This window comes from Daucus carota, chromosome 4, assembly GCF_001625215.2.
Source record: "Daucus carota subsp. sativus chromosome 4, DH1 v3.0, whole genome shotgun sequence".
Lineage (NCBI taxonomy): Eukaryota > Viridiplantae > Streptophyta > Magnoliopsida > Apiales > Apiaceae > Daucus > Daucus carota.
The window spans coordinates 20,122,761-20,194,849 of NC_030384.2; the positions used below are offsets into that span (position 1 = coordinate 20,122,761).

At 36.6% G+C, this 72,089-nt stretch overlaps 3 protein-coding genes and 1 non-coding gene across 4 annotated transcripts; 1 reads left to right on the forward strand and 3 right to left on the reverse strand.

Annotated features, from left to right (window-relative positions):
* Window positions 1–1,206: 1,206 nt before the first annotated feature.
* LOC135152534 (small nucleolar RNA R71) lies at window positions 1,207–1,313 on the forward strand. Its single transcript, XR_010291709.1, has one exon. It is a non-coding gene; the product is annotated as a small nucleolar RNA R71 (small nucleolar RNA).
* A 19,657-nt stretch (window positions 1,314–20,970) lies between these two features.
* LOC135152236 (uncharacterized) lies at window positions 20,971–25,203 on the reverse strand. The gene has a single exon (XM_064092083.1). It carries the CDS (start codon window positions 25,201–25,203, stop codon window positions 20,971–20,973), a length of 4,233 nt encoding a protein of 1,410 aa, XP_063948153.1.
* Window positions 25,204–34,409: 9,206 nt separating this feature from the next.
* Window positions 34,410–40,124, reverse strand: LOC108216326 (bifunctional protein FolD 4, chloroplastic). Its single transcript, XM_017389063.2, has 5 exons — window positions 39,787–40,124; window positions 36,978–37,303; window positions 35,402–35,638; window positions 35,147–35,314; window positions 34,410–34,902 (listed from the first exon to the last, which is right to left on the reverse strand). The coding sequence occupies exons 1-5, from the start codon at window positions 39,911–39,913 to the stop codon at window positions 34,732–34,734; spliced, it is 1,029 nt and encodes a 342-aa protein (XP_017244552.1). The 5' UTR covers window positions 39,914–40,124; the 3' UTR covers window positions 34,410–34,731.
* A 2,479-nt stretch (window positions 40,125–42,603) lies between these two features.
* On the reverse strand, window positions 42,604–56,380 carry LOC108218830 (K(+) efflux antiporter 2, chloroplastic). The gene is made up of 21 exons (XM_017391951.2): window positions 56,200–56,380; window positions 53,501–55,179; window positions 53,120–53,291; window positions 52,912–53,002; window positions 52,418–52,554; window positions 52,243–52,302; window positions 52,041–52,160; window positions 50,412–50,480; window positions 49,996–50,061; window positions 49,608–49,697; window positions 49,386–49,490; window positions 49,172–49,300; window positions 48,155–48,364; window positions 46,465–46,614; window positions 45,611–45,664; window positions 45,441–45,499; window positions 44,350–44,416; window positions 44,089–44,265; window positions 43,870–43,926; window positions 43,182–43,256; window positions 42,604–43,067 (listed from the first exon to the last, which is right to left on the reverse strand). Exons 2-21 carry the CDS (start codon window positions 55,108–55,110, stop codon window positions 42,945–42,947), a joined length of 3,621 nt encoding a protein of 1,206 aa, XP_017247440.1. The 5' UTR covers window positions 55,111–55,179; window positions 56,200–56,380; the 3' UTR covers window positions 42,604–42,944.
* Window positions 56,381–72,089: the final 15,709 nt, after the last annotated feature.

Here is a 72,089-nt window from a genome sequence, read left to right on the forward strand (position 1 = left end):
GTAAAGCTTCCCGGGTCTTTAAGCTTCGGTGGTAATTTTTGTTGAAGCACAGCACTACATTCCTCCGTTAAAGCTACTGTCTCTAGCTCCTCGAGCTTTAGCTTTTTTGAAAGAATACCCTTCATGAATTTAGCATAGCTAGGCATTTGCTCAAGTGCTTCTGCGAATGGAATGTTGATGTGAAGCTTTTTGAAAACTTCAAGAAATTTACCAAATTGCTTATCCAGCTGCTGTTTCTTTAACCTCCTAGGAAACGGAGGTGGTGGATATGATGGCTTTGTCACCGGAGCAGCTGTAGGGATAGCCTTATCCATTTCAACAGTAGGTGTTATGCCAATTGTATTCGAAGGAAGTTCTGCTGGAATTTCTCGCTGTTCATCATCCTGATTCTGCACTAATATTGAGGTTGGCCCTGTTGTAGTTTTTCCAGATCTTAGCGTAATAGATTGGACTTGCTCTTTAGGGTCCCTCTTACCTGGTACCTCTGTATCACTCGGGAGATTCCCCTGTGGTCTGCTTAATAAAGCATTAGCTAACTGACCGACTTGTGTCTCCAAAGCCTTCAACGTTACTGCCTGACTCTTGTACATGAGTCTTAGTTCTTCCATGTCAGACCTTTCGTTAGCTGCTTGCCCATGATTCTGAAATCCCGGTGGGTGATAAGGCTGTTTAGGTGCATACTGTTGTGAAGTTCCAGCCTGACTATACTGTTTAGGTCCCTGTTGAAATCCTTGTTAAGGCTGATTATAACCCTGATTATTACTCCAGCTGAAATTCGGATGATTTCGGTTGTTAGGATGGTAAGTAGCTGGCGCAGGCTGTTGACCTCTCTGAAAGTTGCTCACAAATTGTGCTGATTCACTAGAAATGGCACACTGATCAGTAGAGTGAGTACCAGCACATAATTCGCAAATTGAGATTGGCTGTTGAATTCCTTGGTGAGCCAGAGAATCGACTTTCATCGTGAGAGCCTTAAGTTGAGCAGCAATAGCTGTAGACGTGTCAAGATCAAGAATTCCGGCTACCTTCCCTTGAGTAAGTCTTTGAGTAGGGTTCTGATATTCGTTAGCCGCCATCATTTCAATAAGATCATAAGCTTCTTCATAACTTTTAGCCCATAACGCACCTCCAGAAGCAGCATCAAGCATAGGTCTGGATTGAGGTCCAAGACCATTATAGAAACTGTTTATTTGCATCCAATCCGGCATGCCATGGTGGGGACACTTTCTTAGCATCTCCTTATATCGCTCCCATGCTTCACAGAATGTTTCCCCTGATTGTTGAGAGAATTGAGATAGAGCATTTCGTAGTGCAGCAGTCTTTGCCATGGGGAAGAATTTAGTGAGAAATTTCTGAGCTAGATCTTCCCATGTGGTAATAGAACCAGAAGGTAAAGAATGTAACCATCCCTTCGCCTTATCTCTCAGTGAAAATGGGAAAAGCCTTAACTTCACAGCTTCATCAGAGACGTCATTAAATTTGAAAGTGTCACAGATCTCTATAAAATTACGTATATGCATATTAGGGTCTTCAGTAGGAGAACCACCATACTGTACCGAGTTCTGGACCATTTGAATAGTTCCTGGTTTGATTTCAAAGGCTTTGGCTGCGATTGCAGGCCTGACAATGCTTGACTGGATATCATCGATCTTTGGCATAGAGAAATCCTTCAATGCCTTACTGTCTGGTTGTGCTTCAGGTTCTGTCATTGTTTCAGAATCAGAAGAAGAAGATGAAGATGAATCAATTGCTTTTTTACGAGCTTGAGAACGTGTTAGCATAAACGCGATCCAAGTACCTGAAATAAAGAGAAGAAGAAAAGTGAGAAGAGAATAGAATCCTAGTCAGTGAATTTTAATGCACACTGATGACAAGTACATAAACTAATTAATTAACACCGAGTCCCCGGCAGCGGCGCCAAAAACTTGTTCGCAAAAATCTACACGCAAGCGCACGTGATCATAAGTAATATATTTGTTCGTTCCCACAGAGACTGGTGAATTAAGAATACGCACCTATGCAACAATGTATGATCAATTTTCACTGCCAAGACAAATAACAAGGATGGGTTCTTTTATACTAATAACTAAATTTACTAATCAAATTCAGAATATGAAAACACATGGGATTCTAACTTCATTATCGAATTCATCTAGAATTGAAATTACTGATAAGCATGCGACTGTTGATCCTAATCAGCAACACGAAAGTAATACATGCCAACTCTCGTTGCACACATATCATACCAATCAAAATCCGCAATTAAAACAGAAATCTCATGGACACCAACAAAGCTCAGACCCTATATCTCTATAGCGGTAGTGTAAGCAGAGAGGTTTAATAACAGGTCGTCTATCGTGATTACACAGGGTGATAAAAATAGTTCAAGTCTACCACAAATTATGCTTCATTCACATAATCCTATGTTTACATGGCATAGTTCTAAATTCAATCATCCACTCTCGCTTCAGAAAGAATTAACAAACAACTTAGAAGTTAGCTACGCTCCTAAGAAGAATAAGCACGGCTCATGCAAAGATATCAACGTACTCCACAAAATCAATCAAACAATCTCGTTACTAAACTACATCGATAAATCCATTAGAATCCCATGAAGGCGGTTAGTTCACAATCGAACTAATCGACATCATGGGTTCTAGTGAAAACATGATAAATAAACTACGAGAATTAAACGGAATAAAAATGCTTGAATTAATAATAAAGATCACACGTTACAGATTTGATGTTCACGATCTCGCTCAAAACTGTCACTTCCTCGCGAAGAATGATCTAATACAAACTGATAATGTGCTTGAATGATTAAACTGAAACTACGATATTGTTCTCTACTAAAACTACTTCCCCGAGGCTAGGGTTTTACACACGAGAAATTAAATTACATTGACCAAGTCAACCGGGCCTCGACCGCTGCGAAAATCCGTCAGAAAAGCTGTAAAAATCGGCCCGGGGCACTTCTGCTGGGCGCGGCCGCACTAAACTAGCGCAGGCGCGCTAGTGGCAGCAGAAGGTAGTGCGGGCGCGCTAACAAGTAGCGCGGGCGCGCTACTGTCTGTCATGGCAGCCCTGATTCTTCGTGTTCAGCTCGTTCTCGCGTGCATGTCCTTCCTCGCTCTAGTACCACTTCCGTAGGTGATCACGGTTGCATTTAGCACATGCAACAAGCCCTTTAAACCCCTAGATAGCTCTAGTGGACGAGTGTGCTCTCGTGAGGGTTTGTAGAAGATATACCCACAAAATCCCAAGTCGTGATGAATCCACAATTCTCTATTCTTGCAAATAATGCACCAAAACCAACCTAAAATGATAGAAAATCACTTCATCACCTCAACTCGTGACCTGCACAGAAAAACAATAAAAACACATCAAAAGACACTAAACACTTAAGTACAACCAACCAATTTAAGTGGAAATGAAGGCCTATAAGTGTGTATAAATACCACTTATCAGCACCTCTTCTTCTTCGTCTAGCGACAAGGATGATTTGAACTACGAGCTTTCAGACAAGGGGAAAGAAGGCGCGTCATCCCACCAAGCCAGTGAGGACACAGCTGATGAAGATTCCTCCCAGGGCGCGTCCCAAAGCAGAGCACCCAGGATCCCCCCATCTCCTCCACCTTCCCCTGAACCCTATTCTCATCCAAAAATAGAGGAATGGGAAGAGGACGTAAATTGGTCTGATTATGAGGATATGGAACTCTCTTCTAAGATGGTTGAAGAGATAAAAAAAAAAGCAAAGGAAAACTGAGCTGTGTAGATCAACCCTCAACTCTTTCTTGGGAAGAGTTAGAATGGACGATGGCATACTACGAGCAGAAAGGAACAGCCGTGGTGCCTCTCGAGGAGATGAGGGCCCATCGTTTTGACATAGGGAATTACAGGATTCCCCGCCTTGTTCTGACTCCCCGGCACGTCAGTTTAGGGGTGGGCGCGCCTCTTCATGAGTACTTTGAAGCCATCTGCGAATGGTACGATGTTGCGCCTATCCAGCTGTCCCCAAACTCTTATAAGCTGGCAGCCGGACTATTTATCCTTTATAAGGACGAGGGGTACGACGCGCCTTCCATGGAGGAACTCAGCTATTTTTTCCGCCTAACAAGAAGTTCACTAGGTTACTTCTTTCTTGTAGTCAGGAAACAGCATAACAATAAGGGATTTAGCGAAGGGCGCGCCTCCCACATCAAAAAGTGGAAAGAACCCTTCTTCTATGTTTATGACGTCAAGAGGGTTAGGACGCAATTCAACATTTCCCCAGGTTAGCTCGTCCCCTTATAGGACGCGTCCTTCCAATTGTCACCACCTCTTTTACTGACTCAACTTTTATTTTATTCAGTTGAGCGAGGGATGCCCTCCTTAGAGAATGAGGCCTTGGAGAGGGTACAGCATATCTTGAATCTTCCTCACGAGAGGAAGAACATGACCCTTCTTGTTACCACCCCAAACCTGGTCAGGGCTGGTTTTCTTTCTCCTAATATAGGGACCAAAGTTGGGTTCAAAGTGTTTAGAGATGGTAGGCCTCTTACAGATAGAAAACATAGGTTTTCTAAAGAAAAATCCAGGGAGCCAAGCCCTGATCATTTATCTGACCAAGGTATTATACGGCGCGCCTCATCCTTATTTTATTCTGAGGACGCGTCCTCTCCTCCTTGTGCTTACATGCTCTAACATGTTTACTTTTGGACTGCACCTTATTCTTCCTATATGTATAATTTTAACCTGTTTCGCCGTTCTGCCAATTCTGTACATCTAACGTGTTTTCATTGTTTCCACGCAGATATGGCAAACGTTCCCACTTTTCTTAACCGAACAAAGCTAAACATAGGGGAGGGCGCGTCCTCTCAACCCTTAGGATCAAAGCGGGGCGCGTCCTTCCTTGACTCCCAAAAGCAGGGTGACAAGACAAACCCTACCCTGGAGGAATCCAGAGGCCCAAAGAAGCACAGGGCAGTGAAGAAGCAACAGTCCTCCACCAGCCTCTCCACTAAGGCTCTAGGTGAGATAGGCGCGTCTATTGCTTCTGATGACGAATTAAGAGCATGGCGCGCCAAGTCTGATGCAGACAAAGATGCCTGGATCCTGAAGGCTAGCTGTGAGATGTTGGTCCACAACATGGACCGGGAGAATGCCAAGGTGGCTCAGGAGACGCGTCTCTCAAACTTGGAGAAGGAGATCTCCCAGCTGAAGAAAGAGGCTAAGAAGCAGGAGAAGGCGCTGCAGGCAGCCGAAAGCTCCAAGAAAACAGCTGAGGAGAGCCTAGCTTCCGAGAAGGCGCGCCTTAAGAAGGAAATCACTGATCTCAAGAAGGCGAACTCCACCCTTGAATCCACCAACCAAAGTCTGGTGGAGGAAAAGGACAAAGTGGAGGGCGCGTCCTTCTTCGAGGGTGTATGTAGCTACGTTGCTACGTTTCTCTCTGGGGAGCCTCATTATGATTGGCTTCCCAAGTTTGGAAAAACTGCAGCAGATTTCATGGCTAAGTTCCCATAGGAGCATCCTGAGCTGATGGCGGCCAAGAAGGCAGAACTGGAGGCCACCCTGGCCAAGGAGGCAACCGAAGGAACAGCGCGCCAGGAGGGCGGCCATCAGGGAGAAGACGCGTCTGATCCTTAACTTATGTTACTATTCAATCCAGCCTTGTATCAAACAATGAATGTTCTAGATATTTCGAGGAGCAGGCCCTCTGTAAAACCTTGCAGATTGTAATTAATAATTACTTTGTTTTATGGGGCGCGCCCTAAACTTCTAATTGCGTTTTGCACAGTCTCTTGTTTATCACTTTCTTTCATGCCTTCGTGTTTATAATCACATAATAATCTAAACGACAAGGCAGGGGAAGGACGAGATTTTCCCGAGTGGGCGCGTCCTGCCGTATGTTAACCTTTTACTCAAAGATGAAAGTCATGCTCCTGCATTTTCTGAGCGGAAGATAAATTACTCTTTTTTAACACGGAGTGGGTCGCGCCCTTCCTCTCAGGATATTATTGGCATGGGGGGGGGGGGCGTCCTCCGCTCGGGGACGCCTATCGATTGCTACTTAGGGAAACATAACCTTCTTAAACCTTCTTTAAAGACAATTATATTCTATGCCAAATAGATTAATGCGCCGTCTTCCGGAGGAGGCGTCCTCACGGGTAATAATTTCACTTGGCTTTACTTTGCATGAAAGTTATGTTCGCACTACTCCCCAAGTGATTTGTCTTATGAATGGTGGGGGAGGGCGCGCCTCTCTAACTCCTGTATCTCTTTGGATAGTTCATCTACTTTTAAGCCATTATTTCACACAGAAAGTTCAAGTGAAGAGGGGGCGCGGCCTCCACACATCCATGGGAACGCGTCTAATGTAATGTTTTTCTTGTTTTCATAACTCATGATTATTAAGCCATCATTCTCCGAGCAACCCCTATTAAATGGACAGGGGGGAGGGCGCGTCTTCCACAGAATCTGGTGGGCGCGCCTGATATTAAAAATACATCACACATATCTTTGTATGGAGAAAAGAGTGGCTCTAGGCCTTTTATTAAGGATAACTGAATCATAATATGGCCTTTGGCCCATAGTAAATCTGATAACTAATGCGCTCGAGTACGAAACCTGTTAGGTCCAGATATGATTGTAGAAGGGGGGGGGTTGAATACAATCAGTACCAAATCGTCGCGGAAGTGAATCTGATTGAATATGATTTGTTAATCAGATTTTAATTAATTAATATAACAATGTTTGAAGTCGTTATATAATTAAAATGGTTCAGTTTTAATGTCCACTAAAGTTCGTAGAATAAATTCGACAAGGTATATTCTAGATTTAGTGATTAAAACAACCGGGTTATCAAAGCACAGAAAACTGTGGATATAACGATCAAGCAAGTTACGAACAACTTGAAAGCTTTACAAATGCTTTGATTACAAAGTGAATGAACACTTATAATGAAGGATGCAATGCCATATTTATAGGCAAAGCATTTGTACTTGTAAGACAATTGAAAGACAAGACAATTGCAAGTAGAAAAGACAATCTAGCAAGGGCAAGACAATTACAATTGCCTAGCAAGCCAAAAGCATGGCAGAAAGACAATTTTAAGGCTAGCAAGACAATACAGAGCTCGGTCAGACAATTTCCATTCGGTCAGACAATCTCAGATTGTCTTGCTGATCTTCATTCGGTCAGACAATCTTTGATTGTCTGGGAAGTCACAGAATGTCTTGCAGACAATTTATCTCGGTCAGACAATGCCTAATTGTCTTGGCAGATTGCATTCGGTCAGACAATATAAGATTGTCTTGGCAGAGCATTCTCGGGCAGACAATCTTGATTGTCTTGCTGAGAACCATTCGGTCAGACAATCTTAGATTGTCTTGGAAGCCACAGCCATTGTCTTCCAGACAATCATTCGGTCAGACAATCTTTGATTGTCTTGACAGCTGAAATATTCGGTAAGACAATTTTGATTGTCTTGCTGAGCTTGAGTGGATGATTGATTGTAATTTGTAGATTATATTTAAATAGAAAATTATCCACTTAATTAATTTAATCATATAAATTCATAAATTAAATTAATTCGAGATTGAATTAATTTAACAAATAAATTACATAATTAATTTAATTATTTGAGAAGTGAAATAATAATCTATTAAATATTAAATCACCCATTCTTCAGTAGAATTGCTTCCCGTCTTCTTTAAACATTAATAACTCCGTCTTGATCAGTCGAACGAACGAACCACCAACTCTGCTTGACTTCAAATATTCAATTTGAATAACTGATACACAGATGCACTGTCTGGTTCATCTGTATCTAGTTAACTCAAATATTCTTTGTCAAATAAACATTGAGAATTTGATTTGTTCGTCGAGTCTTCGTCTTGTAAGTACTTCTTCATTAACTGGAATCTTCTGATAAAATAAAGTATAGGAACTTTATGTCTTCTGAAATCCTGGACGTGCCACAAAAGATTATTTGTGCACTGAGGCTTGAACATATTAATGAACTTCTTTCAGTGGTGTGCAGCAGCATCCTGGAATTTATCTGACATATAATTCCCATAAATCATTTGACGTTATTCGTACGGATTCCGTTGACTTGCTATTTACTGAGCTTTCTTATCTGAATTGAGTTGTACCTCTTTAAATACAAATAGGCTGAACATATGCCTTTCAATCTCCCCCTATTTGTTTGTTAACATAACATGCAAATTTCCTAGAGGATAACTCAACTAACAGATAAGACAAAGATTTAAACAATGGAATGTAAATAGCAAAAGTTTATGGCTTGCATTGAACATTAAACCATATTCATAATAGATTACAAAAGGATGTTCCTTGAACATATCTAACAAAATATCCTAATCAATCTATTCACTCAGAACGAGTGACTTCTCCTTCCTCTGCATCTGAACAGTGAATGATTGGAGTAGAAAGCTCATTCTGAGTAGGCTCTTCAGCTGCAGTGGATTCTCCACGCTTCTTTCTTTCACGAGCCAATGAGAGATAATATTGAACCTCAATATCCACAGGGTCTTCGATGAAATCTGCTGGCTGAGATTGGTTGATATACTTCATCTTCCTGAAGTATTGCTGAATATTTCTCCTTGTGCAGTAGTTCACAATCTCAGTATCAGCATCAGCTTTGGCCTTAGTAGCGAAGCCCTTGGTACGTAGAATTGTAGATACAAGAACCAACTGACTCACATCATACTTAAGAAGATGTTGGTGGTCCAGGTAGAAGGTTCCAAATTTTCTCTCGTGAATGAACTTGACACAGTAAGGCTTTCTGACAACTTGTGGACTGTTATGAATAGCACAATCCATAAGTTTGTCACGAAGGAGTTCATTCAGATTTGAACTGCGTCTGATCTTGTTACGAATCACCCAGATTTCAGTTAGAGATAGAAACTTGAATAAATCAATTGAAACCCTGAATATTCCGTTTCTCTGAGTAGAAATAATGATCTCCCATTCATTGAGAAGATTCTTGACACCAATAGTTATATATTCTAACTCGAGAGCAAGAGCACGCATAAACATATCTTCATTAGGGTTAGCCTCTCTCAGGTCATAAATGAAGGATTTGAATTTACCATCATTGAAAGGTTCCCTTTGAGGTCTAGAGAGGATTTGCCTTGCAATATCCCAGCTTTCACCAACTTTTCTGGAGATATCCTCTCTCTTTTCCTTGCACTTAGCATCCCACAATTTCTGTTTCTCCAGCTTGACCAACACATCAGTTGTCCTCTTTTCATCTACCAGTTTCTGTAGTTCCTGAAGCTTTGCTTTGCTAGCTTCATGTTGAGCTTTGAACATCTTGACCTTTTCCATGTGCTCAGGATCTACAGACTGATCTTCATTGAAAAGAAAGCCTTCCTCGAAACGACCTTCTTCCTCAGCTTCAAAATAAGCAGAGTCAAATGCATCATCATCATCAACATCCTCAGGAATGTTGTCATAATCCTGATTAGTGAAGATGTTCTCAGTTTCAGGCATTTTGCCTTTAGACTTGCTAGCTGCAGAAGAGTCCTTTTCACTTGCTCCTACTCCACCCTTATCACCCCTATCAGTATCACCCCCCTTGTCACCACCATTGCCACCACCACCAGCATTGCTGTCATCCTTATCTTTGTCATCCTTATCCTTCTCCCCCTTAGTTGAGGGATCCTCTGGAGTAGACTGAGATGTTGACGGATTGATCTTTAAGTGTTGAACAACTTGAGCCAAAGTTTGCTCCAAGTTGTCAAGCTTCGTCAAACAGAGCTCCGGAGTTGTATCAAATTTGTCCATCCTAGAGTGAATACCCTTGACATGAGCATCTAATTCCTGTTTGAGGGAAGAGAAAGAAGGATCACCAGCCTTTTCTTTTAGAGTCACCAACTCTCCACTTTTGAATCTGGCATTCTCAGCATTTAACCTTGCAATCTCAGCTCTCAGAGCAGCCATTTGTTCCTGTAGCAGATCTGTGTTGGTGTGTGCACTCACCTCACGAACACTCAAAGATTTTTCACTATCCTCTCGTGCATGTGTTTCGCTCGGTGTTTGCCTGATTTCACTCGTGTTTGTCACACCGTCACCAGTACCTGTATATACAACCATAGTTCCCTGAGATGGAACTGTAGGAGGTGAAGAAACAAATTGTCCTCCGAATGCCTGTGAAGGCGGATGTACTTGCAGGTTGCCAAGTAGATCCTGATCCAAAAAGAAAGAGTGATCAGAAAGATTTTCATATAACATATTTTGAAATTCTGTGCTCTCTCTAAGTGAAGAATCAAAAGACACAGGTTCAGTGTTTACTAGCGTGAGTGCTAGTTGTGTGCTTGACTCTTTACAGGATACCGCGGTCGGACGGCCAATTTCAATAAATGCATTCTGTGGAGAGAATGAATCTAGAGACTGTATATTTACCATGTCAGTGTCCAAATCCTTTTGGGAGGAAATGGATGTGGCTGCAGTTGTCTCCGGTTCTGCCACCCTTTGCTTCTTATGAGACAGAGCTGCGGGTTCTCTCAGAATTGCACTCCCACTCCGTTTCCGGGCTACCTTTCGAACAACTGGTGTAGAAGTAGTGTTGTTTGAAGTGTTTGAAGAAGAATCAGTAGTTGAAGTGGAAACATCAGCTTGGATATGAACCTGGGTGTTGACAGGTTCAATGCTGGGAGTCTGGAAATCAAATCCAATATCACAATCAAAATCTGCAATATCAATATTAAAGGTATCAGTGAGATTAGAAAGTACCTGAGCTACCTGTAAATCTGTCCTGAAGTCCTGTAGCTCTGGATTGACAGCAGAATCAGCAGGCAGTGGCTGAGAAGTTGATTGTGGTTGAGGAATGGTATGTGTATGTGTAGGTGAAGGTATTGGTTCAGATTGAGAGGGAAGAATGGAGGCTTGTTGGTCTGGAAAGAAGTTGTATTGTGGAGGGGATTGATGTTGAGATTGGTGAGGAGAATTGTAATCAGATTGGTGAGGTGATTGTTGTGGTGAATTGTAAGGAGGGTTGTAGGGAGAGTAATGTGAGGATTGGCTGGATGATTGGTAGTCTTGGAGTAATTGAAGTGGTTGATAGTTTTGAGGAGGTGATTGTTGTTGCGGTTGTTCTTGTTGTTGAGCTTGTTGTTGTTGTGATTGATATTGTTGCTGTTGTAGTGGTTCTGGAACTTGTACAGGCTGAAAAGGAACACTGAATTGCTCGAGCATGAATGGAGTCACCACAAGTGGTACATTGTCATGCTTTTTCTTGTTAACCAGCCTAGTTTGGATCTTGGCACATGTCCTCTGAATAGGAACAACAGGAGAATCGATGTACATGTGCCTATCATCAGCATTCATCTTATCATTCATAAACAACATCAGGAATCTGGGATAGAAGCATTCAACTTTGTCATTCTTCTGAATTGATCTCTGTGAAACAGACCCCATCTTCCTGATAATCTCCCTCAGCAATATCTTCCCAAAATTGATTCGACGGTTGTAAGCTATGCTGAATCCAAAGATCTGCAGCATTGAAGATATATTTCCAAAATTCTTTCTATTTGTGGGAGCAAACACCTTGGCAAGGGTGTCAAAGAACACATCCCATTCAGCTTTCAGATTTCCCTTTGACATCTTCGGGAGAAAAATCTGACCCTGATAGTGAATATCCTGAAAGAACTGTCTCAATTCATCCTCTGAGGGATCTGGCTCAAAATTGTCCCTTTGAAGTCCTAAGATCCGGTTCACATCATCGACAGTGATTACAATCCTCTTCCGGTTAGGTAAATCCCCTATTATCTTGTAGTTTTCCAGGGTTGTAGAATTGACAGCATTTGAGTAGAAGTCAAAAAGAGGTTGCAGCTTAATCGGAATATCTGCTGTCATTGCTGTACTGACTAAACTCTGTCTCGAAAGAAATCTGACCCAAGTCCGGAATCTATCAGAACAGTCATCGGGATTAAGGCTGGCACAGTAGTTAGTCTCAGCAACCACGAATTCTCCGGCCATTTTTTTTTAATAATTAAAAATTGAATTAAGCGAGAATTTTTTTTTCAAATTAAATGTGAATTCTCAAATGTCTCGCAAATTTCAACTTATAATTAAACTTGATTAATTAATTAATAATTCGAAATATTAAAATATTATCGAATTAAAAGTTAATTAACTTAAATGGCACTAAACAATTAAACTCCACAAGCTAGAATTCCAAACACGGCCTTACGTCCCAGATAATTTAGATTAGCCAAACGCAGCCTTAAGATTAAACACCTCAAATTCAAATTAACACAAGCCAAACAAGCCCTTAAATTAGAAAAGCCCCAAATCACTCCAAGAACCCTAAATCAACCACGGATACTTTCGATTTACGGATTCAACAGCCGAATACAGATATATGGTCCAGTAAGTCGATCAAACCCAGAATCAAATCAACCAAAACGATCGAGTTACTCAAGAACACACAAACCCAGTTTGATTTTGGCAGAGCTTCGACACGATTCAACGAAAGTCGAGTAACACAGCAAGCAACAAAGGCTTGAAACACGAAACCGAGCAAGTTTTTATCTCTAAAACTTGAAAAACGAGGTCGAAAGAGTGTGTGTATTGTGTGTATATGCGTGATGGAGAAGATGAAGGCAACGGGCAAGACAAACGAGATTGTCTTGCTCGAATTGTCTTGAGACAAATATATTCAACCAGCAAGACAAACGTGAATTGAGTCTCGGTAAGACAATGTAAGATTGTCTTGCCGAGATTTATCTAGGCAGACAAGTCACGTGTCTGTAAGACAATTATAATTGTCTTACAGATACAAAAAGACGAATAAAGGGATAGGCTCGGTAAGACAAAATAATTGTCTTGCCGAGTTTTTGTTTGATTTAATAGAAATAAACTGAGAAACCGGTTCAGCAAGACAATGTGAGATTGTCTTGCCGAGCCAATCAGTAGACAATATAATTGTCTAAAAGAAAAACAAATAATAATAATAATAATATGATTTTTGATTAATTTAAAAGATAAAACTTTTTGCAATTAAAATCAAAAATCTACAATAAGAACAATACTATTAATTACACAAATTTTTTTTTTGTAAATTTCAACTTTAATTAAATATAAATACTTATGACTTTAACTCTAATTCAAAAAGATGAATTAACTTAAAATCAAATATTTATGCTTAATTAATTTTGAAAAATACAAAATAATTACAAATAATTATCTAAATGCTTAGGGAATAATACAGGGGAGTGTATGAGCACTTAGAAAATTACAGACTAAAATACAAACATGCATAATTACTCAGAATTTTATCAGATAATATACAGAAAATCACATAAAATCTAATAATATAGATATAATTATACAGAGAATTCACAAAAATATATAAAAACATATAATGCATATGAAAAATATATACAAGAGAACTATGTCATATTTAACATCCCTAACTCACAAACCAGCTTAGAGAAAGTGGATTCATCCAGTGGTTTAGTGAAGATGTCAGCAATTTGCTCAGTCGTGGGTACAAAATGTAACACCACTGTACCATTCATGACATGTTCTCGAATGAAATGATACCTGATATCAATGTGCTTGGTTCTTGAATGTTGAACCGGATTGTTGGAAATGGCTATGGCACTTGTATTATCACAAAATATAGGAATTTTGTTTACTACAACACCATAATCATTCAGTTGGTTCTTGATCCACAAGATCTGAGCACAGCAGCTACCAGCAGCTATATACTCAGCTTCAGCAGTAGAGGTAGACACTGAGTGCTGCTTCTTGCTATACCAGGAAACCAACCGACGTCCTAGAAATTGACAGCTTCCCGACGTACTCTTCCTATCAATCCTGCATCCTGCATAATCAGAATCTGTATAGCCGGTTAAGTCAAAACCAGTATTCTTAGGGTACCAAATACCTAAACCAGGTGTACCCTTAAGATATCTAAAGATTCTTTTGACGGCTATAAGATGTGATTCCTTAGGATCAGCTTGGAACCTAGCACACAAACATGTTGCAAACATGATATCTGGTCTACTTGCAGTAAGATAAAGTAGAGAGCCAATCATACCTCGATAGCTTGTGATATCAACTTTCTTACCAGATTTATCCTGGTCAAGCTTTGTGGCAGTGGCCATGGGTGTCTTTGCCGGTGAAGAGTCTTCTAGATTGAACTTTCGAAGAAGATCTCTGACATACTTGGATTGGCAAATGAATATTCCATCTTCCTTTTGGCTTACTTGAAGACCAAGGAAGTAAGACAGTTCACCCATCATACTCATCTCATAATTACTCTGCATTAACTTAGCAAATCTCTTGCACAAGTTATCGTTAGTAGAACCAAATATAATATCATCAACATATATTTGTACAAATATCATATCCTTATCATGCAATTTGTAAAAGAGAGTTTTGTCTATGACACCTCTAGTAAAATTGTTTTCAATTAAAAACTCAGAGAGAGTGTCATACCATGTCCTTGGTGACTGCTTGAGTCCATAGACAGCTTTGAATAGGATGTATACAAAATCAGCAAACTCTGGATTTTCAAAGCCAGGGGCTGTTCCAGATATACTTCTTCTTCTAGCTTTCCATTCAGAAATGCACTTTTCACATCCATTTGGTATACCTTGAAGTTGGAGTGTGCAGCAAATGCAAGAAATATTCTGATGGCTTCAAGACGAGCAACTGGAGCATAGGTTTCATCGTAATCAATTCCTTCTTCCTGAGAATAACCTTTTGCAACCAGTCTGGCTTTGTTTCTCACAACAATGCCATCACCATCTAACTTGTTACGGAAGACCCATCTAGCTCCAATTGTAGATTTTCCTTTTGGTCTTGGAACCAGGGCCCAGACTTCTTGTCTCTCAAATTGATTGAGTTCTTCTTGCATGGCAAGAACCCAATCAGGATCAGCAAGTGCTTCTTCTATTTTCTTTGGTTCTAGTTGAGATAGAAACCCAGAGAATAGACATTCATTTGTCGTAGCACTTCTAGTCCTTACACCAACATCAGGATCACCAATAATCAGATCAAAGGGATGATCTCTGCTCCAAATCCTTTCCCTTGGAAGTTGTGTCCTTGATGATTCAGCAGTATTATCATTAAGCTGAAATGTGTGACTAGTTGATCCATCAGCTCCCCCTGAGTTGTTGCCAGGTTGACTTGATGATCCACCACTGGCATCAGTGGAATCTCCAGCATTATTGCCATTTCCTCCACCATTGCCTGGATCATTAACATTGTTGTCATCTCCTGTTGCAACCTCAGGTGGAATATCATCATCTGAATCAGAGTCTGGATAGTTGTCAAACTTCAGAGACTCAGATGAATCAGCAGATTGTATACTTGGAAGTTTAGTGTCATCAAATGTAACATTGACACTAACTTTCACTGACAGAGTATCAATTATAAAAACTCTATAAGCATTATTTGTATAACCAACAAAAATTGCCTCAGAAGCCTTTGGCTCAAACTTGTTCAAGTTCTCTTCACCATCCTTGAGAACATAACACTTGGCTCCAAAGACATGAAGATGTTTGACATAAGGTTTCTTGTTGTTATACAGATGAAATGGAGTTTTCATATGATCCTTGTTGATCAAAGTTCTATTCTGGGTATAGCAGGCAGTAGACACAGCTTCAGCCCAAAAATACAGAGGAAGCTTTGCTTCAGCAATCATTGTCCTTGCAGCTTCAATCAGTGTACGATTCTTTCTTTCGACGACTCCATTCTGCTGAGGAGTCCTTGGTGCTGAATACTGCCTTCTAATTCCCTTTTCAGAGTAAAAGTTGATTAGAGTTTGATTTTTGAACTCAGTTCCATTGTCTGATCTTACAGCTTTTACAGGAACACCTTTTTCCAACTCAACCAACTTGATATGATCAATTACTGTCAGGGGAGTTTCATCCTTAGAAGCCAGGAAGTAAACCCAAGTAAATTTAGAGAAGTCATCCACAATGACTAAGGCATATCTTCCTCCATCAATAGATGCAACATTCACGGGGCCAAACAAATCCATATGCAACAAATGAAGTGGATCTGTAATGGTATTGATGGTTTTGCCTTTGTGAGATGCTCTCTTCGCTTTTCCTTTCTGACAAGCTTCACAAAGATCATCAGTTGAGAATTCCAGGGAAGGCAACCCTCTCACTAGATCTCTCTTGACTAGAGAGTTCATGGTTTTGAAGTTGAGATGTGAGAGCTTCTTATGCCGTAACCAACTATCTTCAGCAGACGCTTTGGCGTAGAAACAGTGAACTTCGTTTCCTGGTCCTGAAGATAAATCAGCTACGAATATATTGCCTTTCCTTATGCCACATAGTGAAGGACGCTTATCCTTGATATGTTTAATGATACATATCTCCTTTTCAAAATGAACATAATATCCTTTGTCACAGAATTGACTGACACTCAGGAGATTATGTTGAAGTCCTTCAACTATTGCAATATCTTCTATGATGATCCTTCCAATTTTGTACTTGCCATATCCCACAGTACGACCTTTGCTATTATCAGCAAAACTGACTGTAGGGCCAGCTCCTTCTCTTATGTCCTCCAGCAGGGATTTATTGCCAGTCATGTGCATTGATGCTCCACTGTCAAGCACCCAGGTAACACGAACAAATCCACTGGCACCCTGCAAAAGACAACTTGATTAGACAGTCTTTGGGACCCATACTTGATTGGGTCCGGCAGTCTTAAAGAACTGATTTCTATTAGGTAATACAACAAAGCCTCTTGGACTGATACTTGGTTCAGACTTGACTGAACTTACTTCCTTAACAACAGCCTTATAAACCTTAGTTTTAGGCTTTGGAACATAAGTCTCCTTCCTAACATGAGTAGGACTAGCAGTCTTTGATCTAGCATGCTTGTGGTTTGTGTGTTGTCTAGGTGATGTGTTTTCATTTTTAGCATGCAAATTTTTAAAATAAGCAGACATCAAATTGAAAGCACAAGTCATACAATTATCAACACTACAAGATTTATGACATGCATCAAAAGCAGGAACAACAGAAGTATCAGTCATAGTAGTAGGAACATCAATAGATTCTACTCTAACCTTGTTATCAGATTTAAAGTTTTCAGTAGCATGACACCTATTGTTCTTGTTCTTACTATTAACAAAATTATTGGGCTTGTTGAATTTAGTTCTCTCAGAGTTGACACCTAAACCAGCTTTAGGCAACCTAACATTGCCTTTCACTTTAATTGGTTTCAGGTTTGTCAGAATCTCATCTCTCATCTCATTACTCTCTTTCATTTTAAGGTCTTCCTGTTTTAGTTCATATCTAATGACAACAGGAGTCTCTAAAAGAGGTTCAGCTTCTGAGGTTTTAAACAAAGGTTTAAGGGAATCTTTCAAAACAAAAGGAATCCCTCTCTCTTCAGCACTCTTCTTAAAAGGAGTAATGTTACTAGCCTTACCTACAGATTTGTTATAGTCAAAGCCTATTCCAACAGTTCTCTTGATCTCTTGTTTATCATTAAGTTCTTTGACTATCAAGGAGGCATCCTTAAAGGCTTTGCATTTCACTTTCTCTTCGTCTAGCTGAAGTCTTAAAGCAATCTCACCTTTCTCTAGAACTTTGACTTTAGCACATTGTAATCCTAAGTCCATAGTCAATTGTTCTATTTTAGGTTTTAATACTTTCATCTCATTCATTTTATAAGCATGAATTTCTAAGACTAAAGTATCAATTTTAAGATTAGCAGCTTTCATCCTTTTAATAGCATCATCTCTTTCAAGTCCTAATTGCATAAACAGTTTAGGGCATGTAGGATCTACCTGAAAGCTTCCAGCAGGAGGAGGTGAAGATGATCCAGTAGTAGCCATGAAAGCAACATTCCCTAGCTGCTCCTCTTCATCACTATCTGTATCATCCCAGCTTTTGCCTTCTGCCAGATAAGACTTGCTTTTGAAACTTTGACTTCCAGAAGTACCATGATGCTTTCTAACCAGTGCATCATACTTCTGCTTCAGCTCATCATACGAATCTTTTCTTTTTCCTTGAACCTTGGGCTGTTTGCATTCAGTTGCAAAGTGTCCAGGTTCACCACAATTGAAGCATTTGAACTTGCTTCTGTCCACCATCCCAGTCTTGTATCCTCCTTTGCTTGTAGAAGATGAATAGCCTCCCTTCTGAAACTTACTAACAGTAGGTTTGTATTTATAGGAAGGGTTCTTCCGGAATCTCATGTTTCCAAACTTCTTGGCAAACAGAGATAGAGATTGATCTTCTAACTGTTCAAGCTCTTCCATTGTATAGAACTCTTCGTCACCACTGGTAGAAGCAGTCTGACCCATCTCAGGTACAACAAATTCCTGAGTAGTCTTAGAAGGAACAACAACATCCTTCTTCTTTTCTTCCAGTACAGGTGACTCAACAACTAGAGCTCTCGAATGGTTCTGTGTTTTACCCCAACCATATCTCTGTTTACTCTGAACTTGCTCCAGTTCATAAGTTTTCAAAACTCCGTAGAGTCTTTCCAGAGAAATCTCATTCAGATCTCTGCTTTCCCTGATGGCAGTGATTCTGTGTTCCAGATGTTCAGGAAGGGTTAAGAGAAACTTCATGTTGACCTCTTTCTTGTCGTAGAATTTCCCATTCAGATTTAAATTATTTATCAAATTATTAAGTCTGATAAATACTTCTGAAATCCCTTCACCGGGATGGGAACCAAACTGTTCATACTGAGCCATCAGTATCTCTTTCTTGTTTTCCCTAACTTCCTCTGAGCCTTCATTGATAATCTCTAATGTATCCCAGATTTGCTTGGCGTTCGTACAATTTACAACAGCATTGTACATCACTGGATTTAGAGATTCAACCAAGATTAGTTGAAGAGCATCATCTAAGTTCATCTGTTCACTCTCTTCATCTGTGTACTCAGAAAGTTCTTTCGGAATGACCTGATGAGGTATCAACACACCATCCTCTTCGTGTGCTAATATGACCTTCATCGGAGTAGTAACACCTTTGTCTAAAATCCCAATGTATTTTCTGTTCGCTGTTCGAAGGAATAGGAACATGTGCCTTTTCCATAGGCCAAAGTGTTCCTGGCTGAACGGTGGGATTTTAATGCTACTGATCTTTTGTGTACTCATGTTTAAGGATTTGAAGTGAATAGTGTTTGGATGAGATTTGGATTTTTGAAAGAAAAATATTTTAAATCAAAATTAATTTTTGGAATAAAATTAATTCGAATAAAAAATATTTGGACGTTACAGAGTGTGTATAGGATCTGATACGGAAAAATGGTATCAACCGCTCTGATGCCAATTGTTAGGTCCAGATATGATTGTAGAAGGGGGGGGTGAATACAATCAGTACCAAATCGTCGCGGAAGTGAATCTGATTGAATATGATTTGTTAATCAGATTTTAATTAATTAATATAACAATGTTTGAAGTCGTTATATAATTAAAATGGTTCAGTTTTAATGTCCACTAAAGTTCGTAGAATAAATTCGACAAGGTATATTCTAGATTTAGTGATTAAAACAACCGGGTTATCAAAGCACAGAAAACTGTGGATATAACGATCAAGCAAGTTACGAACAACTTGAAAGCTTTACAAATGCTTTGATTACAAAGTGAATGAACACTTATAATGAAGGATGCAATGCCATATTTATAGGCAAAGCATTTGTACTTGTAAGACAATTGAAAGACAAGACAATTGCAAGTAGAAAAGACAATCTAGCAAGGGCAAGACAATTACAATTGCCTAGCAAGCCAAAAGCATGGCAGAAAGACAATTTTAAGGCTAGCAAGACAATACAGAGCTCGGTCAGACAATTTCCATTCGGTCAGACAATCTCAGATTGTCTTGCTGATCTTCATTCGGTCAGACAATCTTTGATTGTCTGGGAAGTCACAGAATGTCTTGCAGACAATTTATCTCGGTCAGACAATGCCTAATTGTCTTGGCAGATTGCATTCGGTCAGACAATATAAGATTGTCTTGGCAGAGCATTCTCGGGCAGACAATCTTGATTGTCTTGCTGAGAACCATTCGGTCAGACAATCTTAGATTGTCTTGGAAGCCACAGCCATTGTCTTCCAGACAATCATTCGGTCAGACAATCTTTGATTGTCTTGACAGCTGAAATATTCGGTAAGACAATTTTGATTGTCTTGCTGAGCTTGAGTGGATGATTGATTGTAATTTGTAGATTATATTTAAATAGAAAATTATCCACTTAATTAATTTAATCATATAAATTCATAAATTAAATTAATTCGAGATTGAATTAATTTAACAAATAAATTACATAATTAATTTAATTATTTGAGAAGTGAAATAATAATCTATTAAATATTAAATCACCCATTCTTCAGTAGAATTGCTTCCCGTCTTCTTTAAACATTAATAACTCCGTCTTGATCAGTCGAACGAACGAACCACCAACTCTGCTTGACTTCAAATATTCAATTTGAATAACTGATACACAGATGCACTGTCTGGTTCATCTGTATCTAGTTAACTCAAATATTCTTTGTCAAATAAACATTGAGAATTTGATTTGTTCGTCGAGTCTTCGTCTTGTAAGTACTTCTTCATTAACTGGAATCTTCTGATAAAATAAAGTATAGGAACTTTATGTCTTCTGAAATCCTGGACGTGCCACAAAAGATTATTTGTGCACTGAGGCTTGAACATATTAATGAACTTCTTTCAGTGGTGTGCAGCAGCATCCTGGAATTTATCTGACATATAATTCCCATAAATCATTTGACGTTATTCGTACGGATTCCGTTGACTTGCTATTTACTGAGCTTTCTTATCTGAATTGAGTTGTACCTCTTTAAATACAAATAGGCTGAACATATGCCTTTCAAAACCGCACCCGTCCCAAGGAGCTGTTAACTCCAAGGGGACATAAAAGGACTAGCAAGGACCTTAGCCTAAAGAGGGGCATATGTATACCACTCCCCTAGACTAGGGATGATGTTTAGTCATCGCTAGTCTACGTAGCCTGTGGCTACTGATAATATTTCTTTAGATGCTCCGCGTTCCAAGGTCTTGGAACGGGCTTTCCATCTAGGTCTTCTAATCTGTAAGTGCCCTTCCATAATATGACCTTCACTCTATAGGGGCCTTCCCAGTTGGCTCCGAAGACTCCATGTTGGGGATTTTTGTTGTTGAGTACAACCTTTCTAAGGACAAGGTCCCCAACTTGGAAGGGGTGGGCCTTTACCTTGTTGTTGTAATACCTGGCCGTCCTGCGTTGATACGCGGCCAGGCGTAGTTGCGATGTAGCTCTGATTTCTTCAATCATATCTAGGTATAACCTTTGACTTGCGTCGTTATCCAGTTGGTCGAAGTAATCTCTCCTGAATGATCCTGCCCCAATCTCGATTGGAACCATGGCCTCACATCCGTAGGATAGGACGAAGGGCGACTCCCCGGTAGTTGTCCTGGGAGTTGTGTTGTAGGACCATAGGACCATCGGGAGTTCTTCCGGCCAATTACCTTTGCTATCCTCCAACTTCGTCTTCAGAGTATGCTTGATGATTTTGTTGACCGCCTCCGTCTGCCCGTTGCTTTGGGGGTGGTACACTGCCGCAAAATCCTTCTTGATGCCAAGGTTGTCACATAGGCCTCTTAGCTCCTTGCTATCGAACTGCTTCCCGTTATCCGAGATCAGCTTATAAGGGACTCCGAGCCTGCAAACAATAGAGTTAAAAACAAAATCTGTTATCTTCTTGGCTGTGATGGTAGCTAGGGGTGCGGCCTCTGCCCACTTGGTGAAGTAGTCTACGGCCACCACTGCATACTTCACTCCTCCCTTGGCTTTAGGGAGTTCTCCGATCAGGTCTATCCCCCACATAGCGAAAGGCCAAGGGCTTGTCATAGTGGTGAGGGACGTGGCTGGGCTGTTGGTAAAGTTGGCGAATCGTTGGCACTTGTCACATGCTCTGGCGAAATTGAAAGCATCACTCCTCAAAGTTGGCCAGTAGTATCCTTGTCTCAAAATCTTCATGGCCAGTGAGTTGCCTCCCGAGTGGTTTCCACATATACCTTCGTGGACCTCCCTCATCACATAGGTGCACTCCTCCCCGTCCACGCATTTGAGAAGGGGCTGGTTGAAGCCTCTTTTATACAACTTCACATCATACTCCACATATCTCGCAGCCTTGTATTTTAACCTTCGGGCTTCAGCTTTATCTTCGGGCAGCGTACCCTCCTTGATGTATTTCCAGATTGGGGTCATCCATGTTAACTTTCCATTCTTGTCCTGTATTTCTGTTACCTCAAGCTCGGGGATGCTAGGTACCTCCTGTATCTCTAGGCGGATAACTCCCAATAGGGCCGGATCTTTCTGAGATGCTAACTTCGCGAGAGCGTCGGCATCCCCGTTGAATTCTCTGGGTACCCTGTTTACCTGCACCTCTTCGAACTGATCTAGTAACCCCTGAACACACCTGAGATATATCGCCGTCTTAGGTCCCTTTGCTTGGTATCCTCCTTTGATGTGCTCGACCACCAGCATGGAGTCGACCTTTATAACAAGCTTTCTCACCTTCATTTCCAGGGCAAGCCTTAGCCCTCCGATTAAGGCTTCATACTCTGCATCATTGTTAGAGAGCTGGAAGGTAAAGTGAGTTGCGTTCAAGAGTCTATGTCCTTCCGGGCTTACGAGTACTATCCCCGCTCCTGCCCCTTCATTATTTACCGCTCCATCTGTATGCAATATCCACCAGAGTTCGGGTATACTTTCTTTGGGGTATGCCTGCTGCGGCGGTAGGTCGGGATCATATTTGATCAGGAGACCGGACTCCTCTCCATCTTCCGGGAATTCCAAGATGAAATCTGCTAGGGCCTGTCCTTTGATGGCGGTCCTTGGTTTGTAGTCTAGGTCAAATTGCCCCAACTCGACTGCCCACTTCATCATTCTGCCAGTTACCTCTGGTTTATGCATAATTTGTCGGAGAGGGTACGCCGTCCTAACCTCCACCTTATGAGCCTGGAAGTATGGTCGCAGTTTCCTAGTTGCATGTACCAAGGCATATACCATCTTTTCCATACTCGTGTAGCGAGTCTCGGCATCTAGCAACCTCTTGCTTACGTAGTAGATTGGGGACTGCCCCTCCTCATCTTCCTTCACCAATACAGCACTTATGGAGTAGTCTGAAACGGCTAAATAAAGGACAAGCGTCTCTCCTTCCTGAGGTTTGGCCAAGAGGGGTGGTTCGCCCAAGTGCTTCTTGATTTTTACAAAGGCATCCTCACATTCCTCCGTCCACTCGAAATCTTTAGACGCGCCCTTTATGGCCTTGAAAAATTCCTTGCACTTTTCCGACGACTTTGATACGAACCTGTTCAAGGCGGCTATCCTTCCTGTCAGACTTTGAACTTGCTTAATATTGGCTGGAGACTTCATGTCTAGTAATGCCTTGATCTTTGCTAGGTTGGCCTCTATGCCTCTGTGGTTAACCATAAAGCCAAGGAATTTCCCTGACTCCACCCCAAACACACATTTCTGCGGGTTGAGTTTCATCCTGTATTTCCTTAAGATCTCGAACATCTCTGACAAGTGGGCAACATGGTCAGTATCCTTCTTGGATTTAACCAGCATGTCGTCCACGTATACTTCCATTGTCTTCCCAATCTGATCCTTAAACATCATGTTCACCAATCGCTGATAAGTCGCCCCTGCGTTAATAAGTCCAAATGGCATACCAATGTAGCAATATAGACCCCTGTCCGTGATGAAGGAAGTGTGCTCCTGGTCGGGCTCATACATGGGAATCTGATTGTATCCCGAGTAGGCATCCATAAAGCTGAGGAGGGTGTGTCCTGCCGTTGAATCTACTAGTTGGTCAATGCGAGGGAGCGGGAAACTGTCTTTAGGACACGCCTTGTTGAGATCCGTGAAATCTATGCACGTGCGCCATTTCCCGTTGGGTTTCTTAACAAGTACGGGGTTTGCTAGCCATTTCGGGTAGAACGATTCCTTTACCAATCCTGCTTTCAAGAGGCGATCGACTTCCTCCTGCAGGGCCTCGGCTCTTTCTCCACTGATGGGTCTTCTCTTTTGTCTAGCACCTTTTTTAGAGGGGTCGACATTCAGGTGATGGCACATAACTGCCGGGTCTATCCCCACCATATCTTCGTGGCTCCAAGCAAATACGTCGAGGCTATTTGTAAGGAATTCTATCAGCTTGCTCCTTATCTCTGGACCTAGTTTGGATCCTATCTTCAGGATTTTGCCATCACTCCCCGGTGTAACTTGCACGTCGATCGTATCCTCAGCTGGCCCTGTGTTCTGCACTTGCATGGGTAATCTCGGGTCTAAGTCGAAGTCGAACTGGTGCGGGGTTTCCCTTGGTTCTGAAGGAGCGTCCTTAGAAACTTTTTTGGGAGGAGAGGGCTCCTCTAATTCCATGACGACCTCCTGTGGATCCATCCTTCTGACTTTTTTTAGAGGTGCCTCTTCCACTTCGATAACCAGTTCTTCACATTCTTCAGACGTCGAGTCATCGACAAGAGTGGGCTCGCCCATGCGAGGGACGCGTCCTCCGAGTAGTGGCATGCTGGGCGTGTCTTCACTGTCGCTCTCTGGATATTGAACGAGGTAGAGAACGTGGACTGAGTGGAGTTCTTCGTGGGGCGGCACTCCCCTTTTGTCTCGGAAATTCTTAAGTGACCGGCCATAGCAGTCGCGAGATTCATATTGGGATCCCTTCACACAACCAACTCCTCCAGGAGTGGGGAACTTCAAAGTAAGATGATAAATGGAGGTGATTATCTTCATGTCTTTCAAGAGGGGACGTCCCATAAGTGCATTATGTGCCGAGGGATGGTCGATGATCACAAACTCGGCAACCTGAGTGGCTGCTCGTGGAGCCTCTCCTAGGGTGACTGGCAAGCGTATGGTTCCTTTGGCTTTAATGGCCTCCCCTCCGAAACCATATATGTAGAGATTCTCCACAGTCATGTCCTTGTCTGGTAATCCCATTTTCTTGTAAGTGTCGTAGTAAAGGATGTTGACCGAACTCCCATTGTCGACAAATACTCGGTGAATGTTTAAGGCGGCGATACGCATGGCGACCACTAAAGCATCGTTATGGGGATGGTGTACCCACTTCGCATCCTCCTCGGTGAAGGTGATGTCCATTGTTTCTCCTTTGAACACTCTCGGGGCCCTAGCTGATAGGTGGTTCACGTTGGTCAGGGGGTAGTCTCTCGCTTCTTTGGCGTATCTCTCCATTGCCTTTCGACTGCCTCCCCCTATGTATGGTCCCCCAAATATGCTCCTGATGCTGCCTTCTCTTACAAACTGAGTATCGTTCTGCTTTTCATCAGCCCTGTCATTCTATGAAGCACCGAGGGCGCGTCTTTCCGGAGGATGGTCTGTCCTGTACTTTTTTACCCACTCCGTTAGGTATCCTTCTTTGAGTAGATATTCAATTTCCTCTTTCAGATGCCGACACTCGGAAGTGCTATGTCCTGCTGATTCGTGGAAGTCACAATACATCTTTTTGTCTTTGGCTATATGTTGGGGAATAGGTTGAGGTTTTTGGAACGGCACCTTATCCTTGGTCATCGCGTAGACGTGTTCAGCTGAGGCTGTTAGCGGGGTATATACTCCTGGCTGTCTCGGAGGAGGACTCCAAGTCCTTTTGCTCGAAGTCATATTGACCCTACCCGGAGAGCGGGCGCGTCCTCTTGGTTCTGGACTGGGAGTGCGATCTTTTCTTTTGTACTTAGATTTGGCGATTTCCTTTTGATTTTCAGCCAACGACTGCTCTACCTTTTTGAAGGATTCGGCTGCGGAATATAGCTCGGACAGAGAGGCCGGGTCCTTCCCTTGGAGGTGCTTCCAGAAGTCGGTACCAACCTTGAGTCCAGCGATAAGGAAGTTCTTCAGGGTTTCGTCTGAGGCTCCTTTCACTCCCATGGATTCCTGGTTAAACCTCTTGAAATATGCGGTCAAAGTTTCATTGTCGCGCTGCTTGACATTGGCAAGCGTAGTAACGGGTGGAGCGTATTTGGTTGCGGCTTGGAATTGCGTCATGAACATCTGCTGCATACCTTCCCAAGAGGAGATGACTCCTCCTCCCAACTTTTGAAACCATTGTTGAGCACTGTCCCTCAGGGTTGCTGCTAGGAACCTACACCTGACCAGGTCGGGGATCTGATATAAGTCCATTTCAATGTTGAATCTGATCAGGAATTCGCGAGGGTCAGCGTTCCAGTGATAGCGGAGATCTGCATTCAAGTTTCTGAAACCGGTTGGTAGCTGGGCTTCGCGGACTGCTGCGGTAAATGGTGACGAGATCTGTGGCGCCGTTGTGGTCGCGCTGGCTTGCAGAAGGGCTAGTAACTTCTTCAGGTCTTCGGGGTTGATCGTTCCGAAACCTGGAATAGTCTGAGTGTTTACCGGAGGGGTAGCAGTGGTAGTTGCTAGGTTTGTGTTGGCCGCCGTGGTCTGAAGCACGTTGTTGGCTTGAGTCTGGGTAGCGGTTGGTTGGACGATTTGTGTTGGAGGAGTAGGTGTGGTGGACACAGGAATATTTTGCTGCGGAGTGGGAATGGGTGGAGTTGATGTGGCTTGCTGATTGACAGTGGTTATGATTGGAGGTGTCGTGGTTTGTTGATTAGCAGTAGGTGGGCCTTGGGGAGGTGTGTCTCCTTGATTGCCAAGGGGGCGCGTCCTTCCCGTGGTTCTTGGGTGTGAGGTGTGCTGGCTCGAGTCGCTTTGCGAAGGGAGGTACTCTATCACGGGTCCCCCTTGGCGCCTTCCCCTTGAGTTTGGTATGAGGCCTCTTCCTCTTCCCCGTACTCCTCGGTATGTCCTGCCCGTTCCTGTCTCACGTCTTGCCTCAGGGGGCGCGTCGTTCCCTTGAGGACGTAGGGGCGCGCCGCTTCCCTGGGGGGGTCTCCTCTGCTCCTGCTCCGCCATTCGCACAATCATAGCCAAACTGTTTGGGGTGATACCTAGCCTTTCAGCCAGGGGTCGGGCGTCTGCGTTTTGGTTGACCGTCTCTTGTCCCGTCTCTTCTGTTTGTGCGGGAGGCGTGGTCATGTCCAGGGGTGCGCCATTTGCGTCGTAGACTCCTTGGCTTATTATGGCTCCTGGTGGGAGGTTAGCGTCGGGGGGCGCATCTCCGTATTCCAACATTCGGGGGGTTGGTCGTCTGAAACGTCTACGTCCTCTCCTGCCATGGCTTTTGGAATGGCGCGAGTGTCTGGGGATGAGTTCTTCGAGTACAGACTCCATGGTATCCAACCTTGAATCATACCTCGCTTGACTTTGTTCCATCCGGTGGAGGGCACTAAGGAGCTCCGTGTTACTGACTACAACCGGGGGTGGGTTGTTCGGCAAAGTGCGGGGGTCCTGTATGTGCTCCGGCGAGTATGGTTCTACTTGTTCATCTTCAACATAGTAATCTCCTTCATACGGATCATCATCGTGATTGGCCATCTCTTCCTCTTCGAGATTTCACCTAGTCCCCTCCCTCTAGCGCCAATTTGTTGATAGAGGAATTTGGTGAATCAACAAACGTGAGGTTCGTTGCCGGAATAAGGCGTTTCACGGTGATTATATGACGGAAATCCGCCGTGGGCGGTGGTTTTAAGTGTTTGAGGGTGGCTGAGATCAAGGGAATATATTTCTGCTCTCGTTCTCACAACTCTCGATATATCCCCCTGATGTGCCTACGTACCCCTTTATATAGGGGATCAAGCCATACGTAGTTCTATGGAACCAGGAGTCCTAGTTTGATCAGGACTAGGCCTCTTGGCGATAAGGTCGGAGATAGGCCGAAGGCCCATCCTGGAGAGTCCTACTCCTGTTAGAATTAGTCTTGAGTATGACTACCTCAGACTCCTAATCCAAATAGGTCACGGATTTAACGATATCTCCAATACGAGAGATAGCATCTACCACGACTCTTATGGAGAAGTTATCTGGGCAAGCCATGACCAACCCCTCAAGGTGCAGGGACATGTCCTCACCTCCCGGTGAAGTCTCCATCTTCAGACAGGGTAGACAAGGAGCCAAATTACACGATCGTCTCAATCCCCCAATGAGGGCTAACTCACCAGAATACAGGATTCAGACATATGATCGGCCTTCACATTACCCCGGAGGGCCTTCAAGAATCATGATCACCTCAAGCCCCCACACGAGGGTTAACTCGGCAGATAGCAGGATTGAGGATTGTAGATCATGCCCGGATGAGCCCGAGAACTATCAGATGAGCCTGATAACTACCAAATGAGCTTGGTAACTGGTCTTCATATCCCTCGGAAGGGTCGTCACGGAGACTCACTCATTCTCTCTCTCATCATATATTCCATAATTATGCTTCAGGCCAAGGGGCGCGCCCTTCACGGGAAGACGCGTCCTTCCCCTTCCTTATCTTTATGCTCTTCTTACTGGACAGGAGACCGCACCTCCCGGGTCATGTCCGGGGAGGGCGCGTCCTCTCCTTCACGTGATATACAAAAACGGCCATAACAACAACCTATATAATTGGGCCAGAGGTTTAACGAAAAACATCACTTCATGCTGAAAAGGTTATAAAACACCAGACCAGAGAGACACTGACTTTCTGTTCTTGAGGATGCAGTACATCCAACATCAACTATGAAATTGTTTTAAAGTAAAACAAGTAAAAACTATGCACAACTTTCTATTTGTTTTGCTTTGTCTTATTTTCTTTATAGATAAACTATATGTTTGCAGTTTTTGAGCAAGTTTAGTATTGTATTATAATTTTTAACAAAACCAATTTAAGTGTAGTGTATTGTATAAGGTATCGTTAACTGCTTAATCACTGTAGCTATTGGCAGGTCATAGATGGCTGAATGTCTTAGTAGTAAAGTTTAAGTTTGGCAGACATGAGAGCATGATTAAAAAATAACAAATTGCATGTATTCTGAAATACAATTGTCAAAAGCGAATAAAAATACCTTAACAACTGTATTTCCCCTCAAATATCCCTCTTCCTATGCCCCTGCAAAACACATCCCTACCACACCTTTATTCTTCCATTCCTCTTCTTTCTCCCCTCCGGAATCAAATTTTCATGATTTTCTCAAGAAAATCAAGAATGCCCGAGTCAATCACAGTGTAAAATATGTTGGGTTCCGTCCCGAATTCCTAAATAAGTTAAGAATCCTAATTTGAGAAGGTATCTTATTTATGATAATTGAGGTAATCCGATTCTTGGTAGAATATTAATTGTGGAAGGATTTCTATCCAAGATAGGAAAAGATGGTAATTATCATAAATAGGATTTTGAAGTTGATTAGGATTAGAATATCTTGGATGCCTATAAATATAGTTATTTGTAGGAGTTTTATGTATTGCAAAAGTTAGAGAGTTGTGTGAGAGATACACAAGAGAGAACTTTTGTGATCAAGTTGAGGGGTTTGTATACAAGAGTGTTGAGTGAGGGAGCGACTCCAATCTTGTAATACATTCATATTTAGTGGATTGGTGGTTTTACCCTCCCTTGAGGGGTTTCCACGTTAATTGTTTGTGTTCTTTACTTTCGTGCTTGTTATTGTGTTTGATTAACGTCAATCTATAGTGGATGCGGTCCTAACAAACTGGTATCAGAGCGAGGTTTGAGGAGTAGATTCGACGTTAAAGAGGAGACAATCACGAAGTAGGCTGTTTGTGTTGTTAGTTGGTCTTGAGTTGATTCTTTGGCTTGATGGAGGAACTGAAATCGTTGAGGATTGATGCACCCAAGTATGATGGGAAGACGGATTTCACTATGTGGCAATTAACCGTCAAGGATGTGTTAATTCAACAAGGACTTGATGATGCCTTGGAGAAGACGAAGCCAAAAGAGATGAGTGATACAGATTGGGCGAAAATCCAGAAGAGAGCGGCGAGTACAATCAGGCTGGCACTTGCACCCGAAGTGAGATATAATGTGTTGAAGGAGTCGACACCGAAGGAGATATGGGACAAGTTAGCAAACATATACGCTTCAAAGTCGTTGACCAACCGACTTAATTTGAAGATGGAGTTGTACTCATTAAAACTGGATGAAGAAGGTAATCTCCATGATCACATTAGTTGTTTTAATCAGCTGGTATGTCATCTGGCTAATGTTGATGAGCCGATGAAAGACGAGGAACAAGCTCTGTTGCTGTTGTCATCATTACCGAAGTCCTTCAAATATTTTAAGCAGACGTTGTTAGTGGGGAGGACGTCTCTTACGCTTGATGATGTGTTAAAAGCGCTAAGAGATAATGAGAGGATGACAAAGGATGCTGTTTCTCAAAGTGGTGAGACGGTTTTAGCTGTCCAAAGTGCTGAAAGAGGGAGGAGTCGCACGCGCAATGACCTGCAAGGAAGAAGTAAATCTCGGCCGAGTAAGAAGGATATGAGCACTGTTGAGTGCTATTATTGTGGTGAAACGGGTCATATGCAGATGTTTTGTCCGAACTTTAAAGAAGACTTGAGATCCTTTAAAGAGATGAAGGGAAAGAACAAAGTTGAAGATGCGCACTCTACACACGTGATCGAGGATGGAGAGTTTTTGATGGCGAGTGATGATATCGTTTCTGATTCGGTGAAGAATAAATCAGAATGGGTGATGGATTCTGCTGCTTCCATGCATATATGTAGGGATCGAGCGATGTTTGAGACTTTATGCACGGATGAAGATCTTGGTAATATCATTGTAGGGAATGATGAGAAGATGAAGGTTCACGGCGTTGGAACTGTTTGTCTTAAACTCCATGATGGTACAATCAAGAAGGCTTTCAATGTCAGGTTTGTACCAGATGCATCAAAGAACGTGTTGTCTTTGAGCGTGTTGGCATCACGAGGGTACAGATTCGTTGGACGAGGGCGAAACTGCAAGGTGTATAAAGGAAAGAGCTTGATTCTACGAGGGGTGATGAACAAGAAGAACATCTATTGTTTAGATGGTGGAGCAACGAAGATGAAGACCGAGAAAAAGGTGAGATTCTCGGATTCAGTTGAAGTTTTAGGGAATTCGAGCCGAGGGAGGATTTGTTGGGTTCCGTCCTGAATTCCTAAATAAGTTAAGAATCCTAATTTGAGAAGGTATCTTATTTATGATAATTGAGGTAATCCGATTCTTGGTAGAATATTAATTGTGGAAGGATTTCTATCCAAGATAGGAAAAGATGGTAATTATCATAAATAGGATTTTGAAGTTGATTAGGATTAGAATATCTTGGATGCCTATAAATATAGTTATTTGTAGGAGTTTTATGTATTGCAAAAGTTAGAGAGTTGTGTGAGAGATACACAAGAGAGAACTTTTGTGATCAAGTTGAGGGGTTTGTATACAAGAGTGTTGAGTGAGGGAGCAACTCCAATCTTGTAATACATTCATATTTAGTGGATTGGTGGTTTTACCCTCCCTTGAGGGGTTTCCACGTTAATTGTTTGTGTTCTTAACTTTCGTGCTTGTTATTGTGTTTGATTAACGTCAATCTATAGTGGATGCGGTCCTAACAAAATACACCTTTGCCAGCATGTGCCGATGAACTGATACCCTGCAAAGATACAAAAACCTGATTGATAACTCTGATAGAAAGATACACGCAAATATAACAAATGAGGAGCAACTTACCTAAAATTAGTTAACAACCTAAACCCTCTCAAACCCTTGATTACAACTAATATAACACAAGTTTTGATGCGCACTACAGAGTCACAGACTCATAGCTAGAAATCACATTTGTAAATTATGACATAATAGATCCAAAAGCATAAGATAATAAGCACTGGCTATGGTAAAATCTATAGGCATTCTTCCCTTTAAACAATTCAACAATGAGCACAACTACACAAGTCAGAAGTGCGTGAAAATAAAACACCATGATAATTTTAATCTCTAACGACCCAAAATCAACTAACATGATTCCAATTGAACAATCTATAAACAAAAGAAAGCTTAAGATAATCCAACAAAAGCTGAGATATTGGGCCTAGCAGGGAAAGGGGACTGAAGCGTTGTGTCGCGGACTCGTTCAACGTACTATAGGCGTGGCATAATTGTAAGGCATATTATAATCAAACATCTCAAAAGAATAGTAGGGCAACAAAATTTTAACTATAATCGCTGAAGCAGAAGGTTAGAAGCCTGAAAAACAACGCCAAAAGATTGCACTGCCGGAGGCGGAGTATAGGTGTACTCACAATCTAAATCAATTCACCAAGAATTCCCAAGAATCTGAGAAATCGATGCGGGTCGCTTGGATTCCGAAAAGCTCTAATTTCATACGTTTACAAAGATTACAGCTAAAGTGCAGAGGGTAATTTTGAAATTCTATCTTAATTGAGGGTATATTCGTAATTTCATCTGTAATTTCCTGGCTCTTTTTGACCCTGGTTCTCCTTTATTAATATATAGAAGTAGATAGATATATCCGAGCATGATTGTTTCTGAATAACTTTGACATAAGAAATCACAGAAACATCTACTCTTATATATAAAAGGAGAACCAAGAGCAAAATATGTCAAAAAAATACCCGTGAAATCTCAATTTTACCCTTAATTATAATGTAATTGCAAAAATACCAATAATTAATGTAATTATTATATTCTCATTAATTAATGAACTATGTACACAATAAATACTTATATTGATTGCTCTCATTAATAAAAGTATTATTGTAATATATTCATTTGCATAAATTTAATAAATTTTGTGCCCATGATTTGATATCACCCGTAACCAAAGTAATTGATTTTACTGAACTGAATTTAATATTTCAATCAAAACCGAAGAACGAAACAAAAAAATCAAATTTTTGTAGAGAATATTACTAGCAAATTAGGAAAAAAATTAAAATAAAAAATTAGTAGTTTCGAACTAAATTACTAACAATAAGATTGATATACAATCCAAATTATACTAATAATATTGAAATATACAAAAATCATAAATGAATAGAAATTAAATTAATTCGCTTCGATATTCGGTTAACCAAAATAAATGCTCAATCGTATGTGTGTGACCTGAAAGAGAACAAAAAAAAGGAGAGCGAGGGACCTCATCTATATATCGTTAATCATTAAATAATTTAGTGAATTTGAATTGCACATTAAAATTATTTAGCTTAATAAGCCTGTCAAGAATAGGTACTTAGACTTGAAAAATTCTAGGATTAGAATGAGATGTGTCAAAAAGTTTATTTATATTATTTATGATAATTATATGTATATTTATATATTACATGTTACTGACACTATTTCAAACTCTTAAGTGTAAATTAATTTAGTTATGTTGATCTTTATTTTATTTTATCTAAAAAGATCATATTTCTGCATACTTTTTAAGATCGGATCCACGTCGTCCAGAATATGGCCCAAGTTTTATTTAAGTGACCGGAGTTAGACCAAAAATCAAGTTACATATCATGCAAATAATGTTAAAATCAACTAGGAGAATAATTTCGAAACACCAGATTTAATATATAAATAATCATCGTAAATTTTTTTAAAGAAGCATGTAATATTTTTTGACAAGGCTCCGCACAGGCCCATGACAGGCTCCAAACAGTCTTAAGAGTCAAAACTTGGCCCCACCATTGTCCCACTAGGTCTCGCCCCGACCCTACTAGGCCCCACTTAGACCCCGTCTAGGCCCATCTCGGGGTCCATCCCCGATCCCGAAACCCTTATTAGTCTACTTAATCGCATCAGTTTATATTTAGTTTGTATTTTAGTAGTTTGTATTACAGTAGGATCCTATATATTCCCTAGCTAAAGTTCAATTAAAGTTCTGTAAAAAAAAAAAAAAAGATCGTCTATCATATGATTATATCAAATTAATTTAATTTGACCTAAAATTAATTTTAATTATCGAATTTTGATTGAACAATCAACTGGACAAATTAATATTAGTATAAACGGTTCATATATAAATTATGTTGTGTTAGTTCAAGTTGAATAATAATATGTCCATATAACTTGAATCATGTATTATTAACATTATTAGTTGATTTTTAAAATAAATTTATATTTATAAAATTATAATCAAACATATTATGCAAAAAATTAAATTAAAATTAAAATATATAATTTTAAAATAAATATTATAAATTATGGTGCCTAGCACGGACTTTTATGCTAGTTTCATATTATTCATCATCTTCAAAGTTCTACCACCAGTACCACTCAAGGCCCTTTATTCTCTTTTTCATCTTCACTAATGCATCTCCTCTACTCCCTCCACCTTCAAAACCCCATCAATCACTTTCTTATTTCATCGAAAACTTGTTTTTTGCTAATCATTGAAAACCTGTTGTCTACCCGGACAAACTTCAATGTATCCCATATATCCTATACGATAAATAAATTCATCTAATCATGTTGCTCAAAAATCACAATGCCCCAAACCAAGACGACAGAAAAACAAGACATTGCCCCAACATATAAGAAATATATTTAGCATGTAGAAGCTTCCTGTCACAAAAACATGTAATAAAACGTAATTCACCCAAATACGCGCATTGGCTCTGACATTGGCCACCAGCTTATTGTATATTGGTCACCGGGGTTCTAGTTAAATACCAAAACACCTAAAAAAATAAAATTATGCAATCGCATATTACTTGATGGACCTTATTTTTTGGCAGGCACAGCTCGCTTTAGCTGGACCATATAGATCATCACCCAAAAAAATTGTCATATTAAATTATTGACGTGTGAACTGCTTCCGGTGTCTGACCTCAGAAGCCAAACAAAGAAAGGAAGAAAATAATGATAATAGTCTACAATTGGATAATTCAGTTGCAGTTATGGATTCTCTTCGCAGAGGTGACAGTATTTAGAAGAAGCATTGCAATTGTAACTGGCCCTACTCCTCCGGGGACTGGTGTAATAGCCGAAGCTATCTTGCAAGCCTCCTCGTAACAGATGTCTCCCACTATTCTGTAGCCTCGAGGGTCTGTAGAATCCTGTAACAGCATCGCAGTTAATACGAGTACATCTTAAGTTTCCATGGTTACATACTAGTACCTCTCTATCAACATCTCATGATCAATAGCACAAGAATGTACTCTTTTTTATTCATACCAGTGAAATGATGTTGGAGCAGAATTAAGCATTTTAATATGCGTCCAAGTTAGAGCTTGACAGCACAAGTTTGTATGAGAAATTATCATATTTTGAGACTTGATAAATAAGTAGATAAGTATTCACCTCAACCGGATTTATTCCAACATCAATTAGAACTGCTCCAGGCTTTATCCAGCTACCTCTGACTATGTTTGGTTTCCCCACAGCCGAGATTATAATATCAGCTTGTTTCGTGATCTCCTCGGGATTCTTAGTTCTGGAGTGGACTACACTAACGGAAGCATCTTCTCTCTAACAAAGAAATAATTAATGACAAAAGAAACTGAAAAAATATTAAATTGTTAAAACAAAGTAACAAGGTAAATAAGCAAACACTACTTGAAGCAATAGAGCAGCAGGCATTCCAACGATGTTGCTCCTACCGATAACAACAGCATGCTTTCCTTTAATATCAACATTGTATCTATGCAACAACTCTATACATCCTTTCGGGGTGCATGGAACAAATAATGGTTCTCTTCCACTCATTGCAAGACGACCAATGTTCAGAGGGTGGAATCCATCAACATCCTTCTGGATGCAAACAGCATTTAGGATGTACCGCTGATTTATATGCTGGTTTGTAGTCCAAAAAAGATTGATAATTATGTTACATCCCCATCTAATTTTCTAAAAACAAAAAATCTATATTACATATTCAAAATCTTTGATTAAGTTCTTGTATGGAACAGATGTCGAACCATAACCTCACAGAACTCTACTAGAATAGTCTTATCATAAAAAATCTAAATAGATATGTACAGACAATAGATCCATTGAAAATTTTGAAAATGATATGAAATATGAAGATTTTTGGCTTCACCTATCACTTCACCTATCACTTCACCTCTACATAATTCCTAATAAGATTACAAAATTGTCTCGATACAAATTAAGGTTCCATGGAACTGGAATGAGTGTAGTACTACGTAACGAGTTGTGAACTAGTGCAGTAGAGCTGCTAATAAAAATGTAATCATGCTTCCAGAGAATATCTTACATATATAACAAGTAAGGCTTCCCTCCACTCTACATTAATTCTTTCTCTATAAATGTAGAATTTCTCTAAGAAAATTTTGTATAGATTAAGTAGATAGTACTCCCTCCATTCCTTTTTATTAGTCGCTTTGACTTTGTGCACGTAATTTAAGGTGTACAAAAAACATACTTCTACGTATTATTTTTCAAATTTTCTTTTTCTGAATAAAAGTTTAACATCTATATTTTTATTTGAAAAATAGTGAATAAGATACGTTTTTATTGCACCTCAAAATATGAGCAAAAAGTCAAAGCGACTAATAAAAAGGAACAGAGGTAGTAGTATTCTATGCGGACATACTAAAGGAGGTTTCATACATGCAAGCAGGCTAACCACCCTCTTTAAACATCACAGATGCACATAAATGTTGAAAAATATTCTGCTTTCATCTCAAGGGAAGCCCTGTGGCGGAAAATCCCCCTTAGCCCAAAACAATTATGGCTACCACTATCACTTTAGGTCACTCACTAAGAGAGAAAGTAAGAGGTTGAGGATTTGAAAGGAAGGCATAGTATATGCCAATAGTTAAGTTCCAGTACCGGCATAATTAAAAACAAAAATTGCAGCTCAAATTCCATCTTACATTTTCGTCACCTAAAAAAGGAACTCAAAAAACAGGAATTAAAAGATTGATGTTCAACAGAAGAGCCCAAGTCCAAAGTAGTCATACTAGCCATGTTAAGTAGTCTATCACCACAAAAGGAACCGATATATGTGCGTGCGTGAAGTTTATATTAATAAATCAAATTACCTTTATTTATCTTTTGTCAGTAGCAAATTATCCTGGTGACCCCACTCATAATATTTGTTCTTTCTTAATGTTCAGTGCAGTGTAATTCACCAAAAAATGGAATATGTTTAGAACTAGAAGCATACAGACGGCAGTGGGAGCTGAACAAGAATTCCATGAACGGCGTGATCATCATTAAAGCTTGAAATATGTTCAAGTAATTCTTCTTCGCTGCAGTCCTGCGGCAAACACACCTCATACGAATTGATTCCTACAGATTCACAGGCTTCTTTCTTTTTGTTTACATATGTTGCAGAATCTTTCCTATCACCAACAAGTATAACAGCTAACCCTGGAACGACACCAAATTTATTCTTCATTCTGGATACTTCAACAGTCATCTTATCTTGAATATCTTGTGCAACTGATTTCCCGTCCATAATCTTAGCTGAAACCTTAGTACCAGTAGAAGCTGCACCACAACTAAAACAAGTAAGAGATAGTAATGTGGGGAATAACCATCAATCTCCATATATTCTAGTTATTGTTAATTGCAAAAAAAAAAAAAAAAAAAAAAAATCTAATCATACATCAACTTAAACTAACATTATCATTACTATTTTCGATCAAAATGCAGTCTTGAACTTTAACCTCCTTTTTCATGCATTTCATTCTTACAGTTAAACCACATTCATCATTTTTACAGGTACAACAACTCTCAATTTCATACTACTCCTCTGTTGCCAAGTAATTGATTATTTAGTGCATTGACTGCATAGCTAAAATTATTATTTTTTAATTTATTTATTTTTGTAAATTAAAGTACAAGTTTGATATCTTTATTCAAAAAAAAGAAAAAATTAAAAATAATAATTTTAACTATGCAGTTGGAAATTGCGTGCGAAAAAGTCGGAAAACAAAAGTAATAATATGCAAGCAAAATGACAAATAAAATAAACCTCAAATCATACTCCCACTTGTCCCAAATTGTGGCCATTGGCCCTGTTTGGGAGTTTTTTTTTGAAAATTTAAGGATTTATTTTTTTTAAAAAATACATATTATTATTATTTTAGATATAAATGTTAAGAAGATGTTTTATATTCGTTATTTACCAAAAAAATAAGAGCTTATATCACAATAAGGTAGAGTTGCATGTACTTTTCTCCGGAAATAAGTAGGGGCTTATTCCTGAAAAATAAGTTTAGCTAAACTGCCACAATACTTCCCCTTCCCAGATTAGATGAGACATGCAACTCAAGGTCACCAAATAGTTATCTAACTATTCTTTTTTAAATTTTATTTTTATAAATTAATTTAAAGGTCCCTGAACTATTAGTGTTTTATTGTCTGGGTCCCTGAAATAAAGATTCCAATATCCGGGTCATTAATCTTTTTAATTTTCTTATTTGAGTCCTTTCGTTAACTGAGATTCTAACGGACGTTAGAATCTCGATGACGTGGCAAGTCTCTTTACACGTGTCATTTAGTATGTGATAAAAAAACTAAAATAAACAGTAAATTAAGACACATAAAAATATGAGTTAAAACATAAATACAATAATACATTAAAATAAGCATTTAGACAGACACAAGTACAAGTCAGGAACAAGAGGCGATTCAGGGGTTTTCAAGAGCGCAATTAGGGTTCTTAAACCAATTAGGAATTTTCTCAATTGAAGATTTATATCGGGGTTTAAGGTATGTAATTCTCAGTAATAATGCTTTACATACTCTATTTAATCTTTTACTCGTCTAATCGTATGTATAATCATGTCTAATCTTGCAGATGGATTCTAATGTAACTTTACATTTTCATCACGGGGGTGAATTCGCATTCACGAATGGGGTTAAATACTACAAAGGAGGTAAGGTTGAACATGTTTATGATCAAAGGTTGGATGTATTGTCAATGCCAATGTTTGATGATTATGTGCAGACTGAACTTGAATACGATGATTTTAAGTTATATTGGCATAAATCTGGTTGTCTTTTTAATGAGGTTAATTGCAAGTTCATGCAATTTCAAGCTTAGCATACATTATTTCAACGTTTGCATTCAGATTATATAAATTATGTAAAAAGGCAGGAACAGTTACAAGCATAAACTTGCTAAACTTGCTACAAACACAGAATTACTAATAGTTTAGGGACCTGTAAAATAAAATTCACATACACGTGTAAAGAGACTTGCCACGTCATCGAGATTCTAACGTCCGTTAGAATCTCAGTTAACGGAAGGACTCAAATAAGAAAATAGAAAACATAAGTGACCCGGATATTGGAATATTTATTTCAGGGACCCAGACAATAAAACACTAATAGTTCAAGGACCTTTAAATTAATTTTCCCTAAAATAAACCTCAAATCATACTCCCACTTGTCCCAAATTGTGGCCATTGGCCCTGTTTGGGAGTTTTTTTTTGAAAATTTAAGGATTTATTTTTTAAAAAAAATACATATTATTATTATTTTAGATATAAATGTTAAGAAGATATTTTATATTCGTTATTTACCAAAAAAATAAGAGCTTATTTCACAATAAGGTAGAGTTACATGTACTTTTCTCCGGAAATAAGCAGGGGCTTATTCCTCAAAAAATAAGTTTAGCTAAACTGCCACAATACTTCCCCTTCCCAGATTAGATGAGACATGCAACTCAAGGTCACCAAATAGTTATCTAACTATTCTTTTTTAAATTTTATTTTTATAAATAAAAATTTAAATTTGGACACACAAATTAAAGGTTTATTGACAGTATAACTACATAATTTATTTAAAAAATCAAAATATGAAAATTTCACCTATAAAGACAAAAATAATACATTACGGAATTAGAATTAGACAGTGCACTGTATTACGCGTCCAAAGTCACCTAGCTCCAACATTCAGACTTACTAACAAAAAATCATAACAATTAAACACACAAACATAAATAACGAAAAGCATATATATACCTGTAGAATAACGAGAGATGATTGTTGAAGCGACATTAGGGTTTAGATTTCGAAAAATTGAGCGCTGGAACGAAACGACGCCGTTGGGGAGTTTGTTGAGAGGGAGAAGCCGCAAGAGAATCATCATTGATGGAGAAAAACGAAAGAGGCAATTATGTGTGACATTTACAGAGGATTTGAGTGATTGGCGGTGCTGTTATGGTCTGTTTCATTTCCGTTGTTAGCTCCCACATACCAGGGACTCGAGGACAAGGAGAGAGATAATTTCTACAGTAATTTCTAAATTAAAACAATACTGTCAAGATTTTTTACAAGTTTTTGGAAATAAAAATTGATGTTTTGTTTAAAGCATCCATGTGATACTCCCTCGATCCCAAGCAAAAAATAGTATAAGTGGGACCGAAATGTGACACGAACTTTAATATTTCAATAAAGAGTTAAGTTCTATGGAGTATAAAAAAAATCGGAGTATTGGAGTACAAAATTTGATAAAATGTAATCTAGTCATCTAAATTTCAATTTTTTTTGTCCAATAATATTTGTAAATATTTGACAACCTGCACATTATGTTCTGCAACATAAACATCGTGATCAAATGGTAGAATAATTACTTTTATAAATCATAAGACTCTATGTTCTGCAATATAACTAATAAGCAGAGCAATAATCTTAATACTTGTTAAAGTTGAAAGATATTAATGATTAATTGATAATTATGTGCAAGACAACTTATAAATGATAGATTATATCAAAATTTGGATAATCAAAGATATTATATAGGATCAAACTAAAAAATTATGATTTGTACTCCAATACTCCAATGTTTTTATGTACTCCATAGAACTTAACACTTTCAATAAAATATATTCTTGTAATTTATTTTTAAGAGTTTTTGTATAAAAATATAATATTATATATTTATATAAAAATAAAAGAAAATTTTAAAAATTAGTTATGGAACTATATTTAACAAGAGGTTTAAAATGTGTGCCAGAGTAATGAAAAAAATGTATACAATTGAATGGGACGAAAGGAGTATCGAATATTTTGTTGTAGATGAATATGTTGATTATCTTATATTATGACCGAGCAGAGTTCGTTGTAAATCACACATTTTTATTATAGTACTGTACGCCAACAATCTAACCATTCATTATATTTAATATAACACCCTTATTATTCTCCTTTTATTATATTTTAAATTATGTTTAGCAGGTGAATGTTAGATATACGGTATAAAATAAGGACCACCAACTATCATTATTTGCTGCAATTATGGTTAAGTGTGTTTTATCTATCTCTCGTACTATATAATAGTTCGTATATTCATGTAATTATTTGTCCACTTCGTTTATCATCGATTATCGTTTTTCTTCTCCATCTTGAGGTCAACAACGTCCATCCTACTGTACCTTCATTGAATCTGGTTAATTTTTGTTTTTTAACATAGTTGAAAGAGGAATTTTTTTAGACTTTTTAGATTTTCAGTTTATATTCAATCAGGATTTTTAAACTTATAATTAAAAATCTGATAATATTTAATTAGTATTATTTAAAATTCATTAAAACCAAATGATATTTAAATACAGATGTGTTTATTATGGTCTTCATAGTGATAGATTTTGTTAGATTTTTCGGTATATTTTATATTTTTTTAAAATCCTGCCCATAATGCATATGATTTTCATTCATTGTTTAAATCCTAAAGGGGTGTTTGATTCATGGTTAATGAGTCCGGTTAAGGGGAATCAGAACCTTAATCCCATAACAAGTGTTTGGATTAGTTATTTGGTGACATGGAATGAGAACCCCAATCCTTTTAGGTGGTTAAATCATACCCTTTCCACCCTTTGGGTCACCATACTATTCCCATTTCCATGCCCTCCATTCCATTCCCAATTCACATTCTCAACCTCAATCCAAACGCCCCCTAAGAGTATCTCCAATGACGTTGGCTATAATCATTGGCTAAATTGCCAACAATCGTAAAAAAATTAGACCTGTAAGATATTATGTAAAATTGTAAGATATTGTGCTTCAATGATATTGGCTATATTGGTTGGTTATAATTTAAAAATAGTATGTTAATAATATTTAGATTGTTATAAATAGAATATATCAGTTTAATATGGTAATAAATAATACTCCCTCCGTTTCAATTTACATGTCCACTTTCAAAAAAGTTTTTTGTTTCAAATTACTTGTCCACTTCAACTTTCGATGCAAAATCATATTTCCAAAGTCAATTCTACTCCACATGTCTCTTATTTATATTTCCTAGATCAATCTCATTCCACATATTTTGATCATTTAATGCAATTAATTTGTGAACAACCACTTTTCTTAAACTATGTGATTTTTTTAAAGTGGACATCTAATTTGAAACGGAGGGAGTATATCAGTTTCTTGCCCTACGTTTCTGAACGCAAACAAACTTGGCATCTGCAGGAAACTGTTAGAGCATCTCCAAGGTCTCAAGAGTTGAGACCTAGTAAAATATCTATATGTTATCCCATGTGTCATATAAGTGGCACTTTTAGATGATATGTAAAAAAAAAAATACTTTCCAATCATCACCCTTTAGCAAAAACAATATAGATAATCATGTTTGATTCAACAGATTTGTTGAACTAGGAAAGCTGTTATGTATAATTTTAAGTTGACAAAATTATACATAACCTCATTGGAGTGTTTTTCTCAACTGTTAGCAAAAAACTTGTATAAACAATTTACATAATCATTATAACTAACAAATTTAGAAATCACCCTTGGAGATGCTCTTATGCTCTTAGCTACTGATATATATATGGTACAAAATGACCGAAAGGCATCAGTTAACAGTAACGCCTGCTCAAATAATTTCATTTAAGCAAGACACCTCACAAAGTCACAATAGAAAGAAGGTTCCATTCTTCACCGATAAACAAGAAGATTCTGCCTGGACAAAAGTTGTGAGAAACACTTATTAGCACTTACTAATTGAAAGAATGAGCCCTAAGAGGATTGATGGAAAATTTAGTCTTGCTTCCGGGTATTATGCTGGTATATTAGATATTTCTGTACAATTTACAGTTTCTGTTATATAGCCTTTGAGGTTTTTTTTTAATTTGTCTTTATCTACGGTTCTTGGTTTTCATAATCTGCGTTCTTATTCACTGTTACAGTGCCACGGTTCCTTCAGGTACTTGGTTAATATCTGAAGGATCTGTAGTCTGAGACTTGGCTTTAGTCATAATCCGCGAGTATCCATAACCAAGAGAACTTCCACTAGTTTCACATAGCTGCACATATCATGCAAGAAAAAGTTGTTAACTTCAGGAATGTTGAATTCACCAAAACGAAAATAAATATATATTAGGTACGAAAACAACCTATAAATCACAAGGATTAAATACCTCGGTAAGCTCAGAGAGGTGGCGGGACCTAAATTCATTGATTGTTGCTGCTATCTCCGACATTGGCAGTTTGGCCTATCATTAAAACAAGAGATGAGGATTTATCAAAGATTGTTCAAAATATACATGAATCTGTGTTATTAATTAGGGCAAGTCTACGATATCAGCAATTCCATAAACAGGCTCAAACACTGATAACCAGTATCATTACAGCTATTAGATTCAGTGCAGATCAATAGCCTTTCAGCTTTCACTTCCATATCCCATATGCTCAGCCTCACTAAAGTAATATTCTATATCATATCTTCATGACATTCACATACTACAGCTTTTGTACATGGAGTTGCATGGCAACAAATTTGCAGTTCATATTAAACAAAGAGCATTTTGCAAATGCATACTGATCCATACAGATGATCTGTGAACACAGTCAACCACCAACCACATAATTAACAAATAAGTTCCCGATCATGTGCCAAATATAATCCATGATAGAGAAGACTCATTTTATAATGGAGGTCTCACAGAGACTTGCCATTTACTTTTGTATTTTCATCTACTAATTGAGACTTGCCATTTGTTGCTAAATTACATATATCATATGCCATCAATAACTCCAACCGGAAGATAGGGCTGGTAAAAACTCATTAGTCATAATAGAGTTCAGCAACATATCCATACTACTTACTTGTGCAAGAACTGCAGCTGCTAGCTGGAGACTTGGTTCTAAGGTCTCTGGGACAACCTATAAAACATTCAACTCAAAATTTAAGATTATAAATACACGAGTAACGGCAGTCAGAAATAAAAATCAGTTCAGATATCCAATTTTTTCATTAATAACTTGAGAAAAGTTTGATACGGGAATGAGAAAAAAGGTAAATAGACGCAGTTCATAAATAAATACCGCTGTTGCACCAGCCTTTTCCAAATTAAGTCCATGATCCACATCATGGGCTCGTACGAAAGTCTTGACGTTAGGAAAATACTTGTTCAAAGCCCACACAGTTCTATAATTTGCCCCAGGAGTGTCTAAAGTTATTGCTGCAGCACAAGCTCTTTCAGCACCAACTTTATGGAGGATCTGACAAACAATATGCAGAGAAATGCCGAAAGGGGTGATAAGGTGAACTCATTAAATAACTTATCATTTCTCAGATATACTTACCTCTCTACTACCAGCATCTCCAAAGTATACAGGAAGATCAAGTGCACGCCCAACAGCTACTCTATCGCTGCAAGTGAGTTTTTTTTTTTTGTATAATGCTATTGCTGAGACTACAAGTAACTTATATATCCAGATGACAAAGTATCTAAGCGCATGGACATATTACAAATGATTTTGAATTGGACACGTATAGCATTCAGTCTAAAACTTTTGGGTTTTACAGCATTTTTTTGGTAGGATCCTCGGCAACTGCTAGGTTTTGACAAGGGTGGTTTGCAAAATCTAAAGATTCTGTGCAACATATATGGTAATATAGTGTAAACTAAAAAAGATCACAGAATTAAACAAAAAAGATCACAAAACACCATACATTTATAGTTGATTGGACACTACTTTAGCAAATTTCCACAAGCACATAATGATACATTCGTTCTAAATCGAAAATCTGATGCTTTGTGATTTCAAGTTGCCAAGATAACAGACTACATATGTAGATATTTATCAGGCACCAGTAAATGAAAAGTTTAAATATTACCACAAAGCAAGAATCTTGTGCAAAAGAATTATCTTGAGGATTAGAAATTCAGCACATGATTTAATGAACGCTTCTGCAAGCTAATCTCTCGTCCCTGGTTTACATTTGTGATGTGTCAGATCCTTCTTACAAGTTTTAGCCAGAGCAGTACAGCATCTCAGATTGCCATATTAACAAGGTTCTCCCCATATGCTTACACAACTACCACTGTCATATAAATTTTGGTTTTGGCCACCATGCGGAACAGGTAAATTTATTTGACATTAGTTAGGTGGTACTTCGATATATCTGTTTGAAACTTGTAGGATCTACAGCAGTCAGCAGACCATATACAATCCATTTCACCAGCAAATATTCATTTCAGAATTAACAAAGACAAAATCAAGAAATAGTAACCATTTTTGTTACGGAAAGTAGAGTATGTATACAACTTGATATGGAAAGAATAACTATTGTGAATCACCGAAGACCATTAGTGGCAGTTAATATTATATTTATGTATCTAATATCAATGGATCAGTTTACTTTGATTTAAAGACAGAGACATGATACATACCTCCTAACATCAAGAGCGACAAATGGAATTAGTCTCTCAGAAAGAAGCTGTGCAATGATCTGACCAGATACAGATCTAAAGTTAGCAAAATTCACAAAAGATATGTCTTCTCTATCAATACAGAGCAGCATAGAGATAAAAACTTTATCGATCAGGAGAACTGACGATACCTGGCCAACACGTCCGAATCCACATATGATAATATGATCTTGCAAATCATCAGTCTGAAATCAAATCATCATATTATAGTCCGAGGCAACGTTAAGACAAAGAAAATAAAGTCAAAAAGAGAAGGGAGGAGAGGAGAGAAGGTAGGCGTATAAAAAAATATGATCTCGACAAAATTCAGCAACATCTGAGCTGTAAGTGCAACTTTGAACACTTAAATATTTCTACAACCTAAAGTGCGAGAAATAAAATCAATCTACCTCATTATTACTATTGTGGATGAAACCAATCACTACATAAGGAGTATAAAGTATGGTCCCTGCAGCATGATCTATTATAATATAATTTTGCAGGAAATAGAAAGGGAGAAAAAGGTGTTACACCCTCAGATACCTTTAACACATTAAAGATATATACAAAAATTCCACCAAATGCTTCCATAGAATACCATCAGATATTTCACCAATTGTACTTATCAATGCCAACTCAGAAACTAAATATGCCTGCCTTTAATCGCCTTTGTTACAATGGTTCATGTATTATAAAAGCTCACTGCTTTTTTATCCTAAAAACATTAGACTTTTCTACCATTTCTCTGTGGAAATAAAAAAGACTTACAATGAACTATTGCTCAAGTGAACGGGCACTGACTAAATACTAGGACCCACACGTTTAGAAAATGAAATTTTATAAAGCCGGGACTAAAGCATATTAATCTATGTGGCTTCATAAAACAAATATAAGTTTACAGTGGATTTAGGAAGACATTTATATAAAAAGAATTAATATGAGATAAAATATTATCAGATGCATCTCACTACAAATTTATTGCAGAAACATAATTTAAAAGTCATACCTCACTCTCAACAGGTAATAAACTTCTCACATCTTGCTGCTCAAAACGAGAAGCAATAAGCTGGCCGCCAGCAGCTAACCATGGCGTGAGTGCCATTGAGATTCCCACGACAAGAAACAAAAGAGAGGACAACTGAGATGACATGATACCCTGAAGCAGTAACTGGAATTTAGGTTCAAAGACACCAATAGCTCACTTACGAAATCTAACTAATTAAGTGACACGTGAAGTGTACATTTTCATATTAACCCAAGTTACATAATCAGGACACATATACAAGAATTTCGCTGTTAATTGACTGTCATAATAGAAGTCTAGATACATAGTTTTTAATTCCTTGAACATTGTGCAACTTAATATCTAAAGAGAGTGAGTTGTTCTATAGTTTCCCTGACAGGTTTTACTTTTTTTTAATAATCAAACCCAGTTCTCTATTGGGAAAAATTACTATTAGTACATTGGAGAAAGTTACTATTAGTACATCTGATCTTTCTGCACAGTATCACTTATGGTTTGAGATCCTCCTGGATCCTAAACATGATAAAGCTCAACTATAAAGAAGAAATTAAATTACAACAAGAACTTTATTATTATAAAATCTAGTATCTACTACTTGTTAAATAATAAGATACTGTGAAAACAAGCACTATCTGGTCCCTATATCACGAATTCCATAAATCCGAATTTCATACTTAGTACTAATCTACATCCACTTTAAGAAATGTTTCATGAAGTAGACTTATTTAGTCTACGAAAAGGATAGCAACATAATTTCTGAACTCATTCTCCTATACAATGGATCGATTAGGGCAAGGTTTGTGGGAATGTTTTTATTTTTACAGAGTTTGTGCATAGGTTACTACACTTTTGGTCCTGGAAAAGAGCTTCTACAGCTTCATTACTGAACTAGTGACTGCTCCGTAATTATGTTGAACCCTAAATTTCAAAATCAGAACACTTAGCTGTATTTAAAATTTATGAACATCAGATCATATGGATTTTCATTCAGAATGTGTCCAAGTGCCTGTATCTGTACTGATATATAAAACTTTATAATATTTTAAAATTATTGATAAGTAGCACATGGCTGAAGTAGCCATATACTACTAAAAACCTAATCTTAGAAGTACATCTTTTTTTACCCTTGACAAGTAACCAACTATCCCAAAAATTTAAGGTAACCATGTTAAGTTCCCAGCTCTCCCAAAAACTCCATGTACAAGGAAGGCTTAACAGGATCACATATTCTATAAAACAAATCTAACTATATATTTTACCAAATTATTTCCATATCATAGTATTTAGGCTCCTTATTTAGAAGCTTGTATTTGTTTTAACAAAACTAAAAAATTTCGAAACAATAATTTTAACAGAATCAGAGTCATACCTAAGATCTCCGGTTCAGCTTCAATACTATAGTATAGATAAGCCATACCAGTAATTTTTGGTTCACTTGAGGATGCTAAGTTAGTTGCCTAACCTTATATGGCACACTACATCTACCATAGGTTATTAATACTGAAACACATACGACCCAGGATATCTATGCCGATAACTTGATAAAATTAAGTAAAAGATAAAAATTACAGGAAATTACAATACAAAAGCTTTATTGAACGTCTATATGTGAAACAACACAAGAGTTTGTCAATTGAGAGAATTTAACAGCAAGAGAATTCAGTAGTGAAACCTGATTAACAGCTTCACCAAAAGCAACAAATGCAAATTCCCCTCCTGGAGCAAGCAGAAGGCCAACTCTTATTGCAGATATAGTTGAAACACCAAATATTCTTCCAATCAGTACTACCAATATGGTTTTTCCGCCAATAAGCAGTCCCAGTGTCCCCATAATAACTGGAAAGTTTGAAAAAAGAAGTTTTGGATCTATGGACATTCCAACCTAAAAGTTAAAGGCTATATCATGTTAGTTGCAAGAATAAGAGTAATTATTATTACTGATCGATATAATGCATGAACAACAAACTACACTCACAAATGCTTCCATTTGTAGTAATAGTAAAAGGTTATGTAATATGTATAGCAAATAAGTAATTGACTACAGGAGCGCAATAAATTCACTTCAAGATCTGGATTGCAGCGACCTAAGAGACACTTAAAGCTGAAAATATAATCAAGTCATAAAACCCTCGTCCTTTTTTTATGATATCCTTTGCAGTTGAATTTAAAAAAAATAATCAAATTCCCTAAAGTTGCTACCTAAAACCAAACATACCCAGTGCATCCGGTTATGATGGGTTATGTGCACAGACCTTTCTTCTACTTGGTTGAAGAATGGACGCTGTTACCTCAACAACCCGCAAAGTGAACACCACAAAACAGAAATGATAGACATGTACAAAAGGGTCTAAGGATGGTAAGACGTGTGTTGACCTTAGCTTAAACAGCACAAAACAGTAATGATGAAACACATATACAACAGTATTATGCATATGATTATGATTATCTATAATAAATATCACATTAATGAAGAGACTACTTGCAGTAACATAGCTGACATAATAGCATGCAAAATCCAGGAAAAAAGTATGTATATACAAACAAAAACAAAACAATCAAATAAACAGTTGGGTCTAACAAAGAAACCAAAAGTTACAACCTACTATAACATAAATCGTACAAGTGATTTCCTATAATCTACAAGGACATTCATAGTTGGGTGTTGTCGATATGCAAATAAAGAGCCTACCGTCATGAAGAAAAGACCTAATAAAAGGCCACGATATGGAGCAATATCTGATTCCACCTGCAGGGAAAATTCAGTTTCGGCAAGGAGCAAACCAGCCAAAAATGCACCTAGAGCCATGGAAAGTCCAGCCTGTTTTTACAAAACATAGTACTTGAGGGGTATTCTTTTGGGTGAATACATGCAAAATGGTATCTACTTATATAAGTCAACATACCCTTGCAGTAAGGAGGCTTGTACCAAGAATTACCAGCAGCGTGTTCGCAGAGAATATTTCTGCATTTTGATTCTCTGCAATTTGCCTATATATCGGGCGAAGAAGCTGCAGGTAAGCATTATAAATATTGTAATGTTGGTCATTAATTACCATAAAATTTGTGACAGATATCATCTAAATCACATAAAACTGTAAAAAGTGTTACACGAAAAGAAATTGTACCAAGCGTCCTCCAGCAATAATGGCACTAATAGCAACAATAGCCTTAAGACCTGCTAATCCAAGAGCTTCAGCAATTGCTTGGAAACCAACCTACAGGCACCGGAGAAAATTATGCATTATCTAGAATACCTGCTGCAGAAAAAGGCATTCATGGCAGTGGTTGAAATAAGCATTTCAATTCTCCATTCAACAAAGTAACAGGAGTATAATATTCAGTTTCTTTTATATTAGCATTTTAAAAGAGAAATGATACTAATTAGCCTGACATGGTCCGATATATTCAAGTAGATGGAAAGATAAGAAATCAAGGATGCTACTGGAAACAGCCAGAAACATTCCACTTAATAAGAAGATAGACTAAGTAGCATATGTCTATATGATATTTTACCCCTCCTTTGGAAGAGTTTGGTGAAATGAGAGGTATGAGTATCAGCAGAACCACAACCGCCAAATCCTGAGAAGTAAAATAGTGAACAACAAAAAAACGGTGAAATTATAAACCAGTAGCCAAAAAGCTAAAACTTATAACCACAACATAATATATATTATTCAATATAAAGAAAAAGAAGCTGAGGAAATTCATTGAAGATGGAGGTGCAATAGTATGATAGTTGCAGAATGCCAATGGCTCACCTTACCATGGATCCCCGTGCAGGTTTCTAGAATATACTACAAGTACATGAGGTACAGTGCAGCAAAGCCGAGATAGGTTCAAGAGGACGTACTAAGAGCCAGAAACTAAATCAACGGCTCCATAACTATACTAATGCAAAGACCACATTACTTTGAAGAGCATATAATTACCTGGAAAAGTAACACAGAGAATGTAGCTCGTCCATGACGTGATGTGCTCTCTCCTCTTTCCTGCAATACCTGTAACAGGTAGTTTAACTTATTAACATAGTATCACGTAGCATGTATTTATTTTGATTAGTTGAACAGGTAATATAACATACTTATTACATATCTATAGCAAACTATCAATCCCACAATAATAACTTTTATGATAGCTACAAAGTACTTGTTTGAGTGTCATCAGCTAATCGCTGACCAACAGCAAACACCATAACACCCATCATAAAGGGACAAATCTTCTACACGATAATCATAGTAATAGAAGAGAGAGCTTATATATGTAATATACAGTAGAATACAAGCATCTTCAATAATCCCAACTCTGGGTCTCATTTAACATATAAACCTGAACTCAAGGCTAGGACCATTGAATTTTTTTTTATAGGCAATTTTAAATGAAATATAATTTTATATAAATTATTCTACTACCAAAATCCAATAAAGACGAATCATAATTTTTTTTTGAACCAAATAGAGTCTGATGCTGGATCTTGTCATAGCTGAGCATAAGCGTGCTCTACTGAAGAAGCATTAACTTTCTCCGCATATATACACACATACATACATATATATATACATATATATATATGTAAGATGGAATCTTTTATTTTGCTAAAGAAGACAATGAAGGACTACTAGTAACACGGCAAAACATATAAAAATTTGAGCACACGTATACTCCCAGAAAGAAAGCAACTGGCACATAACTTTGCAGAGGCATTTGTCTTTTATAGAAGGGTAGAAGAGTAGTTTCGTCACGGAAGAAATAGATAAGAGCTCAGGAATTATGGTTTATTATTATGAAAATTGTGAGAAGAGTCTAGAACACAGGAGAGACCTTGGCCTCCCGGATGCTAAGGGTTGTACTGAGAAAGTAGATCTTATCAGTATAACTATTTATCTTAATTTCTATTATTCAGTGTTAGTTTCTCGATAATATATCGAACCTCTTGTCAGTTTATTGTTTTTGTGGTAGTAAATTCAAGAAATTAATGACCAAGAGATAAAACAGAAGACTAAATAGTACTACGGAAATTAAAAAATAAATAAGCAACGGATGCAAAATGTAAATTTATGACTCCATATAATCATTATTTTGGCTTTTTTAATTAAATATATTACTTGGTAGGGCAAAAGAGTTTACTGTTACCCCGACTATTGATATCTTCTCAAGTACCCATAGCACACTTAACACTAGGACATGGATGTGGAGACTCGGACACTTGCTTTATTAAATTAATACAGTTTCATAAATTTGGTTAAAAATCGAAACTTGGGCACATATCCATGTTGGACACTTCCATACAGTCCAGGTAACAAAGGCAAAGAATAGTATCCCATCAAGCATCTAGGCACCTGAAAGTCGAGCCTACAAGGAGACCCTTACATATTTTAATATTAATCAATTGTTAATAACTGATGTCTAGATTCTAGAACCATTTTTCATTACAGCATCAGAAACCAGACCATTTAAAGTCTGGTACTCCTTTTAAGTCAAAAGCTAAATAGAGTGATGAATAACATTCATATATAATTCATCCTTTTATATAGTTAGACATAGCTGATCAGGATAGTAACCTGAAGGACAACAGCAGTGGAGGATAGGGCCAAACCGTTGCCTATGACAAGGGCAGCAGGACCCGCTTGTCCCGAAACAAAATGAGCTACTAAACCAACCACCATAGCAGTTGCAAGGACCTGTTTCATGTATTATAAGATAAGGAAACTGTGAACATTTAAAATTTAATGCCCTAGCCTGAAAGTGATTGATCTCATTTACCTGAGTAGAACCCAACCCAAAAACATACTTCTTCATGGAACTTAGTCTTTCCACAGAAAGCTGCAAATGATAACCAAATTTTGACTTCGATTCTCAATTTCGAAATAGGAAAAACTAGTAGTGACTTCTTAAAGGTCATGCAACAAGTTAAATTCTGAGATTTCACAAATCACACCTCAAGACCAATATTAAACATCAAGAAGACAACACCGAATTCAGCTATTGCCTTTGTTCCATGAACATGACGAATAATAGACAGCCCATAAGGTCCGATCAAAATACCGGCAGTCAGATAACCAAGAACAGGGCTGCCTAAACATTGAAGCAAACAGAAAAATACTCTCAGTGAAATGAACTGAATTAAGTGAAGATGGCTGCAACTTAAGTGGGGTTGCAATATTAGCATGTCATTCAGATAGATCATACACATAAAATCATTGTACTATAAAGTTAAGCCCAATAAATAAATTTATAAAACTAAAACATAAGAAAACTGATTGTAAATATATCAAAGGAGCTAGAAAAACAATATAAACTCATCACAAAATATAAGCAAGTACTGTATCAGAAAGAAGTCTACAACTACAAGAAACATATCACATAATGATAAGGCTAAAGATAAGATGGCTTTAATTTCACATCTAGCCAATCAAAAAGGAAACTTTATACCTCCTGGTATTTTCTGGAATAAAGGAACAAATATAACACTTGCAAGCAGTAGCCACAACATGTCAAAGAGGGAAGCTTCTTCCTCATTTATCTGGGTAAGCATGAAACACTCTATCAGATAGGAACAGTAATAACTTTAAAAAAATCAAACAAGCATGCTTGATTACATCCAGTGGTTACTAAGATAAACAGGCATTATAGTATAAACCTCTTGATGAGGAAGCTTATCCAGTAACTTCTTCATTTTCTTGGGTAATTTCCTGATTTGGCGGACTACAGGCTCTGCCTTCAATGTAATTTCATCAATACTAGTACTGATGATGTATGGCTGTTGAAATAATTTATTTAACCTCTCAGAGCGATTAGCATAATATGCAACCCTGTGAAAAGTGCCAACACCATGTGATCAAAAGGTAGCTCACACTAGTACCCTTCATGGAAAAGGAACAACCAGAATACTACACATTCAAGCATAAGGAACAAAAATAATATAGAAAGCAATATTACAGGAATAAAAGCACGGCATACAAGTTGTCGAAAAAGAACTAACAAAAATGAAAAGGTTTATTCTGATGTTAACGCATCATACCCTGCTCCAGCAAGAAGCAAACCGAGTACCAGCTTAGGCAATTGCATTTTTCCTGATTTAACAAGTCCATGCAAAAGTGAAGCTGGTGTAAACTCTGTCCCATCTACATCGAAAGAAAAGAAAGATGCAGAAAAGAAGCGAGACGATTTCTTTAGTAATGCCTTGGGAGCACTAAGTGGTGAGCTATCTTTTGCAAAATCCTTCTGTGTCTCCACTTTTTTTGTTTGGACCGTGTTCTTAGACTTCTCTGCTTCTATTTCAGCCTCTTTTGGTAACATTGTAGTACTTAATTTCCCATTTTCTTGGTCACTGGATTCTTTTAAATTTTGGCTGCCAATGTTAAACTGGTTATCTGATAACACATCGCTAATCGAAGAAGTGGTCTCATGCTTTACATCTTTGCTTTTAACAACGATATTATCAACCAAATGTTCATAATTTTCCTTCTCCTCAGAGAATACCTCTTCACTCGGATCCTGTTCGTGCAACAATAATCCATTTTGAGGTATACTTTCTGAGTCATCTAAAAGTAATGCAGGAGAACTTTTCTCAGCCCTCTGTAGAGCAATCTCAGCATCATTGACACGTTGTGTAGCCTCGACTTCTAAAGCTACAGCTTGTTCAGCCAGAAGCATTATATTAGCAACATCTTCCTCGGCTTTCAGAGCATCACTATCCGCTTTTTCTGCAACCCACTTTAGTCTGTCCAATTCCTTTTGCAATATATCTTTTCTGATCTGAACTTGCTTCAGCTCTGTCTCGCAGTCTAACAATGTAGCTTCACAAGCTCTAATATCGTTTAGAGCAGCCGAGATGGCCTCTTCCTCTTTTCTCAAAGAATTTGATTCTAATTCCACAAAATCACTCCTTTGTTTTGCGACCTCGAGCAAATCGCTTGCAACCTGAAGCCTCGCATCAGCTAAAGAAAGGGCTGTCATCGCTTCGTGAACAGCTTGTTTTGCATTACTCTCTTCATTTTCAATCTCTTCAAGAGAACTCACTCTAGAATTAACATCACTCCAAGCATTCTCGGCCTCATCTTTTAATGCTATCGCCGCTTCTGATATTCTATGTGCTTTCTCCTCAAACATAGTACTATTAACCCGTGCAACCTCCAGCTCCTTACAAGCCTTTTGTAACACTGCCTGTAATTCCTCTAAACTAGGAATGTCAGATGCCTCTTCTGCATGGACTGCACGATTTTCCTCTAAACATCCATCTGATTCCAATACTGTACTCTCCTGGTCACCACTATCAGCGGATTCAATCTGACCATTGTCATCAATAAAAGCAACCGAATCATTTCCTTGACACCTCCACAATTGAGCCCCTCCTCTCGATATCTCAAGGCAATATCTAAAACCTAATTTCGAACATTTTAGTGAGCTGTGATAACTTGAACGACTATAATATTTGCCCTTACTACAGTAACCAAAATTCTTCAACTTCTTTCTCGGCCTATCTTCCAAAAACAACCTGGCATGGCCAAGAACTTTGCAACTAAGTTGAGAACGCTTGTTGAACCTTTCCAATATTCTATAGCTAGTACCTTCAGCAGTAGCGCCAATTAAATTCACATTTGGCTGCCGCAAACAACACGCAATGTCCATACTCTAAATTTCTACTCACTTACTATGACAACAAAAAAATCACACTTACAATGTAGCAAATTCAAACACCTGTTAGAAAATAACAATTTATTAAAACTCAAAACAAAAATTAAGTGCACCAAGAAAAGAGAGTGAAACTAAAACATAGAACAAATCAATCAAAACATATTCAACGTATTCCGTTCATAGAGCAGTATCTTCGGAGGGTAAGTAATTATACTTACCCTCCTAGAATCTTGATGTCGTTTCCACAAAGAACCAGGAAATAACAGTAATCATACTGTAAAAAAATATAAAAAAATCCAAACGTTGCCTCAGTAAATATTTTTCTAACAAAATATCAACAATATCACATTCAAACTCCAGCTAAATGATAACAAGAGACAAATAATTTTAACTGAAATCATCACTTGCGTATACACATTACACGTTTACAAAAAAAAAAATTGACACTCCAAAATATCTACTCACTAATAACAAAATCCAATTTAAAATATCACATTCAAACGCCTGATAAACAATTACTTCCTCCGTCCCATTCATTTCTTACATGTTTTTTTCACTGCTCGACACGTATTTTAAGGCTCCAATTAAGTACAGTTCTATAACTTATTTTTGAAATATTCTTCTTATTCAGAAGAAGAAAAGTTTTAATTTAATTTATAGAACTATACTTAATCAGAGTCTTAAAATGTGTGCTGATTCCCCGTCAACCTCGTGAGAACGGAGGGAGTACAATTTACATCACCAAAACATCAACTCAAGTCGAAATTTAAGTAAATGAGAATGTAAACCGCTTACACAAACTACCGCATTCAAACGCAAGCTAAACAATAATAACGACTCCAAAAACTTCGAGTTGCAGTAATCGAAATTCAAAATATCAACTGAGTAACAACAATTCTTGCCATTATCACATTCGACAACAACAATTCACCGAACATTTCGCCCTAAAATTAACAAATGAACTACACTACAATTATAATCAGCCTACAAAACAATCAGAATCACAGGAAAACAGTAAGAAATAATAAGAGTTGTTAGTGAGATATAACAAAAGTTGTGTGCATAGGTGAAGAAGTAACTAACCGATTATGATGATGGAGAGAAAGAGAGAGGGAGAGAGAGAGGGAGAGAGAGAGAGTGAGAGAGAGAGATGGAGTGGCGGAGGTCCCGAGAGAAACAAATTGGGGGAAATATATACAAACTACTACTTGTTGTTGGTTGCTTTGCTCTGCTCGGTTTGTCTGAAATTATTTTCTGGAAAATCAAATGGTGATGCCTTTGGCCGTTTCTCGTTTTTATTTTTATTTTTTTAATTTATACATATTTTTTGTTTTTATATATAAAATGAGGGAGATAGTATAATGGAATATACTACTTGTACGGAATAACTTTCTGCATTTTAAAAATTGACCTATTGGATGGCAATGGCAGGTAAGAGCATCCGCAGCGGAAGCCCAAGTCATGCATCGATCCACGTAAAGAGGACATGGCCAGAGAAAATAGCATTGGAGTTAGGGGTGGCAATCGTTTCGTTTCGTATACTTTCGTTTCGTGTATTTTCGTGTTTCGTGTACTCGAAGGTGAAACCCGTATCCGCCCGTTATTAATTTCGTGTACCTAATTTGAAACCCGTATCCGATCCGAATCGTTTCGTGTATATTTCGTGTACTTTTCGTGTATATTATATATAAAAATATTAATATATTTTTTAATCAAAAAATGGATTTAATATATATTTTCCTTTATAAATTTATTAAATGTGAATGATATATTTATACTTGTATACAATTCTCTATAAATTTGTTAATGTATCTACAATATATATCCACACATACATATAAATATATACTTTTTACTCAATTATATATTTAATATATCATAACATATATATAATAAATATCATCTACAAATATTTCGTGTACTTTCGTGTATTTCGTGTACCCCAAATGAAAACCCATATCCGACACGAAATCTATCGTGTAATTTCGTGTTCGTGTACTTTCGTGTTTCGTGTATCGAATATCAAAACCCATGTCCATTTTTTTCGTGTCGTTTCGTTTCGTGTTAGCGTGTCACGTGTCAAATTGCCAGGTCTAATTGGAGTAATATGAAAAAAGTGTCCAGGCCCTCTACGGTGTCCCCGGCCACTTCGATCATTACTGCAGTTTTTATATTATTTTATTAACATTTCAACTGAAACAAGCTGTGGTATATATGGAGCGGGTCCCACTCAAATGAAAGAAGTGTCCTCACCGCTGGAGTAAAGAAACCACTCACCATCTTCTGCTTACGTGGCATGATATTGGGTCCCAAGAAAATGAGGTAAACGGGCTCCCGCTGTGGATGCTCTAAGCATCTCCAAGGCTAATATCTAAACTCATTAGCTATAATGCTTATCTAAATGGATTATACGATTTTTTGAAGGTTTTCACTCCAATGGTGTTATGTATAATTATTATAAGCTAAAATTATACCTAATAGTCTTTTTGGTTCAACAAATCTATTGAATGGTACTTTGTTATCTATAATTTTTTTGCTAAAGGGTGATGGTTGGAATGCAACTTCTTTTCCATATTATCTAAAAGGGTCACCTAAGTGACACATAGATATTTAGTTAACAGTTTTGAACCCTCGGAGATGCTCAGAGTCCAAAAATGAGACAAAAGATTGTTTCATCCATCAATTCGTATTTTGTTAACATCATTCTTAGGATTTAGTCGGTCATTATATTTTACTTTGACATAACAAGCTAAATTCAGAAAATTAAATGTTATTACAATAATTTAATAAATAAAATCTGTTTTAAAAAATTATCTAAAGTTAATAGATATTTTAATATAAGTTTTGAAATTCTTTTTAAATATGTAAGATCGAAGTGAGTTCTATTATTATAAAATTATAATCCATCTTTCATACATAAATATTTTATGATTTTAGGTAACTTTCTAGAGATGACTTTAAAAGCTTTTTTCTATAAATTTGGTTATTTTATTTATAACTATATTTTTCAAATACCGAAAAGTCTATCCATCATGGTGGAAAATGTCCACTTAGGAGATCCATAATACCTGTTTAAGTTAGCATAAAAACACATTCTCACGCTTAATGGTAAGAGAATCGATTTAGTAATTAACAGCATTATGTATTAAGAGCATCCCACGGTGTTATGTGTATTTGTTAGTAGACCGGCAATTTCGTACACGACACGATTGAATTACACGAAAACAACACTAAAAATTCGTGTTTGTAAATACACGAACACGAAAGTACACGACTTAATTTCATGTCGGTTACAAGACACGACGCGAAGTACACAATATAATTAATTAATTATGATAATAGATAATTAATAATAAATAGTAATAACATGATTAATCATATATAATTTAATTGTAATAGTAGTTTCTATAAATAACATAGATATAATATCAAATAATATATAAAACTTAATTAAATATCAATTTTAAATTAATTAAAATTTAATTTAATATTCTATTTTTTCATTTTGTGTACATTTAGTGTCGTGTATTTTTCGTGTATTTTATTTCGTGTACTTTTCGTGTTCAATTCGTGTCGTGCATTTTTAAACACACAAAAATTCTTGTACTTTGTGTCGTGTCGTGTTATTTCATTTTTTTTCGTGTCGTGTTCGTGTTTGGATTTCAAGTACACGAATTCATTTTGTGTCGTGTTCGCGTACGTGTACCAGGTACACAACACGAAAGTACACGACAAGACACGAATTGCTTGGTCTATTTGTCAGTTATAATATAATATAGTGATAATTATCTAAAATTGTAACTAAGAGGTTTTAGGTTCACTCCAATGATATTATGTATAATTATATTATTTAAAATTATACATAGAATTAAAGGTTTTAAAATTGTAGCTCACCTAATTTTAATTATCTATATATTTTTTTTGCTAAAAGGTAATTGTTGGAGTATTGAATTTTTACCATGTAGGTGACATGCAGATCAATTTAACTAACAAAATTTATCATTGGAGATGCTCTATGATAAGAGCTAAAATCTTAATATATGTTTCAGAGTTCTTGTCATCGTAGACTTTCTTTCTCAAATTGAACTAGATTAATATTTTTTTAAGCGATTCTAGGATTATAACAATCTAATACCCACTTCGTCGTTATCAAAATGATATTAAGATCAAATTAATATTGACATTCATAATACCACCACCTATACTCATATACGTTATTTAAGATTTTTTTTCACAACATAATCCAAATTCAATTGTTGGATACATATAATTTTCTTTAAAAATTGATAAAATTCTTAAATTGCTCACATGTGATTAATGTGATTATCTAGATTCATAAATTTTAATATTATTTGAATCACAAAATATAAAATGTATAATGATTATTTAATTTAGTATTATTTTAAAGTGTAATGGCGCAGATGAAGGCATGACTAGTTTGCAAAGGAAAGTTAAATACTCAATATCAATTATTAAAAAAAGTCTTCTGTTATCAGTTTAATTATCATTTATAAAAAAACATATGTACAGTGATTTTTCCTCCTTTTTTTTTCGTTTAATTCATATCCAAAATTGGCCCTTCAAAGTTCAAAGGTGAAAGGAATCTGAGGAATGAATAATGATAAATTCAGACTCCTTGATCAGCTACACTAAATTTCATTATCTATATCTATATTATTCCTAAAACATGAACTATCCAGGCTCTCTTCCGGGACAACTCATATCCACATTTTATTACTAAAAAAGATCATCGAGTCAACCAATAATACATGCCCGAACTATCCAGCTTTAAATCCGGGTCGACCCATATCCACGTTTAATTTGAAATCAATCAATTATCAATTCAAATCAATAAATTTGAAATTCAAATCTATACCTTATTCTAATACAGTTCCATCAATCACACACCTTTATTTACTCATCACATCTTTTTTAAAATCTTCATCTTCAAGGTTTTGTAATCTATTTAAGCGTGTGAATGTCGGGCTAATGGATTATACAGGTTTGTGAGTTGTCTCCTTTGTTGTTATTGATCTCTTCTTTTCTTTTGAATTAATCTATTCATGTCATTCTACTATAGGTCGAAAATGTTTTCCTCTGCCAACACTATCTCCTTCTCTTTCTCAGAATAGTGATTAACAACAGCATCTTATGTTGTGTTTCAATCGTTGGGTATAGTTATAATAATCTTTGTTATAAAATACATAACTGATTTGTGTAGGTCAAAAGTGTTGTCCAGAGATCTTGAAACTTTGCAGTTTATACAAGGGATCCATCAGGTTCGTCTTGATTACACCTATTTTGTTTCCTCCGTGTTTACAAAAATTATAGTCTACATGTTCGAAGAAATGCTTCAACGAATATATATATATAGATATATACATATAGATATATATAGATATATATATACATACATATATATATACATATATATATATATATATATATATATATATATAGAGAGAGAGAGAGAGAGAGAGAGTGTGAGGTTCCAAGAAGGTGACGAGAACACTAAATTTTTTCATTCCTCAGCTTCTGCAATAAAGAAGGCTAATAAGATCAATTTTCTTTTTGACAATGAGGGCAATAAAGTAGAGGATCAAGAGGGTATGTGTGGAGTAGTCAAGGATTATTTTATTACATTGTTTACAGTGGCTGACAATGTTGGTGAACCACAGAACTTAAGGGGTCACAGGTCTGTTTCAGCGGCTCAGAACAGAATGTTAACAGAAGATTTTTCATTTGAGGAATTCTCAGTGACCGTAAAACAAATGCATCCTGATAAGGCTTCGGGTCCCGACGGCCTTAACCCTGCTTTCTTTCAGAATTTTTGGTCGATTATGGGACATGAGGTGTTCAAATGCTGCAAGGAGTGGCTGCACACAAAGAAATTTCCAGGTGATCTCAATTATACAAATGTTGTCCTTATTCCGAAAAAAGAAAACGCTTCCTGTTTAAAAGATCTCAGACCTATTGCCCTTTGTAATGTCGTCTACAAAATTGTTGCTAAGGTTCTTGCAAATAGAATGAAAACTATTCTTCCTCATGTCATCTCGGAGAATCAGTCTGCTTTCGTTAAAGATAGAAGCATTTCGGACAATGTTCTGGTTGCCTTTGAATTAATCCATCACATGAGTTTGAAAAAGCATGGAACAGGGGGAGAAGTGGCTCTTAAATTGGATATTAGTAAAGCATATGATAGAGTGAGTTGGTCTTTTCTCCGTCGAAGATTGATTATCATGGGTTTTTGCGATACCTGGATTGAGTGGATGATGATGTGCGTGAAAACAGTCGCTTACAATTTTTGCTTCAACGACTCAGTTATTGGACCAATCACGCCAAAGAAGGGGTTAAGATAGGGGGATCCTCTCTCCCCCTACCTCTTTTTATTATGTGTGGAAGGTTTATCAAATTCTATTGATGAGGCGGCATCAAATGGTGAAATCAGTGGTTGTAGAATTTGTCCAGAAGCTCCAATGGTGTTCGCACCTTTTATTCGCTGATGATAGTTTTCTTTTCTTTCAAGCAACAGTAGAGGAAGCCTCAAATATAAAGAACTTGTTGATGAACTATGAATCTTGCTCAGGGCAATCTGTTAATTTCCAGAAGTCGGGGGTGTTCTTCAGTGCAAATGTGAGACGTGATAAACAGGAGGAAATTTCAACAATTCTGGGGGTTCATAATGACTTGGCAAATACCAAATATCTTGGCTTACCTTCGTTAGTAGGAAGATCGAAGAGGAGGGTGTTCAGCTACTTAAAAGATAAGGCTAGCAAGCGTATTCAGGCATGGCAATCAAAACCTATATCTCAAGCTGGCAAAACTGTTCTGATTAGAAATGTAGCTCAGGCTATACCAGCCTATAGCATGTCCTGTTTCCTGATTCCTAAGTCAATCTGCCAAGAATTAGAACAAATGTTCAACAACTATTGGTGGAGAACTGGTAATGCGGGAAATCAGAAAGGTTTGAATTGGCTATCTTGGAAGAATATGAGTTATGCAAAGAGTAAAGGAGGGTTGGGATTTATATGGTTTTAACATTGCGTTGCTTGGCAAACATGTTTGGTCTTTTCTGCATAACACTAACTCTCTTGTGTCCAGATTATTTAAAGCTCGATACTTTCCGAATTCAACTATTTTGAAGGCTGGTAAAGGTCGCAAATCGAGTTTCATATGGCATGGGTTATGGACTGCAAAAGAGGAGTTAAGTGGGGGATTTAGATGGGTTCTCGGTAATGGAGCTGAAATTGCAGCTACTATGGATCCTTGGCTGCGTTCGAAAAGGAATTTTTGTGTTGAACAAAGCCCTTTTTACGATGGAAGGAATGAAGTTGTTTCGAGTCTTTTCTGTCCTAACGAGAAAAAGTGGAATCATAGTCTAATCAGAGAACGTTTTCTAAAGGAAGATGCAGATGCTATTCTGGCTTTACATATACCTCAAAGAGATATTGCGGATAGGGTGGTTTGGACGGGATCTAACAATGGTATTTACAGTGCGAAATCGGGTTATCACCACTGGTTCAACATGCATTTCGGCACTGGTAATGCGACTCAGAGTGTTGGATGGAAGAAAGTGTGGCATTTGCAAGTGCCTCACAAGGTGAAAGTTTTCATTTGGCGGTTCTGTCGTAATGTGATCCCTGCCATATGGAGATTGTGTGCTAGAGGAGTTAGGGTGCCTATCACCTGTCCAATGTGTTTGAAGGATATAGAACATATGTTACATTTGTTCTTTGATTGTGAGTTTGCAGGTGCTTGCTGGCATCATGTTGGTTTAGGGTATGATTGGAGTAATGTTGAACATGCTCACGAATGGCTATTGGAGAAGATTAGTAATGCTCCCGCAGAAGAAGTTGTTAAGATTTGTATTGTATTGTGGGGAGTGTGGTTTTGGCGAAATAAAAAAGTCTGGGATGAGAAGGTTGTCACCTCTGCGTTTGCGATGGACAGTAGTTTCAAAATGTATTCAGAGTGGGTAGACGCAAAGAAAAAACAGGGAACTTCCGGCTCTAAAGCAAGACCAACAGCAGAGAAAAATGAGAACAAATGGTGTTGTCCAGAGACAGGGGGTGTCAAAATTAATGTGGATGCTTCTGTGTTTCCAAAAGCCCATCATTTCTCGATCGGAATGGTGCTGAGGGACCATCTGGGGTCTTTTGTTGCAGGCAAGGTTTGTTGTTTTCCTATGGTTGCATCTGTTTTTGAGGCTGAGGTAATAGGTATTAAGCATGTGTTGTCTTGGATAAAAGAAGATTGTATAAACAATGGTCAAGTAGTGGTGGAGTCAGATTCATTACTTAGTGTCAAGGCTATTTTGGAAGGCAAAGTGAACTTGTTGGAAGTTGGTGATATTGTCGAGGAATGTAAGCAGGAGCTGCAAAGCATGGCATCAGTTTCAATTCGTTTTATTCGGAAAGAAGCTAACAGGGTAGCTCATGTTATGGCTAGAATCCCATGTTTAGCTAATTCCCCTATTATTTTCACGTCTCCTCCTACGTGTTTGTTGGAGACTCTTTCTTTTGATTTGTTAAGTTGAATGAAATTTGCTTGATTTCAAAAATAAAAAATAAAAAATTGACCATTGGATGGCAATGGTAGGTAAGAGTCCAAAAATGAGACAAAAGATTGTTTCATCCATCAATTCGTGTTTTGTTAACATCATTCTTAGGATTTAGTCAGTCATTATATTTTACTTTGACATAACAAGCTAAATTCAGAAAATTAAATGTTATTACAATAATTTAATATATAAAATCTGTTTTAAAAAATTATCTAAAGTTAATAGATATTTTAATATAAGTTTTGAAATTCTTTTTAAATATGTAAGAAGTGAGTTCTATTATTATAAAATTATAATCCATCTTTCATACACAAATAAATATTTTATGATTTTAGGTAACTTTCTAGAGATGACTTCAAAAGCTTTTTTCTATAAATTTGGTTATTTTATTTATAAATATATTTTTCAAATACCGAAAAGTCTATCCACCATGGTGGAAAATGTGCACTTAGGAGATCCATAATACCTGTTTAAGTTAGCATAAAAACACATTCTCGCGCTTAATGGTAAGAGAATCGATTTAGTAATTAACAGCATTATGTATTAAGAGCATCCCAAGGTGTTATGTGTATATGTTAGTAGACCCGGCGATTTCGTACACGACACGATTGAATTACACGAAAACGACACTAAAAATTCGTGTTTGTAAATACACGAACATGAAAGTACACGACTTAATTTCATGTCGGTTTTGGGTTTACCTATCGAGTACAAGACACGACACGAAGTACATAATACAATTAATTAATTATGATAATAGATAATTAATAATAAATAGTAATAACATGATTAATCATATATAATTTAATTGTAATAGTAGTTTTTATAAATAACATAGATATAATATCAATTAATATATAAAACTTAATTAAATATCAATTTTAAATTAATTAAAATGTAATTTAATATTCTATTTTTTCATTTTGTGTACATTTAGTGTCGTGTACTTTTCGTGTATTTTATTTCGTGTAGTTTTCGTGTTCAATTCGTGTCGTGCATTTTTAAACACACAAAAATTCTTGTACTTCGTGCCGTGTCGTTTTATTTCATTTTTTTTCGTGTCGTGTTCGTGTTTGGATTTCAGGTACACGAATTCATTTTGTGTCGTGTTCGCGTACGTGTACCAGGTACACAACACGAAAGTACACGACAAGACACAAATTGCTTGGTCTATTTGTCAGTTATAATATAATATAGTGATAATTATCTAAAATTGTAACTAAGAGGTTTTAGGTTCACTCCAATGATATTATGTATAATTGTATTATTTAAAATTATACATAGAATTCAAGGTTTTAAAATTATAGCTCACCTAATTTTAATTATCTATATATTTTTTTTGCTAAAAGATAATTGTAAGAGTATTGAATTTTTACCATGTAGGTGACATGCAGATCAATTTAACTAACAAATTTTATCATTGGAGATGCTCTATGATAAGAGCTAAAATCTTAATATATGTTTCAGAGTTCTTGTCATCGTAGACTTTCTTTCTCAAATTGAACTAGATTAATATTTTTAAGCGATTCTAGGATTATAACAATCTAATACCCACTTCGTCGTTATCAAAATGATATTAAGATCAAATTAATATTGACATTCATAATACCACCACCTATACTCATATACGTTATTTAAGATTTTCTTTCACAACATAATCCAAATTCAATTGTTGGATACATATAATTTTCTTTAAAAATTGATAAAATTCTTAAATTGCTCACATGTGATTAATGTGATTATCTAGATTCATAAATTTTAATATTATTTGAATCACAAAATATAAAATGTATAATGATTATTTAATTTAGTATTATTTTAAATTGTAATGGCACAGATGAAGGCAGGACTAGTTTGCAAAGGAAAGTTAAATACTCAATATCAATTATTAAAAAAAATCTTCTGTTATCAGTTTAATTATCATTTATAAAAAAACATATGTACAGTGATTTTTCCTCCTTTTTTCTCGTTTAATTCATATCCAAAATTGGCCCTTGAAAGTTCAAAGGTGAAAGGAATCTGAGGAATGAATAATGATAAATTCAGGCTCCTTGATCAGCTACACTAAATTTCATTATCTATATTATTCCTAAAACATGAACTATCCAGGCTCTCTTCCGGGACAACTCATATCCACATTTTATTACTAAAAAAGATCATCGGGTCAACCAATAATACATGCCCGAACTATCCAGCTTTAAATCCGGGTCGACCCATATCCACGTTTAATTTGAAATCAATCAATTATCAATTCAAATCAATAAATTTGAAATTCAAATCTATACCTTATTCTAAAACAGTTCCATCAATCATACTTTTATTTGCTCATCACATCTTTTTTAAAATCTTCATCTTCAAGGTTTTGTAATCTATTTAAGCATGTGAATGTCGGGCTAATGGATTATACAGGTTTGTGAGTTGTCTCCTTTGTTGTTATTGATCTCTTCTTTTCTTTTGAATTAATCTATTCATGTCATTCTACTATAGGTCGAAAATGTTTTCCTCTGCCAACACTATCTCCTTCTCTTTCTCAGAATAGTGATTAACAACAGCATCTTATGTTGTGTTTCAATCGTTGGGTATAGTTATAATAATCTTTGTTATAAAATACATAACTGATTTGTGTAGGTCAAAAGTGTTGTCCAGAGATCTTGAAACTTTGCCGTTTATACAAGGGATCCATCAGGTTCGTCTTGATTACACCTATTTTGTTTCCTCCGTGTTTACAAAAATTATAGTCTACGTGTTCGAAGAAATGCTTCAACGAATATATATATATATATATATATATATATATATATATATATATAGATACATACATACATACATATATAGATATATATATATTTATATACATATATATATATATATATATATATATATATATATATATATATAGAGAGAGAGAGAGAGAGAGAGAGAGTGTGTGTGAGGTTCCAGAGAAAACCAAGTTATCAACAAAACCAAGGAACCCTCTTAGATGTCGTAGATTATTTTTGTCATATATAATTATTTCCCGAATTGAATTCAATCAAATTTAAATCTTAATCTAACACACACAGGGGCAAAATCGTAAGGAATCTGCTTTTGATTAATTAAAAATCTTCTAATTTTGGCATCTGCCAAAATCCAATCAAAGCACACAAAATAAACTCGAATCATTACATCTCAAATCATTACATATACACATTGTCTTGAAGAATCTTTGCAATTGTAAGAAAGAAAAAGCTACGAGGTCATGGAAACATTGTGATTCATCGATTTAAGGTTTGTACCACATATCATTCTCATGGATCTTAAATCTTTTTCATAAAATTTATTTATTATGACTTTTGTATAATCTCGAGAACCATATATTCCTTCTCAGAGATATAATGGCGGAGAAGAATCTCCATGAGAACACTGGCCGTTTGTTGGTTCGAGCAAAACCTATCTTCTTAAAGAGAATCGTGGACAATCTTTCAGATGCACAAAGGCAATGGGTTGTGGAGACTGAATTTGAAAAAGTTCTACTTTACAACATCAAGGAATACCCTTAACCTTAGAGTTTTTTGATTTCAAAGTCGTACAAACCAATCGAGTCAACGATTTCAATTGGTGAGAATATTATAAACATTTTAGAAGATGATGTCCAGAATGTACTTGGTTTGCCGAAGGGAAGTTAATATTAGAGAACTCGTACAATAGAGAATATACAGATGTCTAGAGATCACAATTTACAAATTACATGTATCCCCATAAGATTTATGCAGATGTTATATGTGATGCTCTCAAGATATCAGAATTGTTTGACTTAAAATTTCAATGGAACTTTCTTATTGTCCTCACCACTGTTCTAATCAAGGCTCCGGAACACCTTATCTGAGTTTGAAAGATTCTATCGAATTCTTAAGTTTGAAGATTCTCCATGTTTGGTTAGTGTTCTATAAGGGATTCATTACAGTATAGTTGATTGTTGAAGTTAATATTGTGTGTATAATTGTATTTCGTAATTGCTTCATTTGGTGTTCATTACTAATGCATTCAGTTAAGAGTTTTGTAAGAATTCTAATCTATATTATGTAGTGTTCTGATCAGAGTTGTTATACGACTAAAGAACCACACAAGATTATAGTACGTATTGTTTTAGTTTAATAATGTTGTTTAACTTTATATGTCTTTTAGTTCTAAAATAAAATTTTCGATTACTTTTCAAAATAATTGATAAAGTTATAGAAAATGATCATTTAAATTTATTATTATTCATCAAGTTGACTTATATTAAAGCGAACATTTTGAAGAATCTGAATTTTTAAATAATAAATTCTCAAATGATTTGATAATAAAATATTTGAAATCTCTGATATAAAAGTCTTTAAATGAATGTATTAAAGAATCTTAATTTTTTGCTCTACTGGATATTTCAAATCAATCTTAAAATTAATTATTGAGAAAATATTATAAAGATTCTTTAAAAAGAAGAAGTATAATATTTAAAATATTTTAATGAGTTTGTTGTATTTTATGAGTTCGCTAAAGTTTCTGTTAAGGTTTAATAAGTTTTCACTATATGATTTAGGTGCTCATTCTCTTTTCACAATAAATCTAAATTTAATTATTAATTAAGTGAAATTGTTAAGTGTATATACGAAGTGTTTTTTGTCTAAATATACAAGAATATATTATTTTTATTATTTAGAAATTCATTAATTTACATCTACAAGTATTAAGACTCTATTAAGGGTAAACTTTTCGAATATATATTTGAAGAAAAATAATTAATAGAACAATAGGAGTGAAAGACTTAAATTTTGAATATAATATTTGATCAAGAGAATCTACATAGAAATATGCATTAAAACCGTTATTGTAATCCGATTATATATTATTAATACGAATATAAACACATAAAGGAATCCAATTACATTTAAATAACATTTATCATGTACATTATATTAATAAAACTGAAATGTCTCTCCTATAGTTAAATAAGAAAAACTTGATCGAATTCCATTGAGTGATTTCCTACATGTGAAAAATATAATTCATATTAATGAGTATTAAGACCCTATTAAGTTTAAAATTTTTAAATATTTATTTTCAGAAAAACAATTAATAGAACAATATGAGTGAAAGACTTTAATTTTTAAAAATATAATTTTCATCGGAAGAATCTGCATAAAAATATGCATCAAAACACTTAATGAAATCTGGTTAAATCTTATTATTATAAATATAAACACTTAAAGAATCCAATCACTCTTATTATAAATATAAACACTTAAAGGAATCCCATTTCACTTAAACTGAAATACCTCTCCTATAGTTAAATAAGAAAAAACTTGATCGAATTCCATTGAGTGATTTCCTACATGTGAAAAATATAATTCATATCAAATAAGTATTAAGACCCTATTAAGTTTACAATTTTTAAATATTTATTTTTTTTTTAAAAAACAATTAATAGAATAATACGAGTGAAAGACTTTAATCTTTTAATATAATTTTTATCAAAAGAATCTGCATAAAAATATGCATCAAAACACTTAATGAAATATGGTTAAATCTTATTATTATAAATATAAATACTTAAAGGAATCCAATCACTCTTATTATAAATATAAACACTTAAACGAATCCAATTACACTTAAACTGAAATACCTCTCCTATAGTTAAATAAGAAAAAACTTAATCGAATTCCATTGAGTGATTTCCTACATGTAAAAAATTTAATTCATATCAATGAGTATTAAGACCCTATTAAGTTTAAAATTTTTAAATATTTATTTTCAAAAAACAATTAATAGAATAATACGAGTGAAAGATTTTAATTTTTCAATATAATTTTCATCAAAAGAATCTACATAAAAATATGCCTCAAAACACTTAATGAAATCTAGTTAAATCTTATTATAATGATTATAAACACCTAAAGGAATCCTATTACACATAAACTGAAATTCCTTTAAATGAGAAAATATTTTATCGGATTCCGTTGAGAGATTTTCTACCTACGACAAAAAAATTTATGTTTTAATTATTAGATTCTCAATAAATGTGGTTCAATGTTTTTTGATAGCAAAATATGAATTTTCAAATATGGACCGTGGCAGTGCAGGAAAAAGCATTTGTGACTTGTGAGAAACATCTGAGCATAGAGGATTCCTGGTTCTGCGATTAATAACATATATAAGGAAATTGTTTAGGTGGGATTAAAAGAGATAAATGATGGGAATTCTGAATCTATTTCTTGCTGCTTCAGTGCCGGTGTTGAAGGTGCTTTTGGTAACTGTTGTCGGTTCATTCCTTGCACTAGACTGGATCAAAATATTGAAAGATGATGCACGGAAGCATTTAAACACTGTAAGAAACAATTTAAGTCCTCGATGCTCTGTATCCTAACCTGTAGTAGCTGCATGATATCCACAACGCTTAACTTGCTAGCTGCAATGCCGAAGCTGAATGACTGGTCTCTGGTATTGCTAATTGAATCATGATGCACCAGCGTTAAATTTATCACATACTAATTAAAATGATGTTACGATTCTGTTTTTATCACGTTCGCTGGTATGTTTTGTGCTATGTTTTAATATATGATAGGCTACTTGGTTACTCATGCAAGTGCTTTGGCTGTCTCATGCAGTTGAAGAAAATTGTGCTTCCGTATGGAGTTTTTCTTACTATTCAGCACAGGATTATGATGCAAGCATCAACTCTGAAGATTTAAATGGACAACCTGAAAATGAAAACTTTCCTCGAGAATTCTTGATTTTGTAAGTTGTATACTGGTTTTAAATGTCATAGAGAATTTATCATCATAAAATATTCTTTTTAAGGTCGGGGATCTTTTATATTGGTCGTGTTCCTGAGCAAAATTTCCCCCTCTCAAGTTACTTATGTTTTTGATGAGTGATTCCAGTGTGCTGTACGAGTTGGATATCACCCCTTAAATATTCGGAATGGACAACAAGTTCACTTTAAATTCTCCTGTCCAGCTTTCGGGAGGAAATGACACACCAAACCTAAAAATCTTCTACCAAGCGGGTGAAAGAGGGGTTCGTTTTTTTTTTTATGATACATGCTAATGGATTAAAAGAACTGCAATCATATTACCTAGGATTTACCAACTCAAGTTGAATCTTGCAATGTATGAAAGCAAACAGCTTAATCAAAATTTTATCTTTCTAATATTTGGCTCAATGGGTTGAACCATCATTGGCACAAAATGATTATCTTTAAAGTGCTGATTCAAAATATGTTCTATACCTGTTCGTCTTCTCTAATTTGTTCAATATGAATTTGATGTTTTTTTGACAGCCAGCCATATCAGTGGAAAACATAAACTATTTATTTATTAATTTGATGTTAGTACCCACCATTTCATTCTTCAAGTCTACTGGCAGTGGTAATGTTACTCTATCAACTTTTTGTTCTTGAATGGATAATGAAATTAGCAATTATGATAAAATTTACAAGACATTTTCAAGTGACAGAATAATTATATATATCTTACTGATTTGAGAACTCTAACCGGACAAAGTGGCAACTAACTGCAGCCAGCTAACATTTTTAAGAGTATATTGTTTCACTTGCTTGCTTCTCAACTCGGTGTAGTGATTTAGCAATAACCAAATCTATTGTTATTCTTAAATTGTTAAATTCATCAGAGAAGGATGTTTATTTGTACACATTCATCAATGACATCTTATTCTGTTTTGGTACAGGATAAATAAATTCTGGCGCCGGTGTGCACATCTCCTGCTTCTGCTAAGCTTAAAAGCTGGATCAAGATGTGGCTTTGAAATTTCAATATTTTCTTTACAACTCCTATTTGTATTTAGAAACTCTCAGCAATGGATATTACTTCACTTATTCATAGATTTATTAACATTTTATTTCTATTCACATGAATATTATTTCATTTGATTCAAGTATTCGAATTATTATTACTTTATTCAATATTAGAATACAGTATCTCTGATATTTGTTTGAATCATATTTTAATTCTCTTCATGGTGGAGAATATTTTATTTAATTGAAGTATATAAATTCTTACTATTGGATTCTATATAAAAATAAGTACCTTTGATACTTTATATTATTATATTAATTAATCTGTGCAAGTGTTTATTCAGTTAAATTTATCATAACATTATAAGAAAAATATTATCAATTTATTATTAATTTCAGTAAAAGATGTTTATCTTTTATCTCAAATAAGAATAATTAAAATAACTTATCACACAATTATTTATGAGTTTCCGTAACTCGAATACAGATAATAATTGATTAGAATGAGGTTAAATTTGTAGAATGTAAAAAGTACATATTGAAATTTTTGATTTTTGCGATCGTAGAACATCTAAATCTACATCTATCTAAACTTATGTTATATTGACCAAGTATATTTTTTAACCCTTAATATAATGTAGA

Bases quoted from the DNA above. Each gene is read 5' to 3' on its own strand.
- LOC135152236 (XM_064092083.1), bottom strand. From the start codon at position 25,203: ATGGAGAGATACGCCAAAGAAGCGAGAGACTACCCCCTGACCAACGTG.
- LOC108216326 (XM_017389063.2), bottom strand. From the start codon at position 39,913: ATGATGATTCTCTTGCGGCTTCTCCCTCTCAACAAACTCCCCAACGGC. The intron at 37,304-39,786 runs GTATATATATGC...GTTGTGGTGCAG, and splicing joins CATCTCTCGTTATTCTACAG to CTTCTACTGGTACTAAGGTT. The intron at 34,903-35,146 runs GTGAATACTTAT...ATGCTGTTACAG, and splicing joins TTGGAATAAATCCGGTTGAG to GATTCTACAGACCCTCGAGG.
- LOC108218830 (XM_017391951.2), bottom strand. From the start codon at position 55,110: ATGGACATTGCGTGTTGTTTGCGGCAGCCAAATGTGAATTTAATTGGC. The intron at 50,062-50,411 runs GTAATTATATGC...TTTACTTCTCAG, and splicing joins TCTCTGTGTTACTTTTCCAG to GATTTGGCGGTTGTGGTTCT. The intron at 44,266-44,349 runs GTAAGTATATCT...ATTGTTTGTCAG, and splicing joins GAGATGCTGGTAGTAGAGAG to ATCCTCCATAAAGTTGGTGC.